The sequence below is a fragment of the Tamandua tetradactyla genome, chromosome 23 (genome assembly GCF_023851605.1).
Source record: "Tamandua tetradactyla isolate mTamTet1 chromosome 23, mTamTet1.pri, whole genome shotgun sequence".
Lineage (NCBI taxonomy): Eukaryota > Metazoa > Chordata > Mammalia > Pilosa > Myrmecophagidae > Tamandua > Tamandua tetradactyla.
In genome coordinates, this window is record NC_135349.1 from 41,621,076 (window position 1) to 41,693,164 (window position 72,089).

A 72,089-nucleotide genomic window follows, 5' to 3' on the forward strand; every position below is an offset into this window, starting at 1 on the left:
TAGGCTGTTTGACTAGGTGGTTGGTCTCCAGTTCTCTGCCTCTCAGTTCTTCTACTTTTTCAACCAGGGCCTCCCTATGTGGTGTAGAAGACCCTCCCAGGTCACTTACACCCAGATATTTCTCTAGCTGTCTTTTTTCTGTCCGTTCTCTAGCTATTCTTTGGAACAAGGATGAACTTGCCCTATCCTATTCCGCCATCTTCCCAGAAGTCCAATGATGTGATTTTTACCTTTCAATTGGTTAATGTGCTGTATTACATTGATTGATTTTATTGTGTTTAAACACCCTTGCATTCATGGTGTAAACCCCACTTGGTCATGGTGTATAATTCTTTTAATGTACTGTTGGATTCCATTTGCTAGTATTTGGTTGAAATTGTTGCATTTTTATTCATTAGGGAGATTGGTCTGTAATTTTTCCTTCTTGTAGCATTTTTACTGGGTTTTGGTATTGAAGTGATTTTAGCTTCATAAAATGAGTTAGGTAGTGTTCCTTTTTCTTCAATTTTTTGGAAGAGTTTGAGCAGGATTGGTGTTAGTTCTTTTGGGAATGTTTGATAAAATTCCCCCTGAGAAGCCATCTGGCCCTGGGCTTTTCTTTATAGGTAGATTTTTGAAGACTGATTAAATTTCTTTACTTGTGATTGATTTGTTGAGCTCTTCTATTTCTTCTCAAGTATGTAGATTGTTTGTATGTATACTAGTTTGCTATGCTGCTGGAATGCAATATACCAGAAATGGAACAGCTTTTAAAAAGGGAATTTAGTAAGTACACGTTTACAGTTCCAGTGCCAAGAAAATGTCCAAACTAAAGCACCAACAAGAAGTCACCTTCACTCAAGAAGGGCTGATGCCATCCAGAACACCTCTGTCAGCTGGGAAGGCATGTAGCTGGCATCTGCTGGTCCCTTGCTCCTTGGCTCCATTGCTTTCACCTGTGTTCCCATGGGCATTCCTCACTTGGCTTCTCCAGGGCTGGCTTTCATCTCTTGGCTTCCCTTGGCTCTCTCCAGGTTCTGGCTTGTTTAACATCTCATGGGAGGGCACATTGTGATATCTGCTGGGCTCCAAGCATCTACAAACATCTGTGTCTCTGTTCTGACCTCTCTCCAAAATGTTTCCTCTTTCAAAGGACTCCAGTAAACTAATTAAGACCTGGAAGACCCTCCAGGGGTCTTCCCTGGGATGAGAGGAGTCACATCTCCATCTAATCAAAAGGTCATACTCAGAATTGGGCACACCACAACACACGGAGATAAGCCTATCAAAAGTTTCCACCCTGCAATGTTGAATCAGGATGAAAAAAAAATGGCTGTCCCCACAGTATTGAATCAGAATTAAAACTTGACTTTTCTGGGGTGCATAAATAGGTTGAAACTGGCACTGTATGTTTCTAGGAATTTGTCCATTTCATCTAGGTTGTCTCGTTTGTCAGCGTATAGTTGTTCATACTATCCTCTTCTAATTTTTTTATTTCTTCAGGGTCCATGGTAATGACCCCTCTCTCATTTCTGATTTTATTTATTCACATTTTAAAATAAATTAATGATCATCTCTTATACCTGGATGGGTTCTTTTCTCCACCATCTCTTTCTCTACCCCTTCCTATTCACCTTGGCCAGGTCCCAGCTCTTGCCTGGGAGCCTTCTTTAGCCCTAAGGCATCAATGTCAGCCAATTTTTGTCTCATTCCCAACCAACATTTTTCAAATATCTGCATTTATACATACAGTCTACAAAGTCCTTTACAAAAATGAAGGGTTTAATAACAATGATCGTCACCTGCTAACACCTATTATGTCTCAGGCACCCAATAGTTGGTTTAAGTGTATCATCAACAAGTTTCATTACAGCATAATTGTCTCTAGTTCATGATTGAGGAAACTGAGACCCAAAGAAGTTGCATCATGTCCAAGGTCACACAGCTTGTAAGCAGTTGGATTTGAACGCTGACCACCTCTCCCCATCCCCAAACATTTTCCCTACAATCTGGTGATTATGTAACTAAAAAACAGATATGAACCAGGTCATATTTGCATCCACATGTACCTACAGCCATATCATGGTTTCTCAATGGAGGCACACTGACGTTTTAGATTGAACAATTCTTTGTTGAGGGGCTGTTCCTATGCATTGTAGGGTGTTTAGCAGCATCTCTGGCCTCTACCCACTAGATGCCACTTGTACCTCCCCCAAATTGTTACAAAAACATTGCCAGACATTGCTAAATGTCCCCTGGGGGCCAAAATATCCCCCAACTGTGAACCACTGATCTACACAATTGATGAGGCGGTATCTCAGATGAGAATGTTTGGAGATGTTGCAAGAAGAGAAAGGGCTCAGAAATGGTGAGACAATAAGCTGGTCAAGTCCTTGGTTTGGCAGATGATCAGATGGGCTGGGAAGTTCTCCAGGAATTAAGCCTGTGCTCTGTCAGGACATGGGAGCACCATATGAATTCCACACCCCAGGAACTAGGACGCGATTATACGATCCCATCAGGAACAGTGGGATGCGATGGGAAAAGGGATAGATATGGTTCCAGCTGTATCTCTGCTCCTATTTGGTTGTGTGTCCCTGAACCCATCTCAATCATAGTGAACACAATGGCTAACATTCACTGATGCCCACCATGTGCCCAGCACTGGTCTTAATGCTTTGTATGTATTTATTCGTTTACTCTCCATGACAATCCAATAAAATGGCAACTACAATTACCCACATATTATGAATGAGGGAACTGGGCATGAAAGTTTTAATAAAAACCAAGTTTACACATAGTATAGTCAGAATTAAACATGAGCTTTGATATACTCTATTTTATCTCTTGAGTCTCTGATTCCTCTGTGTGTAAAATGAGGGATTGGAGTCACTGATTGCTTAGATTTCTCCCAGCCCCCAAAGTTTAGGATTCTAAAATTCTAAAATCAATGACTACTAATTCAACACACATTTATTAAACATAAGTAAGTGCTGAATGGTGTGGGCATGAGCCCTCTCCAGGAATTTCAGTATCAGAGCAGGTGAGGAAAGACAAGCACATGTTTTATTAAAAAAAATCGTAATGGCCACACTTAACTGAGTACCTACTAGATGTTGGTCACACATTGGGCAGTTCATCTTAATTCTCACAATAGCCCTATGGGGCCATTATCACCATTGCTCAGACAGGTGAAGGGACTTGCCCATGAATATCAGACAACTGAAATCAGAGAGGTTTGGACAAAGTATACAATTGGAGTACGGGTGGTGGGAGGTGAGTATCTTATTTCAAGCTCAAATGAGACACTCCTCCTCTCTGACCTTTGGGGGAAACCAGGCCCCAAGTTCTGAAGGCTTAGCTCAGGTAGAGGCAGGAGAAGTTTCTTTTTCTCTTGAGGCAGTTTATGGAGGATGTTTTGGCTAGCTAAAGCTGACGAAGTGCAATATACCAGAAATAGCTTGGTTTTTACAATGGGGATTTATTAACTTACAAGTTGCAATTCTTAGGCTATGAAAGTATCCAACTCAAGGCATCAACAGGGTGATACCTGGACTCTGAAGACAGGCTGCTGGCATCCAGAACACCTCTGTCACATGGGAAGGCACATAGCCAATGTCCGCTGGTCCTTCTCCCTGGAATTCATTGCTTTCAGCTTCTGGCTTCAGTGGCTTCCCCTCTCAGCTTCTGTGGGTGCTTCTTCTCTGAATTCATCTCTTAGCATATCTGTGGTTTTTATTCTCTTATAAAGGACTCCAGTGAGTGGATTAAGATCCACCTGGAATGAGGTGGGTCATATCTCAATTGAAATAACCTAATCAAAGTTCCCACCTACATTAGGTCTGCACTCACAGGTATGGGTGAAAAGAACATGGCCTTTTCCAGGGTACATAACAGCTACTGAATTACCACAGAGGGAGAGCAACGCTGACTGGCTGGCTGTTGGGCGAGCTGGTGGTTCCCTTGGCTATAATCACAAAGCGATTCTCTCTTCCAGACTTGTTTCCGTTGTCCCTATAACTAACTGCTCTGCTGCATCTGCATGGCTGACCCAACATTTTACTATGCCTTGTTCATGCTCTTTCCTCAATATGGTCTTTTCTTTCCAATTCTCGCTCCCCATCTATCATCACCTGCCAAACTTCCACTCATCCTTTGTGATTCTACTCAAAGTCACCTCCTCCTAGAAGCCTGCTGCAATTCTCCCAGTTCTAAACGGGAATTTCTGCCGCATTTCCTCAGCATTTGGTTTATATCTTTATTTTCATAATCATTATTCATGTTTATGTCTTCCTCACTCTCTTCAAAGGCAAGAGCTGTATTTTATTCATAAACTTTATACCCCATTGTATAATGAGTAACAACAATATTCATTCATTTATTCACTCATTCCCCAAATATTTATTAAGTACTGATCAAATAATGTGCTAGTCATTGGAGTAGATAAGGTAAATTTCCTCTACCGTTCTGGAGCCCACAGCCTATTTCAAGAGAAAAACACAATTTGTGAGAGTGTTCATAAAAAAGGTACATACAGTGAAACAAAGGGGGGAGGAAAACTCTATAAGAAGTAAGGAGAGAGTTTCCAAAGGAAATGCTCTAGTGAGATATTGAAATATGCACGTAAGTGGGAGCTTGCCAAGCAGACAAAGGGAATGGGAAAGAAAGGTTTCAGGATAATAGGAGCGACCTGCACAAAGACGAAAGCATGACACAGTGAGATGAGGTCAGCATATTGTACATTTGGCATGGAAGAAGGGGGTGAGTCTGTGAGGTGGGAATTGAGGAGGTATGATGTGGAGGATTCTACATGCCCCACTGAAAAGTCTGTGTTTATTCTGATAGGTTGTTCCGGGTGTCAGCCAAGCCCATAGGCTAGAAGCTTGCCACCACCATCCACAGGCAGGGTCTTGGCAGACCTATTTGTTCTGTGTGAGCCCACATCCTTGGAAAGAGCTGACTGGACCAGAGATGGACATCCTATCTGAATTAGACCAGCCCCAAATCCCCACTCCGAAAATTTAGAATTGGATCTAAGAAAGAGTTGAGTCAGTCTCTTCTTGTGGCTAATATTTGACTTGAGAAATCACAGGGGTAAGCTCCCTTTTTGGCCCTTTAGAGTGGATTTCCAGCTAATTTTGCAAACTTACTATGGAGGCATGCGACTTGTGGTCTGCAGGTGAACTCTTCTTTGCTCAGCAATTCCCAAAAGATGGTTCCTTTGCACCACCTCACAGCCCACAATGAGGATGCTCTGATACCTGGCAGTGGAGGAAGGGCCAGTTACCTCCCTATTCTGGAATCAATGTGCTGCTGTTCCTAAATTTAATACAGGTACATTGGACTATGAGGGAAGTTTGGGCAATTCTTTGTTTAAGGATTCAGAGTTTAGGTGCTAAGTACCAAATTATACAGTGTTGGGGGAAGCTGGACCTCAGGCTGATCACTCGCACCCCTCAAAGCACCCATGATTTGGACTTTGAAGTGGCCCCCACCCTTAATGCTCTCTTTTCTCTCCCACCCTTCATACCCTCCCCCTTTGCCCCCTCCCCCTTAGAGTACTCCCACCTTCCTGCTTTCCTTCCCATTCTTTAATCTACTTCCCACTTCCCTGAAGTCATCAAATCACACCTCCAGTCTTTTCTGGCACCTGGCAGATTCCCCAGCCTTGGGCTCTGAACGCCAAGGGCTCTTTTCGTCCCTCTTGGTTACTGATGCCCCATGGAGGGAAATTCCAACCCAGGGCCAGCTGGTAGGGCTGCGGAAACTGCTTTTTTTTTTCCCTGTGGATAGATTGGAGCCTCTTCTTCTACTGTGAGTTTCGGCAGCTGGTTGTTCCCTAGAGTAGTTCAAATAAAACAGATCTCATCACCCCAATAATTCATTTGCTTCCAAAACAACCCCTTGCTGTGTACACATCCTTCTGCTCTACATGAGAATTTAATATTCCTCTCATTAACATAACTTTACATTTATTTTTTGTAAGCTAATACCCTAACCTCATTATGTTCCTGTTTGCCCCTTTCTTGCTCAGAGTGAAACCACAAATCCACTTAATTTGATAGGGAATGCTCATTCCAAGTCCCGTTTGTGTTGGAGGGCCAGCTGGTCATCTTCTGTTTTACTACATGCAAAAGTTTAGAAATTGAGGAGGTTGTAATCTACCCGCCCTGAGCCTGAAGGCTGATAAAGCTGAGAAGAGAGAGGCTAATGAAGCAGACACCAGGAGAAACCGAGAAGAGCAATGGAGAAGGCCATACATTCTGAGCTCCAGCACTCTGGTTTCTGTTTCCAGTGCCTTCCTGTCCTCAGGTGGTGGTGGCAGAGATGCCAGCCACCCCAGCTGTACTGCCTCCCCTTCTGTAATAGCAGTAGAACCCTGGGTTTTAGTGGGACACGTGGCTGCCCCGAGGAAAGACTGTATTTCTCAGCTTCCCTTGCAGCTATCTGTGACCATGTGACTACATTCTAGCCAATACAATGAGGGTAGAATTGATGCTTAATACTTTTGAGTTGCACCCTTCAAACAGTGTATTTCTTCCTTCACTCACCTTATCCCTCTTTCTGCTGCCTGGGTTGCAGCTATGATGGTGAGCATTTTTGGGCCATATAGGTGAGAACAATCCCTAGGGATGGCATTGCCTTAGCAGCTCTCTCCTGCTTACATCTGGACTACTACCTGGGAAAAATAACAAACTTCTTTAAGCCACTGTTTTATTAGTTCTCTATTATATTTCTTGGACCTCTGATTACTACAGATGGCATTCATTTTTTGGAGGGGGTGGTTGTGGGAACTGGCCACCATCTTTATGTGTCTTCCTACAAATTCTTCTATTCAATCTGAGGTGAGAGCCCAAGTTTCTTTTTTTCTGTCTTATGGACTTATTTATATTTACATTTTATATCAATGGAATCATATAATATATAGTTCTTTGTGTCAGGTTTCTTTCACTTAGCATGCTTTTTTAAATTATCATTATTGTTTTTTTAATTAGAAGAGTTGTATGTTTACAAAAAAGTCATGTGAAGGTTACAACATTCCCGCATACCCCTTATTGCTGAAACTTTGCATTAGTGTGATACGCTTGCTACAACTGATGAAAGAATATTAAAATAGTACTATTAACTATAGTCCATTGTTTACATTAGGTGTTTTTCCCTATATACCACCTTATTATTAACACCTTGTATTAGGGTTGTACATTTGTTATAGCTCATGAAAGAACATTCTTCTACTTGTACTATTATCCCCAATTCCTTGTCCACAGAAGGGTTCACTGTGTTATACAGTCACATGTCCTATCTTCTAATTTTCATTCTAGTAACATAAATGGCCCCAAACTTCCCCTTTCCACCACATTCACAAACATAATTCAGCTCTGTTAATTATGCTACCATAACCACTCTCCATTTCCAAACTTTTACAATCAATCCTAAATAGAAATTCCGTTCAAACTGAGCATCAGTTCCCCATTCTCTACCACCAGTCTCTCCCCTGGTAACCTATGTTCTAGATTCTAACTCTGTGCATTTGCTTATTATAATTAGTTCCTATCAGTTGGATCATCCTATGTTTGTCCTTTGTGCCTGACATTTCATCCAGCATAATGTCCTCTAGGTTCATTCGTGTTGTCACATCTATCAGGGCTGTATTCTTTCTTACAGCTGAATAATATTCCATATATATATATATGTATATAACACATGTTGTTCATTCATTCATCAGTTGATGCACACTGGGGTTGCTTCCATCTTTTGGCAATTGTGAATAACGCCACTATGACCATTAGTAGGCAAATATCTGTTCGAGTCCCTGTTTTCAATTCTGGGTATATACCTAGTAACAGGATTGCCAGGTCTTAGGGTAACTATATTTAGCTTCCTGAGGAGCTGTCAAACTGCCATCCACAGTAGCAGCCCAGTTTTACATTACTACCAGCAATGAATGAGTGCTCCTATTTCTACATATCCCCTCCAACACTTGTCATTTTCTGTCTTCTGTAATAGTAACCATTTAGTAAGTGTGAAAATACATCTTATTGTTGTTTTGACTTGCATCTCCCTAATAGCTAGTAATGTTGAGCGTCTTTCCATGTGCTTTTCAGCTATTTCTTTTTCCTCCCTGGAGAAATGTCTATTTAAGTCTTCTGCTCATTTTTAAATTGGGTTGTTTGTCCTTTTTTTGTTGAGTTGTAGGATTTCTTTTTCTATTCTAGATAGAACATTTATCAGATATGTGGTTTAAAAATATTTTCTCCCATTGAGTAGGTTGTCTTTTCACTTTCATAACAAAGTCCTTTATGCACAAAAACATTTTAAAATTTTATTCTTGATTTTCATATTCATTCTATTTTGATCACAAAAAATGTTTTGTATATCATTTCAATTTTTAAAAATTTATTGAGACTTGCTTTCTGACCCAACATGTGATCTAACCTGGAGAATGGTCCCTGTGCACTTGAGAAGAATGTATATCCTTCTCTTTTGGGGTGCATTGCCATGTAAATGTCTGTTAGGTCTAGTTCATTTATCATCTTATTCAATTTCTCTGTTTCCTTATTGGTCCTCTGCCTAGATATTCTATCTATTGATGAGAGTGATGTATTGAAGTCTACATATATTATTATAGAGACATCTGTTTCTCCCTTCAGTTTTACCAGTGTTTGCTTCATGTGTGTTGGGGCATCCTGGTTAGGTGCATGAATGCTTATGGTAGTTATTTCTTCTTGGTGAATTGCCCCATGTATTAATATACAGTCTCCTTCTTTGTCTTTTATAAATTTTGCATTTAAAGTCCATTTTGTCCAACATTAGTATAGCTACCCCAACTCTTTTCTGGTTTCTATTTGCACAGACTATCCTTTTCCAGCCTTTCACTTTCAACCTATTTGTGTCTTTGGGTCTAAGGTGAGTCTCTTGTAAACAGCGTATAGTTGGATCATGTTTTTTTTTAATCTGTTCTGCCAACCTGTGTCCTTTGATTGGGCAGTTTAATTCATTAATATTCAATGTTATTTCTGTAAAGGCAGTACTTACGTCAGCCATTTTATCCTCTAGTTTTTATATGTCACATCTTTTCTTTGTCTCTCTTTTTACCCTTTTAGTTATGCTTACTGATAATCTTAATTTCTTCACACTACTCGAAGCCACTCTCTCCTGTATTTTCCTTTCAGCCTGCAGAACTCCTTTAATTATTTCTTTCAAGGTAGGTCTCTTATTGACAAACTACTGGTTTCTATTTATCTGTGATTATTTAAAATTCATCCTCAAGTTTTGCAGGAAATTTTTGCAGGATAAAGAATTTTTGGCTAGCAGATATTTTTCTTTCAGCACCTTAAATGTATCATACTACTGCCTTCTTGCTTCCATGGTTTCTTGTTGTTTTTATTCCTCCATGGTTTCTAATGAGAAGTTGTCACTTAATCTTATTTGGATCCCTTGTGTGTGATGAATTGCTTTTCTCTTGCTGCTTTCAAAATCCTCTCTTTATCTTTGATGCTTAACGTTCTGATTAGTATGTGTCTTGGAGTAAGTCTATTGGGATTTATTCTGATTGGAGTATGCTGTGCTTCTTGGACATATCTATCAATGTCTTTCATAAGAGTTGGGAAATTTTTGTCATTATTTCCTCAAATATTATTTCTGCCCCCTTTCTCTTCTCTTCTTCTGCTGGGACACCCATGACGCATCTGTTTGTGCACTTTGTGCTGTCATTTAAGTCCACGAGACCCAGGTCAATTTTTCCCTTTCTTTTCTCTGTCTGTTCTTCTGTCTCTAAGATTCTAATTGTCCTGTCTTCTATTTTGCTGATTCTTTCTTCTGCCTGTTCAAATCTGCTGTATTTGAACCAAGTATTTAAAATCTCTTCTGTTGTGCCTTTCCTATCCTGTATCTTTTTTGTCCACATTTTCCTTCATCTCCTTGAATTGATTTGGGAGATTTGTTTGAGCATCTTTGATACATTGTTCCAAATCCTGTATCTCCTCTGAAGTTTTAATTTGTTCCCTTGACTCAGCTATATATTCAAGCTCCTTAATGTGGACTGTAATTTTTGGCGGGTTGCTGTCTAAGCATCTGATTGCCTTGTTGGGTTTACCCTGAAGGTCAGTTTTTCCCTCTTGCCTAGGGTTTATTGTTGATTGGATTTGTGTTAATGCTTTTCTTTGATGCTTGGTTCAACTTATTCTAGACCTTCAGAATAGCCTGTGTTTAACTGATCAGATTTCTTTCACCCCTTCTCCAGCTGATTCTTGCCCCATATATGCAGTACAGTTTTTAAGATTGTACTTTTTGTGCAATTCTTTCACTTCCAGGAGAAAACTCCCTTTCTTTTGTTCCTTGTCTGGGAATCTTGTTCTGTTCTGTTTTTTGTTTTGCCTCTATATTTTTTACTTCCCTGGTTTCCAGCTTCTTTTGTATGAGGAGAATATTCTGTGAAGGTCAACTCAGGGAGGACTTTCCCACGTCAGAATTTCCTATCTGAATCAGTGTTAAGGACCCATGAAGGAGTCTCAGATCAGCTCCAAAGTGCCCTCAGAAGGTATGCGGGGGAAGGATACCAAAAGCCTCTTTGATAGCTGCCCAAAGCTGCACTTTCCTGGCCTGCCCAGAAAAATAAAGCCATTCAACTAACTTTTCCCAGCATCCCTGAGAAGCCCCTGCATCTTTAAATCTTCAGCACCTCCACCCCTGTTGGGGCAGGGTTGAGACAACAGCTGCCACCACCTTTGTCCAGGGTGGGTTCAAACAGTAGTCAAGAGCCAGGACTCAGCGATCCAATGTGCCAATCAAAAACTGTGATCAGTGATTGGCTGTCTCTACCTCTGTTCTTGGGGAAGAAGATTTTTATGTCCCTTTCTGTCACCAGCAGACTAGTCAGGGACCAGATTCTAAGGTGGCTCACCGCAATTGTAGGGGATGGGGACCATCGGCTGCCACATAGAGCAAGTCACTTTTCTTTGCCGTTGCTTTTCAGCCTCTTCCTTGATCCTGTACAGTGTTTTTATGGCCCCTGGAGCCCCTAGAACAATTGTTTCAGATAATTCCTGCCTATTTAATAGCTATTTTGGTAGAAAGACTGAGTCCTGGTACTTCCTACTCTGCCATATCGCCAGAGTCCCTTCTCTGTTATCCCAGATTTCTCTTTGGTCCCTTAAATAGGAATAGTTAGAGCTGACATTGCCCATAGCCATGTTTCCACTGAGTGAAGGCTCAGGTAAAAGGGAAATATGTGGGCAGTCTTCAGAGAGAAACAGATGAGCAATAGAAAAGCCTAATAGCATCTGAGTTCATGGTTCCAGTGGTACCTGAAGCTAGATCTACCCCTATGCTTTCTACATCTTTCTTATGTACACACCAAATTACTCTTTGGGGAATAGACTCATTGGAGTACAATTTCTTTTTTTTCCATGCCACCAGGAATTCTAACTCCCATATGCTGTTACAAATTCCCCCTGCTGTCACTCTCCACACACCCAAATTTGCTAGATTTCTTTTGTGTTGCTAGTTACTAATAAGTTCTAGGGTAAAAAGGGAGCCAGCCAGTGGTGATTTTCAACCAGATGAGATATGTGTTCAGATTTTCTTCTTACCATGCTCACTTGAGTGATTTGTAGACATTTATCTAAAGTAGAGTTGAACCCCCAGCTGCCAGGCATGGACAAAGAGGATTCTTTAAGGCCCTCCAAAGTTGCCTAAGCTTCATCCATTCAGCTTTTCCAGGATGGAGCAGCCTCTCTCATTTTCCAAGATGGCTGAAAGCTTGGGTCACAGTTAATGCCCCTTCCCTGAATTGCTCACTTGGGGTCAAGTAGGAGGCATGTGGGTGAGGATAGGGCAGTATTTCAGAGAAAGAATGCATGCATTTTTATTCAGTAAGAGTTACTGAAGCAAAAAGGTTAAGCAACCATTCAACATCATACAGCTTTTAAATGGGAGTCCAGACTTGAAAATAGAACTGAGACTTAGCTTCCTTAGCTTCCTTATCTGTCAACTGGTGATAATAATTTCCATCTCACCAGAGTATTGTATAATTTAATTGAGATATTGTATGTTAAGCAGATGCCCTCGACAAATAATCAATTTATGGTAGCTGCAATTATTTTTTATAATTTTGATTATTGCTAGACAAGTCATTATGCCTCTTGGAATCAGCCACAGAAGGTTGGTTCTAAGAGATAGGATGCAGGGACACCTTGCAAAAGTCTGTGCCTTTAGCATGAAGGGAGCGAGTCCCCAACAGATTAAGCCATGGTCTGCAGGTGTCAGTCCCCAGAGGAGATGAGATAGAAATCCTCCAAGGAACAGTGACACTTTATAGAGCTTTGCCCAAGGAAACAAACATTTTCTTTTTCTATGGGAAATGGAGGCACTTTAGAGATGCTCTCTCCCCAAGGGTGACCCCTGCTCTGGTTCCAGCAGGAAGACATCTGGATGTGGGGAGGTCAGGCCTGCTTCGAGCCACCTGCAGGTTCTTTGAAGCGCAGCTGCTCCCCCTCTGTGCTGCACCCCTTGGGCTTCTCTGCAGCTGAGCCTAAGGCAAAGCTTTAATTAATGCAGGGAGAAAGACACCCACAGCTGCAGTTGGATTCTTGCTGGCAGCTGAGACGAAATCTCAGGTGTGGCAGGAGGAATCTGCCTGGGATCACTCCCATGCTGAAAACCTCCTGCATGCCACATTGCCTTCTAGGCAAAGGCCAAGATTCTTAGCATAGGGAATGAGAGGCTGCGTGAAGGGTTCCCGCCCAGTGGGCTGAGGCACACTATTGAATTCAAACCCTTCACAAGAAGCCCCGCAGATTTGATCCGTGTTCATATGACAGCATAAACCAAGGCCCCTTGAGAGGCATGTTTGAGAAGCAGTGGAAGGTTGTTAGGCAAATTTGCAAGCTGAAGATGAATACTGCATTGCTCAGGACTGAAGAGAGAATTTGGAGAGGTGGTGTAGGAGGGAGAGAAGAAATGAAGTAGCTGCTAAGGGCGAGAGACTTGGAAAAAGAGGTGTTTAGTGGGGAAAATTGATGTTTCAGTTGTATGGTGTGCAATGTGCTCCTCCTTCCCAATTCCTCCACCAACTCTTGAGTAAGCCAACCCCTTCTTGACAGTTTGTGGAGTGGATTTATCTGGAGGGATGTGTTGAAGTGCTGAATTTGGCCTCTCCATAGGTGAGAGTCCAGCTCGAGATTGCCCAGGAGAGGCCCATGATGGCTGGTTATGTTTGCAATTTATTTTTGCCACAACTTAGAATGACACTGCAAATGGACATGAATTGTGCTCTGCAACATGAGAGGGGAACAGCCTCAAATGTAAGCTCCATAAGGCAGAACTTGTCCATTATATTTGTTACTGGATCCCCTGTGCCTGGGATAGAGCCTGGTATACAGTAGGTGCTGAATCATGACCGCTCTGTGATCTGTCCTATCTACCGTTCACCTCTTTCCCACCCTGGTCCGCATACTCTGTGCTTTAGCTCTAAAGAACTGCCTCCAGCTTATGGAATGTGCACAACTTTACAATTCACTCAACATGCATTCATTCAACAAATATCTACTGAGTTTCAGTTCTGTGCTTGGCATTGGGTTAGGAGCTGGAGAAACATGGAGTTACGTACTCATGGGTGGAAAGCACATCAAGCCAATAATTAGGTAAGTAAGCTTAAAATTAGAGACTCTGACGAATGCAATAGAGGACAAGTAGAGGGCTATATGACTCTATTATAGTGGGATTTGTTCTAGATTGAGGAGGTATGTTTAATTTGACCTCTGGAGGTCCACAAAGCAACGGAAAGAATCAAAGAATAGTGGTGTGGTCAGAGTCATTGGTAGGGGTAGGGGTATATTCACTTTGAGGTCAGAGAAATCAGCAGGAATCAGACCCTATTGAATTTTGCAAGCCATATGAAATGTTTTGATCTCTATCCTAGAAGCAATGGGGAGCCACTGAAGAGTTTAATTGAGGTGGAGATGTTTGACATGATCAGATTTGCTTTATAAAAAGATCATTCTGGTTGCAGAGTTCCTTTAAGCTCCCTGCCATTGGTCCCTGCCCACAACCCTCCCCCACTGTGTCTGGGGCTGTGCAATTACTTTGTCAGTGGTGAGTACGGCCGCAATGGGTGACTGAAATCTCAGCCATGTATTTATTGACTCTTGGCTGCTGTTCATAATGAACTCTCAGCTTCCCTAGGGGAGCCTGAGCAGATTTGCAGAGAAGAGGAAGGGGCGGGGGTACTGCGACCGATGGGCATGGGGCTCCATGCTCTCTTCTCACATGTGTCTCCCTCTATTGACGCCAGCTGCCAGGATGATGTATTGGAATTCAATAGCTGCACTCCTCTTTTCCTAGAAAGGGAAGGGCTGGCAGGGGGAGAAGCAGCCCCCCTGCCATCAACTAAGGAGGAAGCAGTTCAAATGAATCATTCTATTAACTAGTAGGGGGAACCCATGGCTGGTGTGAGGCCATTGCTGTGTTATTAATTCCGGTTCTCACCCACAGTGTTTAACCTTGGCGGTTCTGGTGGCAACAGGACCTGCAAAACCAGAGTCCAAAGAGATGGCTGGGCATCACCATCTCTTTGGCTCAAGGATCCAAGGTGGAGAGGCTTTTTCTCCTCTGCCTGGGCCGTTGTTTCCAGGAGCAAAATCCCAGTAAAATGAGGAGGAGCTGGCAATGCATACATCCATCCACTCCCTCCTGGACTAGAATACCTGTTTTTGTTTTTTTTTTTGTTTTTTTTTAGATCACCTTTATTATATATAGAAGATGTTTTAGGTTGTTCAAGGTAGTTTTTTTTTTTTTTTTTTAACATGGGCAGGCAAGGGGAATCAAACCCAGGTCCTCTGGCATGGCAAGCAAGCATTCTTGCCTGCTGAGCCACCATGGCCCTGGAATACCTGTTGATACCACCTCTGGTGGGGGGTTGGCTTACCTTGTGCTTCATTTAAGAAGTGAGATAGGACATCCGGTTTACCAGAACTGTATTTTGGACAATTAAGCTCCCTTTCTTGAAAAAACACTTTGGTAGATGTCCCAGGCTGAAGATTATTCTTGGAAGCACGAGGGTGGATTAAGCAAATTGCTCTGGTGTGGGACACAAGAGTGCCACACGGAAAGAGGCAGGATAGAACAATACGGTGGTGAGCCTTTTGTTATGTGATCCCTTCCCATGATCCCCCCTGCACATATTTGAGACTTAAAAAAATCACAAAAGGGTCAATGGGGCGGGCCGCGGTGGCTCAGCGGGCAGGGTGCTTGCCTGCTATGCCGGAGGACCTCGGTTCGATTCCCGGCCCCAGCCCATGTAACGAAAACGGAGAAACAAAATACAATAAAACAAGAAAATGTTTAAAAGATGTTTCCCTTTCTTCCTCTCTTCCTTCCTTCCTTCCTTCTCTCTGTCTTTAAAAAAAAAAAAAAAAAAAAAAAAAAGGGTCAATGGTAGTTGACTTCTCCTAGTGACCGGACAAGAGACTGGCCTCCGCATCTCATGTATTGCAGAAAGCCAGAGAACTCGCTGGGGCTGACTCTAGACCAATGACAGCATCCGAGAGAGTGTGTGATGTTCTAATTGGCTGGGCCTGTGACAAGAGCGCTAAGGCTGGAAAAGGGGGTGGAGCCCCACGAGACCACGTGGACTTAGGGTGTGGCACGGCCTTCTTCCAAATGACCGTTGTTATGTACTGCCCTTTCTGTGTCTCTTCTGCTTATGCCTTCTGTTTCTTTCTCTTCCTCTACTGGCATTAATAGTAACCACAGTTACCCATGACTGGGGACAAACATGTGTCAGAACTTGTGCTATTTTAAATAGTTAACTGGAGGTATCTCATTGATTTTAAGAACAACCTACTGAGGAAGGGACTTCTTACCCAGTTTGCATATAAGAAACTGATGCACAGGAAGCCTACCACATGCTCAAAGTCATGCAGTTAGTCCACGGCAGGGATATACCAGCAGGATTTTAAACCAGGGTTGGTCTCGTTCCAGTGTCCATACATTTGGCCATGGTTAAACCACTTGAGCTTCTCCTTCCCAGTGAAAACTCCTGCAGGATAGAGGAACTGATTGGGTTGGGTGTCGCTGTCCACTATAGAGAATTCCTGCACTCAGGCCATTCATAGATCTCCTTAGATGGACTTGCAGTGCTGTCCAGTCCTTGGTGGCAAACACAACAGCTTGCATGACCCAGAGCCCAGTGATCTGAATGGAAGGAGCCGCCGGTGGCCGTTTTCCCAGGATGCATCTGGAGAGGGAAGAAGGCAAACCCACAGCTCTGTCCAGCCAGGCCCAAGAATTCCTGAATTTGGCAAAATCCAAGGACTGGCCAACTTGGTGCTTTCAGACCACAGAATATTAAAGCTAGGCCGGTGTCCCCATCTTACAGATGGGAAAACTGAAACCCAAAGAAGGGATGCAATTAAGGCGTCACACAGGAAGTCAATGCAAGACAGCTCTTTCCGCTGTGAATGCTTGTTTCCTGGCCTCAAATCAGGAGAGAGAATTTCAAATGCCACCTTCGTTCAGTTGGGGACAAAAAGGAGTTTGTTAAGCTCCTTGTTTCTTAACTGAGCTTTCTCTGCCCACCCTCTCACAGTTGTTAAGAAAAGGCTGTTTTCAAAAATCCAGTCTCATTTTGATGTTTTATTAATGGAGACTGCTGGTGTTTCAACAATTTTAATTAGGGCTGAGTTTTACTGTATGGAAACCCCAGGGAACATCTAGGAAAGGGAGCTACTGAGCAAACCTGAGGATCAAATGAATAAATTAATTAAATATCATCATGTAGGTAGCTTGAGGCAGCCGCTCCTCCCCTGACGCGTGTCTAGGAAGCTGGAAGGAGGAAGGTAGGTACCAGTGTTTGCGTGTAGGTGAGTGATTTAACATATGGGGGGAAGTTTCTGTTTGATACCAGCCACCAATTCTTCAGCCAGGAGTTTGGTTTCCTTGTGCAAAGATAGAATGCATAGGGAAACCCTCTCTGATCACTACTGTTCCATCGTCCCTCCAAGATACACAGCATTACCCCTCTTTTCTCTAATAGATTTCTTTGATTTAGGATTTACAGTATGCTTAGTATATACCAGCTACTGTTCACAGCAACTCATTTAATCCTTGCAGCAGCTCTATGACATCACTATTATTTATCCTCATTTTATAGATGAGGACACTGAGGCAGAGAGAAATGCTGTCATTTGCACAAGGTCTCATAGCTGTTTAACGGCAGATCTGGAGTTCAAGTTCAGGCCTGCTGGTCCAGAGTCCATGTTCCTAACCTCTGCGTTTCTCCACCTCTGTATGTGGGTGGCTGGCTCCCTGCTGTGGGAGCCCAGAGCCTTGACATCGGGCTCCATCCTATTCTCAAGCCTCACCCTCCAGGTGGGCTCCCATCTCATCAGGTCAGGACCAGAGCTTAACTCTAGAGCTTTACTTTCTGCCTCTATAGTTAAAAAGAGAATCTTTGGCTCCTGTCCACCTGGCTTAGTTCCGGATCCCTCTACTTGCTAGCTGTGTAAACTTAGACAAGTCACTCAACTTCTCTGTGCCTCTGTTGGTAATAATGAATAATATAATAAATGAGTTATGTGCAAATCCTTCAAAGAGTACCTGGCACGTGGAGATCATTATCTAGATTTTGCTTTGTGGTTATTGTTATTATTATGGAACTCTGCCTCCCAGTTCTCTCAATTCCTGACCCTGAGTTAGATTTCTTTTTTCAACCCGACTGTGCTCCTCAGGCTTCAAGACTGAGCTGCTCCTTTGGCTTTGAATTTTGCCTTCTCAGTTCAATCTTGGTGTTAACTCCCCCTTTTGTATTACTACTTCTTGGTAGGCCCTTTGTCTGGTGCCATAGTTTGCCAGAACTACTAACACCACACAGTGGTTTGAGTTACACAATGGAAATTTGTTGGCTCAGGGTTTTGAGGCTTAAAGTCCCAAATCAAGATATCAACAAGGCTTGCTTTCTCCTTGGATCCTTGGGGCTCCTCAGCTTATGTTTCTGCTTCCCCTCACATGGCAATGCCCTCTCCTTTCCCACTTTTGTAACTTCTAGATTCTCTTTATAATCCCTCCGGTAATCTGGATTAAAGCCCACCCTACTTCAGTTTGCATACTTTAACCAAAAATGATGTCTTCAAAAGGACCTGCATACAATGGGACACATCACAGTGGCATGGATTAGGATTAAGGACATGTTGGTGTTGGGTACATCACTCAATCTGCCACAACTGGTCTGGCCCAACCCTACATCACAAATACCTTTTCTCACACCCTCAGAATCAGCACTATCCACAAGTCTACTTTCTCTTATATGGACAAAGACTTCCTGGTTTCCCAAAAGGGCTCTGTTGATAGAAATATATAGTGATGATAATAGAAATAAAGCAAGCTCCAATTCTAAGACCTCTGGAAATCAGTCAACCAATCAAGAAATGGCTTCTGGGAAATTTTAAATTCCAGGCACTGTGGGAGATGAAGATTATAAATCAACACTGCAGTTGAGGCTATTTTGATCCACTTGCAGAAACAAACAAACAAACAAACAAACAAAAGCTTGCTAAGGAAAAGAGAACATGTACCAAATGATGCACAATAGCTTTAGGGGTAGAAGTGTGGACTCTGGAGCAAAGGTGCCTAAATCCTTGCTTTGCTACTCTTTGGCTGTGTGACTTGGGCAGATTAATCTACCTGTCTGGACCTTAGTATATTCATGCATAAAATATAAAGTGAAGATGACGGAAGTCCCCACCCCGTGGGGCAGTTGTGAGGATTGTGTGCATACATGCATGTAAGGAGCTGAGGACAGTGTCTGGTGATATGAGAATTGGCTGTTTTCACCCATACACACAGGAAGTCCTCTGGCTTAGCCCATTGTAACGTTTTGCAAGGCAAGAACCCTTTCTGCCTTGCCTACCTGGGAATCCCCAGCACCTAGCAGCATGCCTGGTATTCAACAGGTACCTGGCTAATGTGTGTTGAAGACTGAAAAGGAGTCTAGGAAAGAGGAGATTACTCTAAGACACGACAGAATACTTAGGAATCCTATGCTTAATGTCAAAAACAATCCACGGCTTCTTGATAAACCTTATTAAGAACCACCTTAGCCTTGGATATTAGATGCTCCATCATAGGCGGAACAGAAAAACAGACCTGTCCCCAACATGAATATGGTGATAATGATTATGAAAATAATTAATCAAAATACCCATCATTTGTTGAGCACTCGACAGGTGCCTGGCACTGTGCTCAAAGCCTTACACGCATCAATTCATTTAATTTTATGACTCAACCTGTGAGACAAATCCAACACAATACAATAATAGCAATAAAAAGCCCATTTTTTTTTTTAACCGAGCAAAATGTCAACAAGTGCAAATGAATTGTGTGGTGATTGAGTCCATATGGGAGGTGGGGGCTGCTGAGAAGAGTCAGGTGAGGACAGCCATGGAATTCTGATGAAACATCTGCATCTGTGCTCCAGCCAGCCCGTTAATCATCTGGATGGTTGCCACCTGAGCTGTCAGTTGCTTTGCGGGTGCATCTTACTTTTCTCATTCTTCAAAATTCACCTTCAACTCACTTACAGGACAGATCTTATCCCTCCCGCTACCTTTTCCAGGCATGCCTGGACGGATGGCAAAAGGAATGTTTGCAAATGCCTGAGCCAGCCACCTTCCACTGAGTCAGTGCTCTCGTCTTCCAGGCAGTGCTCAGAGCCAGCTAATTGAATCCAGACCGGGGTTACAAAGGCGGGTGCCCAGGCGTGGTGGCCTGAATCAAACCCCAGATTAATTAAAAAGTGTCCAAGTGGATTGAATATTTCATGACCTGAGGGCTGAAGTCAAGGTCTCTTTGGAACAGAAATCAAATGTGAATGTGTGTTGGCGTGGGGCGGGTAGATTGAAAAGACCAGGAGGGCATGGGGACGAGAGAGGGAGGGAGGAAGAGAATGTGAGATACCCCAAACCAAGCTGCTTCTCACTTTCATCAGTGAATGTCCTTAGAGACTGATACACTTTCCATCGTATAGCTGGTCCTTCTGAGAACTCCAAGAGGGAAGGTAGTGTGTGCTCCTGGCTGCATCACCTCAGAAGCCCAGGGCTCAGAAGGGGTCACCCAGGCTTGCTGGGGGCTGGGTGGTGGAACTGAGACCCAAACCTGAGGCTCCAACTCCCTCCTAGAATTGGCCAGGAGCCCGGAGATAAAGGGGTCCCTCCCACAATCTCATGGGACATTTCTTCTTGAAAGATGTTTCCTTCCTTTTCCATCTCTCTATCAAGGAATTTGTTCAGCAGAGAGGGAAGAACACTAAACGGAGGAAATGTGGATCTTCTTGGGTGGCTGAGGAATTCTTTCTGCTCCTCCTGGGTCTCTTCTTAGACCCCAAGTATATTCTCATTGTCTGTGTCCCTGATTTTTGTGTGTGAGTGAAGGGGAGGAGGGAGTCTGACCATCTCGGTGTCTATCTGTCTTTCTCTGTGGCTGTCGTGTCTGTCTGTCTCTCTCAGCCTGCGCTCTCCTTGGGCCTCTCTCCACCCACTCTCTGCCTCTCTTCACTGTTCCCTCCTATCTTTCTGCATCGTCTTCTCAGTTCAGATCCCACGTCTCTCTGCCCTTTGGTCTCTGTCCCTCCTCCTTTCCCTTCACTCCCACATCTTTCCTCCCTTCTTTCCCTCAGTGAGCATCTCTAGATCCCCTACTGCAAACCAGGAGGTGAACTAAGAGTCCTGTGTCTGCACATGGCTCTCTGTCAATCGAGTTTCCACAATTTATTAAATCTTCCATTTTGCACTCAGTCTTCAGAAGGCGTTGACCACTCTAGGAGGAGTGGTCAAGTAAGAGGGGAACTGGTTTCCCAGAGTGTGTCAGGGGTCAATATCTGAACTGGACAGGGTGGGGCCACCGCGGGGGCAGCACCTGTTCCTGCCCACTTGGGCAGGTGAGTGTTAGCTGTTCCTAGGGTTAGGCTGACTCTGTCACTCACCCTCGCTTGGACAGTCTCATCCCCTCTCTGGCTTCCACGGTTCTCATAAAATGGGCATGACCTCTGAGCTCTTTTCAAGGACTGATATGTTACATAAGTTGGCGTGGCCTGGGCCCCGTGATTCCACATTTGGTGACTTCTCAAATAAAACACAAGATGGAGGGAGCCTCCCAATTCTAATTATTTTGCCAACACCTTGCTCTGCATATCAATTTCCCTCCCTGCACAATTCATATTCTATACATCTGGCTGGTGGAGAGGATGCCTAGGGAAATTACATGGTCTTTCACAGAGATTTGTTAGAAGTTGGAGGGGAGACTATCTTATTTCACTTGATAATCTCTTATTTATGGGTTTGTTCTTTTCTTAATATTAATGAGACCTACTATCTCCATTTTATTTTGACAGCTTTATCAACACTTCCGTGGCTTCATTTCCATCTAGGTAATAGAAGTGAGATCAAATTGAATCAGCCTACATCACAGGAAAATGCACTTGTTGGGATGTCTGCAAGCCCAGGGGGCTGGGTCATGTAGAAACCGGCACTTCTGATGAGCCGTGTGTTTGCTGGATGCTCTGAGATGCAGAGCTTCCTGTTATGTCTGCCACTGACACATGGGGTTTTATAGAAGCCTTTTGTCCTTTTTGGGGTTCAGGTTCTCTATGGAGTAGATACTTCTCTCTGAGGCAGCAGGTAGTGTAGGAAATGTCAGACTCACCTGGTTTAAGTCTTGGCTTAAACAATAAATTTTCTCATCAGAAAAAAAAGTAAGTTTGTAAATAGCTACAGAGTTTGTCAAGCACTTGTAAATGGTTGATGGATAGCATCCCCTTACGTCTCAAATACTATAACATAGATTTATTTTCTTGACAAGGAAGCAGATTCACCCACATGTACACAAGTGTTTACCACAATTCAGTAGCGTGCATTTTTAAATATTTTGTGACTGTATACAATCAAAGGTTAAAAACTCACATTTGAAAAGGCTGTGAAGTTTATCATAAATCAGTCCCTGGAGGGTAAGGAACCAGGCAGGGCTGCCAGAAAGGGCCACACAAGTTAGGTAGCATCCAGCTCCACGGAGGTCCATCCACAAGACCAGGGACCAACAAACTGTAGTCCCCAGGACAAACCCAGCCCACTGCCCATTTTATAATAAGGTTTATTGGAACACAGGCATGTTCAGTCATTGCATATTATCTGCAATGGCTTTCGTGTTACAATGGCAGAGTTGAGTAGGTACAAAAGAAACAGTATGGCCCACAAAACCTAAAATATTTTTTTTCTAGGTTATAGAAAAAAAGTTTTGCTGAAGTCTGACCTAGATAAGAGTTTGAACGTCCTTGAGCTGTTTCAACGTGGCAGCCCTGGTGTCAGGACTTGAACACAGGCCTCGATGAACTCTAAACCACTCAGTTTTTCCTCTACCCTACAGGGTCACTGTGAGAACTTATGAGAGAGGACTCTCTCTTTCAACAGATATTTATGCACGGGCCCAAAGACTTAGGGAGAAGGGTGGTCATTGTGGCACTATTCATGACGGGAAAATCTGTAAATCATCTGAGCATCCATCTATCAGAGATATGGCTAAATAAAGGAGGCACATTCATTCAATGGCAGATCATGCAGTCATTAAAATGAATGAGGCAGACCCATGAGTACTGAAAGCTGTCCACAGCAATTCACACAATCATACGTCTATATAATTGTGTAAGCTCTATATCTACTGTATTTCATTACTCTAACATGCCAGCGATTGCAAGATGCACCCTCGTTTTATGTGCCACTAAGAAGGGAACAAAATGTGGCCACTGTACAGAGCCTTCAATATTAAGATGCATCCTTATTTCAGATGTTAAATTTGAAAAAAAAAGTGTAGGTCTTAGAATAGATGAAATATAGTGTATTTATATATTCATGTAAGAATATATGTAGTTATGAAAATGCACAGAATAAAGTCTGGACAGATAGATACCAAAGGATTAACTCCAGAGAAGTAAATGGAATTGGGGCTAGGGAATGAAGAGGGATTTTCACTTTTAATTATTATGCCCCTGAATTGTTTAAAAGTTTTACAATGAGCATGTCTTGCTTGGGTAATTAAAAAAAAAACAGTAGTTTTTAAATGAAAAAAAATCATTTAATTAGCTAGTACCTTTAAAGTGACTCATAGAGTCACAAAGTTGGCACAAAATTGAAGATCAAACAGTTTCTCATTCTCTTCTCTACTTCTCTCTAGTTTTTCACCAGAAAATCATTCAATGAAGAGAGACAAAATATTGGGAACCTTTTCTGAATGTATTATAAATTTAAGATGTCATTGCTACTTAGAAAATGATTATTTGCAGGTAGATACCAGTCATTCTTTATCCTCCATTTCTGGTCTACCCACAGAAATGCCTCTATTCATGATAGATTTTAAGGAACTCTACAAATATCACACTATATGTAAAGAGATTTTGGGTTTGTAGTTTCCTTGAAGAGCACCAGGATTTTTCCATGTGCCTTTACTCTACACAGAAAATGGAAATAAAAGACTTGTTAGTCACACCACAGGAAATACTTTATTAATATCATTTCAATATGAAAAGAACACTTACACACAACTATTTTTTCATATCTATTCTCCATGCTGCTAAAGGAGAATAGAGCCAGACCTGTACAAAATGGCAAATAACACCCCAATTATCTACAAAGTGGAAATTTAACTTGGAAACTCCTCAAATTACAAACATTGGCACAGATTGTGTTTTTGTGTTGCTTTTCCCCATTTTCAATTATAAGCTGGTAGTTTGCCATGACATAAAGTGTATAAAAGACCATTGTACATGGAAAGGGAAATTTGTATTGAAGGAATTGGGGTCATAGATTTCAAAGCTGTAAGGGACTTTGGAAGTCATTTAGTCCAGCCTCCTGCCTTATGCAGGAACCATCCACTACAGTCTCCTTGACTATGGCTCAGTATTTGCTTACACACACCTTACATTCTTCAAAGTGTGCTCATAGTTTAGTTGAGCAGTAAAAGGGAAGTGTGACGAGCACTCTGATAGCAGTAAGTCTTGGACATGCCAGGAGATAGGGGGAGCGAACATGTTCTATAAGGTCCAAGAATACTTCCTGAAAATGGCAGACTTGTTGGTCATTTTATCAATGAGAACCACTTTTGGTTGCATGCAGTATAACACTTGAATAATGATAGTCAAATAAGAAAGAAAATTATCTAACATAACCAAAATAATCCAGAGAAAAGTAATCCCAGGAATGCTTCAGTGGCTCAAGGGTGTAATCATAGCTCTACTCCACCCTTACCAGCTTATTGGCCTTTCATACTTTGGCTTATTGCTCCATGGTTGCAAGAGGGTTGCCAAAGCTACAGATTCGTATCCTCATGTGACTAAGTCTAAAGGCATGGAGTGTGGGAGATGGGTGAGGGACATCACTCTTCTTATGCCATTGTTCTTTTATCAAGAAGGAAAGAGTTCCCCTTACAATGCCAGTATCTAGAAATGGATCACATGTCTACTCCTAACTGCTAGGGTGTTTGGAAAGTGGATATCCACCTTGTTCAGCCTCTATAGTGGGAGCTGGGCAAAGAGGAAGGGGTATTGTAAATGGCTGCTGGGCTAGCCAATTAATTTCTACATAGTTGCCAACTGGGCCAACAGTTCCCAATTCCTCACTTCTTTCTTGATAATGGGACCCTTATCGTTCAGGCATATGATTCAGGGAAGGATGCATCTTCTCCATTCCCAAGGGATGAATCATGATTGGACTAAGGAGTTAAATTTCTCTAGCCAGCTAGAAATGGGCATTAGATGCATTTCTTACCAGGGATGTGTGAGAAGAAATCTGTCTTGAGAACTTCTTAGAGGCTTAACTTCTGTCTTAGCTGGGAAGGGACACACGCTCTTCCAACCTCTTTCACAAATTGAATATTTTTGTTTGAGGGTCAAATACTTGAAGTCACTGCAGCCATATTAAATCATGAAGGAACAAAATGTGAAAATAAAACCCAACACATTGAAGATGGGAGACAGGAAAGACAGAAGATACTTTTGGAGTTAATTTTTTTTTATTATTATTAACAGTGTACAGACATACACACATTCTTGACATACAAACATTCTTGACATAGTCACAATCAATAACTAACAATATCATCACATAGCTGTGCATTCGTCACCATGGTCATTATTTTGAGCATTTGCATGTCTCCAGCAAAAGAAAGAAAAAAGTAAAGACTCATAAATGGCCTATTCCTTGCTACTCACTTTCAGTGACCACTAATATTTCAATCTACTCAGTTTTTTTCTTCATGTGAGTTCCTGTACTTCTTTTTTTTAATTTTATTAATTAAAAAAAAATTACAAGAAACAAACATTCCCAACATATGCACTCAGAAATTCACAATATCATCACATAGTTGCATATTCATCATCATGATCATTTCCCAGAACATTAGCATCAATTCAGAAAAAGAAATAAGACAACAGGAAAATATAACAAACAGAAGAAAAAAAAATTTCACACGCCATACCCCTTACTGATCCCTTTCACTGATCACTAGCATTTCAAACTAAATCTATTTTAATATTTGTTCCCCTTATTATTTATTTTTATTCCATATGTTCCTCTCATCTGTTGACAAGGTAGATAGAAGGAGCATCAGACACAAGGTTTTCACAATCACACAGTCACATTGTGAAAGCTATATCATTATACAATCATCATCAAGAAACATGGCTACTGGAACACAGCTCTACATTTTCAGGCAGTTCCCTCCAGCCTCTCCATTACATCTTGGATAACAAGGTGATATCTACTTAATGCATAAGAATAACCTCCAGGATAACCTCTCGACTCTCTTTGGAATCTCTCAGCCATTGACACTTTGTCTCATTTCCCTCTTCCTCCTTTTGGTCGAGAAGATTTTCTCAATCCCTTGATGCTGGGTCTCAGCTCATTCTAGAGTTTTTCTCAATCCCTTGATGCTGAATCTCAGCTCATTCTGGGATTTCTGTCCCACGCTGCCAGGAAGATCCACACCCCTGGTAGTCATGTCCCACGTAGACAGGGGGAGGGTGGTGAGTCTGCTTGCTGTGTTGGCTGGAGAGAGAGGCCACATCTGAGCAATAAAAGAGGTTCTCTTGGGAGTGACTCTTAGGCTTAATTTTAAGTAGGCTTGACCTATCCCCTGTGAGGTTAAGTTTCATATGAACAAACCCCAAGACTGGGGGCTCAGCCTTTAGCTTTGGTTGTCCACACTGCTTGTGAGGATATCAAGAATTCAACTTGGGGAAGTTGAGTTTTCCCCCTTTCTCACCATTCCCCGAAGGGGACTTTGCAAATACTTTTCCACTCACTGATCAAATCACTCTGGGATTCATCAGGGCATCGCCTGGACAAACCAACAAAATCTCATGTCCTACAAAAAGTTTCATGTACTTAAAGTGTTCAAGCAACTATCTACATAAGTTATATTAGGAGATGCACTAGTCAAAGTATAGATTTGTACCAAATAAACATTTTTTGCTTTAGTCTCACACATTGGTTGAAATTTTAAAATATTAAGTACCATCTATTTTCAGCACACTGTAGTAATGACATTCTTTTGTTCTTCCTCAGGCAAAAACATTTTTTAAATTTGTACATTTAGTCACTATCATTATACACTCTAGGCATTCCTAGATTACACCATCTCAATCTTTATCATCTATCTTTCTTTGTGATTTCATTTATGCCCCAGCCCTCCTCCCTCTATCATTCTCATATGCAGCTTCATTCAGTGTTTTAGCATAATTGTATTACAGTTAGGTAATATTGTGCTGTCCATTTCTGAGTTTTTATATTCAGTCCTGTTGCACAATCTGTATCCTTTTAGCTCCAATTACCCAATATCTCACCCTATTTCTATCTCTTGATGGTCTCTGTTACCAAGGAAATATTCCAAGTTTATTCACTAATGTCAGTTCATATCAGTGAGACCATACAGTATTTGTCCTTTTGTTTCTGGCTAATCACACTCAGCATAATGTCCTTAAGGTCCATTCATGTTGTTACATACTTCATAACTTTATTCTGTCTTACAGCTGCATAATATTCCATCTTATGTAAATGTCACAGTTTGTTTAGTCAACTGTCTGTTGATGGACATTTTGGCTGTTTCCATCTCTTGGTAATTGTTAATAATGCTGCTATAAACATTGGTGTGTAAATATCCATTTGTGTCCTTGGCCTTGTGTCCTTTGAGTAGAGACAAAATATAGATGGGTCCTGTTTTTTAATCCATTCTGCCAGACTATGTCTTTTGATTGGAGAGTTTAATCCATTAACATTCAGTGTTATTACTGCATGGGTAGTACTTTCTTCTACTATTTTGCCCTCTGGATTTTATATGTCATATTTAATTTTCCTTCTTTTTACCTTTACTCATAGTCTTCCTTTCTACACTCTTCTCCACACCTCTCTCTTCTGTCTTCGTATCTGTCTCTAGTGTTCCCTTTAGTATTTCTTGCAGAGCTGGTCTCTTGGTCACAAATTCTCTCAGTGATTTTTTGTCTGAAAATGTTTTAATTTCTCCCTCATTTTTGAAGGACAATTTTGCTGGATATAGAATTCTTGGTTGGCAGTTTTTCTCTTTTAATACTTTAAATATATCATCCCACTGTCTTCTTGCCTCCATGGTTTCTGCTGAGAGATCTGCGCATAGTCTTATGGGGCTTCCCTTGTATGTGATGGATTGCTTTTCTCTTGCTGCTTTCAAGATCCTCTCTTTCTCTTTGACCTCTGACATTCTGATCAGTAAATGTCTTGGAGTATGTCTATTTGGATCTATTCTCTTTGGGGTACACTGCACTTCTTGGATCTGTAATTTTAAGTCTTTCATAAGAGTTGGGAAATTTTCAGTGATAATTTCCTCCATTAGTTTTTCTCTTCCTTTTCCCTTCTCTTCTCCTTCTGGGACACCCACAACACGTGCTTCATTCATGCGCTTCATATTGTCTTTCAATTCCCTGAGTCCCTGCTCATATTTTTCCATTTTTTCCCCTATGGTTTCTGTTTCTTGTCGCATTTCAGATGTTCCGTCCTCCAGTTCAGAAATCCTATGTCTGTCTCTCAAAATCTACCATTGTAGGTTTCCATCGTGTTTTTCATCTCTTCTACTGTGTCTTTCATTTCCATAAGTTCTGTGATTTGTTTTTTCAGACTTTGTTTCTTCTTTTTGTTCTTTCCTTGCCTTCTTTATATCCTCCCTCAATTCATTGATTTTGTTTTTGATGAGGTTTTCCATGTCTGTTCGTACATTCTGAATTAATTGTCTCAGCTCCTGTATGTCATTTGAATTGTTGGTTTGTTCCTTTGACTGGGCCATATCTTCAATTCTCCTAGTGTGATTTGTTATTTTTTGCTGGTGTCTAGGCATTTAACTACCTTAATTAGTTTATTCTAGAGATTGCTTTCACTTCTGTTATTTAGGGTTTTCTTGCTGGATGAATTTGTTGTCTATCTGTTCTTTGACATTTCGTTCAGCTTTATCTGGACCTTTAGCTTAAGTTTTGTTTAACAGAGGAGAATTTTTCAGTTCTCGTTTCTTGCCCTGCTTGTGTGGTGCCTCCCCCCAAAATACACACACACTTAGGAGGGTCTACTTAGATATTATAGACCCCAGCCAGATTTTCCCAGACCAAACTGGCCTCCTATCAGGAGGAAAGAGTCACCTGCATCGGTTTTCCCTGAGGGTGAGACCCAGCAGGTTGAAAGACTTTCCTGTGAAGTCTCTGGACTCTGTTTTTCTTATCCTGCCCTGTGTGTAGCGCTTGTCTGACTGCAGGTCCCACCAGCATAAGATGATGCGGTACCTTTAACTTTGGCAGACTCTCCCTGCTGGGGGCGTGGTGGAGACAGAGGAGAGGTTGTAGGCTGGTTTTAATGGCTTCAAATTACCAAGACTTGGTGTCTGAATTCCTTGATGGAGGGATTCCACCTGGGTGGGGCTTCACCCCTCCCCTGGGGAAGGCACAAGCTCCAGATAAGCCCCCAAAAGAGCTCACTTCTGCCTATGCCTGGGGCAGTTGCAGCCTGAAAAGTCCTGCGGCTGTATCCAGAGGCAGTCAGGCCTTTGTAGATACACAGCCACAAAAACCTCTGTTTCTTTCTCTTTTTTTCCCCCTTTTCTGTCATTCCTGCCCCCTTGGTGCCGGGGCAAAAATGAGCAACCTCCGCTTTGATCAGGTTCACCTAAGCTGCCAGAAGATACTTTTGATGTGGGATTGTTATCTTTGGTTTGCCCAGGAAAGCAGATCCTGGTACCTAGGGCTAAGATGCCCTTGTTAGAGGGAAAAAATCTCAGGAAACAAGTGTGAGGGGCAAAGAGAGTGGAACAGGAAAGAAGAAGGAGCCAATATGAAAAAGATTTATCAAGCTGGCTTCCGAGAGGAGTGACTGGGCTCCAGACTGCATCTCAGGACAGCGCATCTGGGGGTAAAATGGGGACGACTTATCTACCAACTTTCATTGTCCATTGATCAGAGATTTGCTCTTGGGATGTTAATGACTTCAAACTTCTGGGTTTTACATGCATGGTACCAACATAAGTCCCACGGTGTCCAAAAGCATCAAGAGGGAAACCTTGGGAGGGAGATGAGAAATCTGTGGTGCAGGGGCAGGGATGAGTTGTGGTGAGTCAGATTGCTCTTAATTCTGATCAAATTTCAGAGGTGGCTAGAAGGAGTCAGGTAATATAGTGTTTGATAAAGTCCACCTCTTGCACCAACCAGATCTGTTCTTGAATTCTACTGTTGAAAATGGGCTCCTCTTACTTCTTCTCTGGGACAGAAGGTGCAGTTCTGATCCATCACAGAGTCCCCTTTCAAGGGATGTCCTGCTAAACTCTAGGTAAAGACACAAGGCAAGAAAGTCAGTGATAGAAACTGTGATACCTGATGTTGCAGCTGGTCCTGAGCTGATGAATCACATCCATCATCTTCACCGTTCACTACCATTTGAGATTTCTCTCATCCTAGGCCAGTAATTGAGCTTGTCTGGGTTGATCCATGATGGAGGTGACCTAGACCTTCATCCCCAACTTAGGTCCCACAGTGTCTTTGCTCTTGGGCCACAGTTTCTGTGACTGCCCAATTTACTGCTGCCATGAGGCATGGAAACACCAAAAGATGCCCATTGAGTTCTCAGGGCTCCAAGCCTACTTCTTTCTGTTCTTTTTTGTAGTACTAGCTCTGCATATATTCAGTTAATCAGCACTGTAACTCTTTTCTTTGGCTGTTGGTCTACTGGCATTAGGAACCCAAACAGAGAGGGTCAGAATTGGCATATAAGAGATGCATAATACAATAAGTACCCTATTGTTTAAACCATTATGAGTTGGATTTTTTTACGGCAATCCAAAGAACTTTCACTAATAAATCAGAGCAAGCAACAGTTAAAGCTGAGCTCTGAAAAAATAATGGAAATTAATATAGATGATGGGCCAGGATGTTTCAGACAGAAGGAACAGCATGTGCAAACATCTGGAGGAGAATAAAAATGTGGTATGGTTGGGGAACTTAAAATGGTTTTATATAGCCAGAAATTAGATTATTAGAAAATTGCCTGTTAAAGCTTTCTGCATAATGCCGGAAAATCACAAGGAATAAGTTAGTGCCTTTGAGGAAACCATCATTAAGAGAAACCTTGTGTCCCTAGGATGTTGACCAAGGTTGCCTTGTCTTTTAAGAGTTAGCTTACTTTGACTCATATCCCCAACTGTATCTCATGCTAATCCAAAATCTTCCCAAACATTTTCCTAAACTTTTATGGTTTATGTTCATTTCTCCAGCTCTAATTTTCATTACTGTAAGTGCATTTGCCTCTTTCTTTCTGTGGCTGTGCTCTTCTGTCTTCTGCACACCAGACCAAATAAGAACAAAGCTACTTTCCCTTGCCAGTCAACCAAAGAAGCTGCATTAAATCAAAGTTTACTGAATATGTGAATGGGGGGTGGGGAATGGGGTGGATAATAGAAGGGGTTAAATTGTAGTATGTGTTCTTTGGTCCTCGTTCAATATTGCTGGATGGCAGAGTGATTTGAACAATGAATAAAGAAATATTTGCAAAGTCCCTTTGGAGGAATGGTGAGAAAGAGGGAAAATTCAGCTTCCCCATTTGGAGGAGGCCTAATATTCTCACAAGCAGTTAGAACCACAACATCAATAGGCCAAACCCTCAATCTTGGGGTTTGTTCATATGAAACTTATACCTGCAAAGGATAGACTAAGCCTACTTAAAATTCTGCCTGAGAGTCACCCCTGAGAAGCCTCTTTTGTTGCTCAGATGTGGTCTCTTGGTCAGCATGGCAAGTGACCTCACTGCCCTCCCCCTCTCTATTTGAGACATGGCTCCCAGGGGTGTAGACCTCCCTGGTAGTGTGGGGCAGAGATCTTGGGGTGGATTGGGACTCAGCATTGGGGGATTGGGAAGGCCTTCTCGGCTGAAGTGGGGGGTGGAAATGAGACAAGGTGGGGTGTCGGTGGCTGAGAGATTTCAGGCAGAGATGGGGAGTTGTCCTGGGGGTTGTCCTCACACATTGCATAGATAGCCCTTTTTTGTTTTGGGGTGTATTGGAGAGGCTAGAGGGGGGTGCCTGGGGCTGTGGAGCTATGTTCCAGTAACCATGTTTAAGATGGTTGTGTGGTGATGTAGCTTTCTCAGGGTGGCTGTGTGATTATGGGAGCCTTGTTCTGATGCTCCTTTTGTCTATGGTGTGAACGTATGAGTAAAGGGTATGGATTAAAGATGGATAAATAATAGGGGGAACACATGTTGGAGTGAATTGGGTGGAGGGAGGTGCTGGTGGTTGGTGAGGGGGTTAGGGGGTGTGGTATGTGTGAGTTTTTTCTTTTATTTCTTTTTCTGGAGTGATGTGGATGTTCTGGGAAGTGGTCATGGTGGTGAGTGTATAGCTGTGTGGTGCTATTGTGAGCCATTGATTGCACACCAAATATGGACTGTTTCTATGTTAAGAATGTTCATGTTGTATGTTGATTGGTTTTTATTAATAAAACAATTTTTTAAAAATCATAATACAGCCAATGGATTAGGATGAACTCCCAGATATCTTTATTCTAAAGTCCCTCTTCCCAACCCACCAAGATAAGCAATTTTACATTGGTCATCATCACTCCTCAAGTTTCTTGCCCTTCAGCCATGATACAATCTTTTTCTCCAAGAATCTGCATATACTTACTCATCCATTTGCTCAGGAGCTGTCAAGTTCCTCCTGTGCTGTTATACAGACTTTTTTCATATACGTACTAAGCCTTCCAGACTCTGAACTAAAATTGTTCACTAATGTGCTTTTACTAAAGAAATGCAGCCCTCTTCTTAACCCTCAACTCTTAATGTGAGAGTTGTTTTATTTTTTTTTTTTAATACTTCATTTGGGAGAAAAGGAAGACCTGGAAGTGCAAAGGAGTTGACCAGGGGAAGTTTCTCAGAAGGGATAATGATGCCTGAGCTGAGCTTTGAAGGAAAAGTTGTAGTTAACTAGAGAAAGAAGTGGAGAGATAACATTCTCCTTGAGCGCTGAGACATGAGCGTGGTGGCTATCCATCTCTCCATCTCCCTCTTCCTCCCCATGTAGCTTTTTTCACCCTCATCAAATTATTTGAGCCAGTGGATAAAAGTGGGATCCCCAGGGACCTAATCTGAAAGGCCACCAGCCACTGTCTCTAATGAGAACAGAGCTTTGAGCTGTGAATGTGCTCACTGCAGAGTAGCAATGCAATAAGGGGCACTGGACATTCTTTCAGCTCCCTGCTAGCCTTACCGCAATGTAGAGGTGAAGGGAGCAGGCTTTGGAGCCAGGCTTCTTAGATTCAATTACAGGCTCAACCACTTAGTAGCCCTGGGAGCTTGGCCTAGTCACTCAACCTCTCTGCGTCTTGGTCTCCTTATCTATAAGGTTTGAAAACATCATTATTAATAATAAATTCTAAAATCTCGTAAGTCATGACTGTGTCAATTGCTTAGAAGAATGCCTGGCATGAACTAAGCCTTTATTAAATATTAGCTCTTATTGCAAATCCTTAACTTGGCTCATGGATAATGCTGGTTGACTCACGGATAATGCTCCTGATGTATTCTTGGGTGCACCATGAAAATTAGCTCTGGCTCAGGCCACTTATTCTATGACAGATTTTCATAGTAGGAAATGGATGCCATCAGTTAAGTTAATGAACCTGGCTTACTACTAACTCAGATCTCTATTGGGTACAACTGTATCAGAATTGGACACCAGGAACATGAATATAAGAAGATAAGTTTTTCATGCTTCAAAGGAATACCCTTTAGGCAGCAGTTGCCTGCTCTCCTGGAAACTTGTTCCTTTGGTTTCCTTTGGATGCTTCTAACTGTGTTGCTCATGGGAATTTTAAAATATACCAATGCCTGGGCCCATGAATTCTGATGTAACTGGTCTGTGTTGTCGCTTGGATTTGGCAAGTTTGAAAAACTCCCCAGGTTATTCTAATTGCAGCCAAAGCTGAGAGTCACTGTTTTCACAAGTACGTATGACTAGGTCCCACACAACTAAGAATCCCTTATTTGAGGGTGAAGACCCAACAGCAGTAATTTTTCAAAGCTCTCCTGTTGATTTAATGTGCAGCAGAACTTAGAACCACTGTTTTCAAAGCTCATCGATTTGAGTCTAACCTTAAATACTGTTAAGGATTTCCTCAGTGATGTCCAGGTTCATTTTTATAGCTTGCAATTACAAAATAAAGCACACCTACTGTTATAAAAAGAAACTTTGTTATTGTAATTGCTCCAAAAAGCACAACTTTGGTTTTGCAAGTCTGATGTTGTTCAGTCCCTGGAAGTGATTGCATTTATAATGTGATTTTTAAAATAATATGTAGTTTCTTTAGATCACAGGCTTCATGTTGTAATAGATAGTGGATAGTTATGCTTTTGCTGCCCAGAATTTACCACTCTTCTGATAAAATCATTCCTGGAATTTCCTTTGAGGAACTACCTCCCTTTAACGCTGAGCCTATGCATTTTGCCTGGCCAGGTGGGAGAAAGGAAGTCCTGACTAGTTTAAGCCAATTAGCATGTCCAGTCCCTTTGAGTGTAGTGATTGATTCTAGGGTGGGAGCACGGTTCCTTTCTGGCCAATGAAAGTTGGGTTCAGGTTTGACCCTTGGGAAAAGAAGCTTTCATCTCAGTGGCATGTGAAGCTGAGAAGGTGCGAGGTCCGGTGAGGTCTTGTGAGTGATCAGCCTGTCTGAAAATGAGGTGGGGTGGGCCCTGTCCTCATAACTTGTTGATGCTCCTGGAACCAGTGGGCTCAAGCTGTTCTTGGACTTTTCTTTGACCTGAGTCAATGAATTCTCTTTCTGCAAAAACCCAGTCTGAACTAGAATTTTCGCTTACTTGCCATGAAGTATCTAATTGACATAGCAAAACAGAGTCGAGAATTTAAATAGCGCAGTCTAGCTTTTCAGAGTAATTTATTGCCTATTACATTTGGTCCTTACAACAAAGCCAGGAAGTCAGTGTACCAAAGTGCTAGACTGTAAACCCTGTGAGAACAGGGAGCGAGGGCCTTTGCTCCCCATTGCTGGCACAGCGCCTCATGCGTAGTGGACTTCAGTCAGTCATTGTAGAAAGGATGAACGAATTCACAGTCCTTCACAATATGGTTTCTGCCTCACTCTGCACTCCCCTTTATCTAAAATGATCCCCTTGCCATTCCTTAAATTTGCCTGCTATTGCTGCCTTTAGGCTTTTACCTGAGTCACTCCTTCCACCTAGAATACTTTTTCTGCTTCCTCTGCTCTTTGGATCCTTTTCCATCCATAGAGACCCAAGTTAAGGGACTTCCTTTATGCAGCTTGCTTTGGTTCCTACAAGTTTGAGAGGGGCTTTCTCCTTCTCTAAATTCCTGTGGGTGTGGTGATAAGGACTCAGAGAAACCTGGGTTTGAGTTTCCATCATGTCATTTCCTTACTGCGTGACCTTGGGCAAGTCATTTAACCACTGCAAGCCTCAGTTTCCTTAGTACAAAGTTAGGCCAATAATAGTGCCAACCTCATATGCCTGTTGTGGAGAGCACAGGAAATATACAGCAGACCAGTTATGCAATGGAGTCTAAGCAAAGAAAAAGCAATGATTCTAAGAGAGACTGTTGTTATCCTTGCATGATAGGTTTAATGATGTCCTCCAAAAAGATATGCTCAACTTCTAATCCCCAGTAACGCACAGTGTAACCTTATTTGGAAAGAGGGTTATTACAGATAGAATTTGGCAAGCTAAAACGAGGTCCTCCTGGAGTAGGGTGGGCCCTGAAGCCAATACAACTGCTGTTCTTGAAAGAAGGGAAGAAAAGACATAGATGGACACAAAGAGAGATGGCCTTGTGATGAAGACAGATTTCATTATCCTACCTAATGAACCCCAAGGATTCCTGGCCACCACCAGAAGCCAGGAGAGAAGCATGGAACAGATTCTCCCCTACAGACCTCAGAGGGAGCACGGCCCTTCCAACACCTTAATTTCAGACTTCTAGCCTCCTTAACCGAGACATTAAATTTCTGTTCTTTTAAGCCACCCAGTGTGTGGTACTTCTGTTATGGCAACCCTAGGAAAATAAGACATTCTATTTCATGGGTTAGGCATTGTGTGATTAAATAACTTGTGCCCGAGGTTGAACAACTATTCATTCACTTCCTCATTCATTAAGTCATTATTTATTGCATCCCTACTATGTGTCAAGCACTGTGCTTGCTAGGGGTACAGCCGTAAGCAAGACTAAGATCTCTGCTCTCCTATGCATGAGGGAAAGTAGGTCTGACATAAGAGATAGTTAAAACTGTAATGACTGTAATAAAGGAGAAGCCCAGGGTATTAAAGGAGGTAATGCCAAGAGGACAAATTTGGCCAGAAGGCTTTCCGGAGGTGTGGCATTGAAACAGAGGTGAGAGGATGAGGCCTCTTCACACTGCTACCCAAAAGCCAGGTTCAGCCTTTCTCTGCCCATGTCAGTTCTAGGGATTCTGACCTGGGCAGCATGGCAGTGCTTCTCTGCAGATTCCTATCTTGGCCAGCTCCAGAGACATATGGGACCCCTGCCCGCCAAACTGAGGGCCATGGGAGGAGAACGGTTTTCTTTATGATGCTGGCTCATCTATTTCCTGCACTGATAAGTGCTGCCAGTAATTACATTGGTCCTCTTCACCCGCCTCTCCTCTCTGACCAGACTTCTGATGATATTTCATTGTTCTCTGAAATTACCTCCATGAGATTTTAAATAAAAATGAGAAATGGGCTCTTACCAGACTCCACATTGGCTCTGTGCAGTTTTCCCTTGCCTTCCCCATGCCACATTCAACAAAGTCGACACAATACCTATGCACAGACCAGTTTTCCCTAGCTCCTGACGGATGGGTAAACACTGAGGGATTAGAGACAGGCCGTGCATAGACTGCTGGCACACGTGGTAGTAAAACATCTTGGAATTTCACATTAAAATCCATATTTCTGGCTTCTCTTAAAAACTCAGAAGAACTAGCAGCACTACTATTCCCACATCTCTGCATGGCCATATCAGGCTATAGTTTAGTCGTGGCTGTCTCCTTTCAATAGAGCTTGCAAGATAAAGTTCACCCCAGGCCCCACAGCTCCTTATTTTCTCCCCAACCTAGTCTGCTTCAGTCATCTGCCATACTTGCTTGGTGTCTGAAGGCACTCAAGTTTGCACTGAACTTTAAATTGGATTGAAATTGGATTTGGCACATTGCAAATGCCTAATTAAGGGTAGCTATTTTTATTAGTAATAATGACAATAGTTTTCAAAGAATACATTCCTAGGTCTGAATAAAAAGGATGTGGGACCTTTCCTTTTGCAATGGCAGTTGGGTAGGAATAGTGATAACACAACCAAATATTCAAAACAACACTCTTCCTTCTAATCAGCGCTTCTACTTTAGAACATTTTTTTAGCAAATTACATCAAATCCTTACCCATAATAGAAACAGTGCATGTTGCAGCTATGCGATTATTATTATTTACCATCATCACATAATTAGACATAATTTCAATAATTGCCAAACATAGAATACATGAATAAATATTCCTTAGGAAAACACAGATTAATGAAAAGAGAATCCAAGTTGGTGTGAAATCTGAAGGGTCTAGAGGGCACTTTCTCTTTTGGGTTAGGCTGGGGTGATATGCAGAGGGAATCATTGGACGTACAGACTGGCTAGGGATTTGGGTAATCTTCAGAATGGATTCTGAAGGCAGTGAGTTTTCATTGGCTGAGTCTCTAGTAAAGCAGCCTTCTCCATCTGCAAGTGGGAAGAACAGTCTGGCTGAACTTGAATCTATTTTCTACTGAGCAAATCCTTCCTCATTCACTCTACAGTCATTGAGTAGCTGTCATGTGCTCTAGGTGCTGCCCGAGGTGCTAGTGATATTGTGGGGCACAGGACAGCCATAGAAAGTGACCCGCTAGAGTTTACAGTCTAGGGTGCGTCTCATCTTTGCTCTGGGGACTGAGCTTCAACCCCATTCCACATTTACTTCTCACCAGGCAGGGCTCTAGGTGCTGAGAACTCAACAGTAATCAAGCCAGGTAGGCTTTTCCTCTCTCAGAGTTCACATTAGAGGGAAGAGGAGTGATAAAATAAATAAGCAATCAAAGCAAGAAAATAGCAGGTGGCAAAAAGTGCTACGATGAAAATAAAACAGTGTTAGAAGTACTTGAGAAGCACACCTACCACAGAGCCTGGCTTTTGGACACTTAAGAAAAGTTCTTTTCCATTTATCCCCTACTCAAACAACCTACATGATCTCTCCCTTCTCTATGGATTCCTTTCCACTCTCCCTTTCTAGACACACCTGGTTTTGAGTCCCAGCTCTGCTACTGCCTGTGCGTTTTCAGCAGCTTGCTTAACATCTCTGACCCCAGTTCCCTCATGTATTCAATGAGGTTAAGAATAGCACCTGTCCCTCAGGATAGAAGTGAAGATTAAATGAAATATTGCACAGCAAGTACTTATATAGCTTTCAGCACATACTAAGTGCTCAGTAAATATTTATTTTTAAGTGAGTGAATTTTCTGAATACTGGCCGTGCTTCCAAGACCAACTCAAGCCTCCCTTTCTCTGTGAAGCATCCTGATTGCCACCCTGTCCCTTCACACTCACCACCACCACACACAGCACCTTTACTGTTCTAGGAACAAGTTGTGTATCATTGGTTTATTTTACCTGTTAATTGTCTGTCTCGCCAAACCTAACTAAGCTCCTTAGTCTCTTTTGCAACCCCCTTTCCATGCACCTAATATCCTACTGAGCCCTTGGTAGGCGCTCGATACCTCTTTATTGATTGACAACATGTGTACAAGTTGATTTTCTTTGCCCTGATGCCTAGTCATTTTCTGTAGATGAGGTGAACGGGAGACCTGGAAGGAAACGTTCTAGGTATGTTGGGGTGTTAGGATCGTATTAGAAATCCCCTCACTCTTTAGAGTGATGCTGATGCTTGTGTGTGTAAAGCTATTGGGACTTTGGCCCTCAGACTTACAGAGACTGAATGCGATAGCTAACCTCCTCCTTTCTTGCATGAAGGAGAAATAAAGGATAATCGCAAGGCTTTCTTCAGCTCCATTTGTGAGTGTGAGGAGCGTTACACTGGCAGTAATTACAGACAGGAGAGGAAATGGAATAAGTACCCAAGGAAGAATTAGTTGTACTCGACCTAATTAAAATCCCATAGAAAGAATTCTTTTCTTATTTGGAGAGGTAATCTAACATGACCTTGAAGCCACTGTATTAACCAATGTAATTTTCATTTTAAGGAGACTAAATGGCAGAAAGGTCATTTGGGGGAAAGAAAATCCTCCACTTGCTTTTCAGAAATTAAATGACCTTGATTTTTTAATCACTTCCTCCCAATGAAATTAAATTGCATTGAATCCTGTCAGTTAGCAAAGGGAAGCTGATCAAGCCAGAGGAGGAGCTCAGGCAACTGATTCTCCAATAGGAGACAGTGGCCTTTGCAGGAGGGGAAGAGGAGCAGAGAAGTCAAGGACCTGGGCCTTTGTTCAAAGTTGGCTGAGTTTTTTTCACTGTGTTAAATAAAAAAGTACACTGAATAAACAAAACCTTTCTTCCCAAGTGGTATTTATAACACATCATGTGTCTGAATGGTCGAGATGGACTTTTTTATTGTCTAGCACAGTTGAGAACGTTTCCAGACAGATGATCTGTCTGGAGAGAGGTTGCTCCAACAGCAGCAATAACCTCCCTAACTATGTATCGCTGATTGGGCCAAGCTCTTTGTACACATGGTCATTTAATTCTCACAACTATGCAAACTAGCTGTTAAGATTCTCCCCACTTTGCAGATAAGAAAACTGAGGCTCAAAGATGTTAAGTCATTTGCCCTAGGACACACAGCTTAACTAAATGACAGAGCTGGGGCTGGAATTCGAGTCTGCCAGATTCTGGAACCACCATGCCCTACTGCCAACCAGATTAATTGAAGCGGCTGCCCATAATCTCACTCATTGCATTTCCATGGGTCTCTTATGTCCCAAGTAGGCCATCTCTTCCAGGCATGTTTTTCTCAAGCAATTTGTCAGAAGCCCTTTAATCCCCATGTGAAGTGTCTTGGTGGTCCATCGTTCTCTAGTTTGGGGGTGGTGATACCTCCTGTAACCCGAACTCAGTGGCTATTCATGATTATTGTTCAGTATTCATTGGCAAGTGTATGAACAATGCTGTAGGTTAGGTAGGAAGAGGCTTGGGCTGATAACAGCTGGTCCATCCAAATATGGAGCTAACAGTTGAGATGGCTAAGGAGAAAAAGCAGTATAGTATAGTATAGGCATTACACATGTGGGGCCTGAGGTCCGATTGCCTGGACTGAATCCCAGATCCACCACTTGTAGTTGTGCAACTTTGGACAAATTTACTTATGTTCTTTGAGACTCTGTTTCTTCATCTCCAGAATGCAGACACTAATAGTACCTACCTTATATGATTGTCATAGGAATTAAGAGAGATATTTATGTATGGAATATAGCAAATGCCTAGTGAATGTTAGCAATTAATTTGTAAAATTTGGTTCTTGGTCATGGGAAAACCTCAGCTTCTGGAAGAAGACAAAACTGTCAAAGACTTGTTTAGGGACTAATTTGGCTTGAACTGACAGGAGGAAAGAGAACGAGGGAACCAGGAAGTGGAGGGATCCACAAAACTTGTTGCATTCCCCAAAGATATCCCAGGCAAAGTAGCATTCAGAAGGAAGTGTCAGGTCAGAAGGAAAGAGAAGGTAAAATTTAGAAGAATCCTTCATCTTTCTGTGCTTCTTTAAATCCACCCATTCATCCCTTCAACCCATCCTTCCTTTCTCCCTCAGTATAGTATAATGGTTAAGAGGGTAGGATGTGGACATGGAAGGGCTGGGTTCAAATCCCATGCCATTTATTACTTATGTGACCTTGGGCAATTTTCTTAAATTCTCCAAGCTCCAATTTGCCCAGGTATAAATTAAATGCAGCGTATCCCAAAGACTATAAAGGAGAGTCACTGAAGGGCTTTGAACAAAGGGGTGACACAATCATATATTTGTGTTTCTTGGAAGTTTACTCCATCTACTACAAGAGAAAGGTTATTTAGAAGATGTTGCACATAACCAGGGCAAAAGATGATGTGAACATGAATCAAGTAATGAAAGCTGTCAATTATCGTGCGCTAAGAGGGCGTCAGGCCAGCCCTGTAGGTTTTGCCTGTGTAACTTCATTTAATCCTCTTATAAACCTAAGACTTAGATGCTGTGTTATTATTTACACTTCACAGGTATGAAAAGTGAGGCTTAGAAAGTTTAAGAAATACTGCAGGATCACACAACTGCACAAGCTGGGATTGGAACACAGAAAATGTGTCTCTTATTTGCACTGTGCTTATGAGTTCTGGGCTTGTGCAAAGACAGTAGAAATGAACGTGAGGAAGAGGAGACACTTTCAAGAGATGTCAAACCAGAAAGATGGCATGACCAACTGATTATAGGAGCCACTGGTGTGTTGGCTGATAAACTGGGGTGCAGGGTCGGGGGAAGTCCCAGTTTGTAGTGTTTGTTGATTTATTCCTACTATGGCCAATTTTGAGTTACAAATATGCTATCAATGAATGTGAAGTTGGGAAGAGATGATGGGAGGCAAGAGAGAAGGGAAAGTCAAAGAATGCCTCAGTAGTCTCCAGATTGTGGCTGAATACAGAAAGGTATGGCTAACTATTCCACAGGGTTCCTAATCACCTTTGGTCACACATGGTTTGAAGAATCTTGTGAAAGCTGGGAACCTGTCCCCAGAAAACTGATATTGTACAAAATCCTGAAGGCAATCTCAAGATCTTCATGGTTCTCCTGAAGCCATTAAGCTACATTTAAAAAGTGTAATTTAATAAATAACTCAACAATAAGCATGCAATTTAGCTTAAATCTCTGTGGCTTGGCTGGGGATTGGCTGATCAAGGTTGGACTTGATTCAGCTGCTCTGGTCCATGTGTCCTTCACCCTCCACTTGCGACTGTCAGAGCCCAGGCGTTGTCATGTGGCAGTGCAGAGACACAAGGTGGTAAATGGAAATATGCAAGACCTCTAAAGACCTGGGCGTAAAGCTCGTGCCCTGTCACTCTCATCCCATTGTGTTGGTCAAGGTAAGTCAAATGGTTCAACCCAAAGTCAAGGGGTGGGAGGAACTTACAGTCCCATGGCAAAGGACACAGACTCAGGGAGGTGTGGGGAACTGGGTGAACAATGCAGTCTATCATAGGGCCTCTGAAGGCGTCACCGCTTTCCAGGTGAGCATAAGAGACTCCCTGCAGTCAAGGCATCACTACTTCCTCTGCCCAAGGGTGTGTCTCTAGCCTTTACCTCTTCCCCTTCCTTACTTGGTGAGGACAGGAGGGGGAGAGCCTAGAGGCTTGGGTCTCCTTGCTTTCCTCCTGTGATATTGGGCAGGCTGATTTTGTCCACAATTTAGAGACCTAGGCATTACCTCATCCCTCTTTTGCCATTCTGAAAAGCCAAGCTGCTTTCTCCCCACTCAGGGTTTCCACAAGCCCTTCAAAAAGGTGCTGTACATGCAACTTTCCCTAATGCATTTTAAAATTAGTGCCTTTTTTTTAAAACAAATAGGTCTTATTTATACCACGCATGCAACAATAACAAAAAAAGGAATGATAATTAGGTATATACACTGCAATCAAGCATATGGGGTTCGCTGGAATCATTAAACTTAATTACTTTCACTTGTTATTCCTGGGGGCTAAAATATCAGTATTAAATGCCAGTGGAATCTGCAGTATGTTTGATTTTGCTGAAAACAAGGATTCAGTAATTTACTGCTTCTCTGAGAAGTTTTTATCAAAGCGAGGAATATGCTGAGTGCCTCCTCCTGCTTTTCATGGGACCTGCTGGAAAACACCTTTGTTGGAAGATTGAGACATCGCCTTATGCAACCTGTCTCAGTGCTCAGTGCGCTGTGAGCTTCCCTCCTCCATCATTCCTACCCATGTCCGTGTGGAATCAACCACAAGTGCTACACGTATTTAATCCTCACAGTTACCCCATTTTGCAGAAGAGGAAAACGAGGTTCTGAAAGTTAGTGTACCTGAGCTCACACAGCTTGCAAGAGGCAGATCCAGGGTTTTCACCAATGCGTAAGCTTCCTGAGTCCAGATTGGAATTATTGCCTTTTTGCAGATCCACAAATCTCTGGTATTGATATCCCTTCCCCACCTTCTCTTCTCTCCTCCTTAATAAGTCTTAGAAACTCTCTTAACCTCAAGTTCCAATACAAGGTGCATGAATGTTTGCCATGTGCCTTGTACTATGCTAAGAGTTTTCAATATTTCGCCACATGTGATCCTCCCCCAAATCCGACGAGGTAGGTACAATAACTGTCCACATTTTCAGAAGTGCAAAAATGAGGCTCAGAGAAGTTAGTTCACTTATATAAGGCGACAGGGTGAGTAAGTGGCTTAGCATAGAACCCAGCGCATATTCAACGTACTGTGTGTGTTTTTTACTATAGCCTAGGAAGTATCATCATTGCTCTCAGCTTGATAGCTTTACAAACAGGTCCCAAGGATTCCCTCCTTAACCAGGCAGTGAACTCCACCCCCACCCCTTTCAACCAAGAGTCCTCTGGGCCTCCCAAGGTGTCGGCTTGAGAATGAATAGACAACAAATTACTTCAAAGAAAAGCAGACATCCCTTCTCTCCCAGCCCATCAGCTCTGGCTATTTTCCTCCAGAATCTCAGACTAGAAGTTTTACACCTTGAACAGGGACTTCCCTTGCCAGATGCCTAAGCCTTTCACCTCCTGTACTCCATCCCACAGTCAGAGAAGATGTGCCTGAGGAGTTAAGAGCACAGGTTCTGAGATCAGACTGTCTGGTTTCAATCCTGTCCTCTCCACTTGCTCGTTGGATCAACCTGGCAAGCTTTTTGGGATATCTGAGTTTGACTTTCTTCAAAAAAAAAAAGAGGAAGACAGTAATAGTGTCCAAATTCTAGGGCTATTATCAGGTATAAATAAGAAAACTCATGAAACCTGCATAGGATTTGCTATAGCATATGTTCATCCTATGTTTTTATTATTATTATTATTGCTATTATATTATCTGCTGATTCGTCTAAGTGTTGGGCTCCAAATCAGTTAAGAATGTGTATTAGGGTCTTCCAGAGAAACAGAACCAACAGGATACATAGATAAATAGACAGATAGATATAGATAGATAGATAGATAGATAGATAGATAGATAGATAGATAGACAGATAGATACAGAAACATAGATATATGTGTAAATATTAAGATACTTATTATTAGAATTGGCTCATACAACTGTGCAAATTGGCAAGTCCAAATTCCATAGAACAAGCTACAAGTTGAAACTCAATGAAGGTGAAATTGAATTCCTCAGGGGAAGCTGCAAGCTACAAACTCTTGATTAAGGAGATGTTGAATTCTCCCAGGAGAAGCTGGCTGACTGAAATAGAGCTGGAAATTCTTCTTTCTGACTTCTGTAACCATCAATTCTGGCTTTAAGACCTCTGACTGATTGGATGAGGAGACTCCCCTAATTGCCAAGGGCAATTTCCTTTGTTGGTTGTAGATGCAATCAGCTGTAGATGCAATGAACTGCCTATAGATGCAAATTCATCTTTGAAATTCCCTTACAATAATAAGCAGGCCAGAACTTGATTTAAGCAGGCCAGAACTTGCTTGACCAAACAACTAGACATCATAACTTAGCCAAGTTGACACTGAACATAACAATCACAACATATATTCAGCTGGAAGCAATAGAAAGCTGACCACAGTGGTTTCACCAAATAGGGCATTCATTTTTGCATATAACAAGTCCAGAGAGGCAGTCCAGGCTGCTATGGCTGCCTACGACGCTATCAGCAACCCAAGCTCCTTCCATTTTTCTTGCTCAGTCACCCTTAGAGGTTGGTTTTGTCTTCCTGGTTGCTCCACTTCCAGATATTGCATTTGTCTTCAAGGGAAGAAAAAGAGAGGGTGAAGATCAGGAGTCAGAAGCCTCCTCCTCTGGAGGACACACCTTGCATTATTGGTGCGGGGTCACACTCCCTGGGCTATAATATGAGAATCTCACTGCACAGAACTATGTCACATGGCCACTCCTTGCTCAAGAAAGCTTGGGAAAGACATTTTATTTTAGCTGCACATGTGGATGTCATGAACAAAAACAGGGTTCTGATGGTGAAGAAAAGAGGAGACTGGATATGATGGGAGGAGGAGGGAGGGAAAATTGCTGTGTCTGCCACAGCATCCCAGAAACAAAGAACAATGGGCTTCACTATTGAATGTAGGTTGAGGTTTTTCCCCTTGGAAAGCTTCATTTCACTCTCTATTATCTCTTTTATTCCTCACCCAAACTTTTGAGGAAATTACTCCATTTCCATTCCCAATTGCTCTCACAGAACCTTCTCCCAGTCATTTTTTTTCATTTTCAAAATTGAGAAGCAGGAAGTGAGAGTGTGAGGGGGTGGTGTTGTCTCTGCAGTGGACATACCTGACCAGCACTGATCTCTTCCCCAAAACTGCATTCAGCAAACCGGGATGGCAGCCTGGTAAGAGGTCTGGACTGGGGGCTGGGATGGAGGATGGGTAGAGATTTAATTATGCAATTAGTTAGGCTTGGAGTCAAGCTTCTCAACATGCTCCTAATTAATTGATCAGATGCACCGCCTGCCAGCCTCCTCTGCCTCACAGGCTCCCAGCATGCTCTGCAGTGCAGGAGGGAAGATAGGGTCTGCTTACGCTTGGGGAACTGGGGACTTCCCCGTTAAGTGGGTATGCGGCCAATTAACATATGAGCCCAGGAACCCTCTGATCATGCTTCATAATGATCAATTAGGGTTGGTGGATGAGGACTGCTCAGAAGGGAGAGCTGTTTTATTGATTATGTGGGGGTTGGGGGAGCACTTGGTACATAGTGATAATTTCCAACAGCCATTTCCAGCACAAATAGATTCTGCAGTCCATGGAGGAATGGGACAGAAAACAATCATAGCAGCAGAGTTTGGTCATGCCAGCTCAATGATGACAGCTGACATGCATCTGGGAGGCTTTGTTCTGTTTTTAATGGATTTTTATTATAAAAATTTGTGTATAATAATGCATAATAGCCTGTCTTGAGTGATTGTTATGAATGAGGCACCGTGCTCAATACTTGATTGGCATTTAATGCTGACAATAGCTTGTGAGAAAATTAACCACCCCATGTTTCAGATGAGGGAAAGTGAAACTCAAAGAGGTATAGGGATTTGCTCAAGAACAGGAAGTTGAATGCAGTTTTGTCTATTTCCAGGGCCTGTACCTTTAAACATTAATTATGCTACCCTCAATCCATGCCATTTTGGGAAAATTGGACAATGCTAGAAATTAAGAAAGTAATCACCCACAAGCATCCATAATCCCAACACCCAGGGACAGTCTGTAGGAGATGCACTAACCCTCCCTCACCCACTCTCTTCTCAGTGATGCCTCCAGCCCCACTTTCATTCCCTCCGTTCAGCCTCACCAACACCTGAGCGGTTTAAACAAAAGATACAGAGCTGAATCATGATGGGGCCAGTTGCCTTCCATCTCCCCAAGATTTAGAACAGAGTCATGAGAGACTGAATCAGTTCGCTGGGGAAAGGTAGGGCTGCTGAACTGGGAAGACCTGAGGGCCCAGAAGTAGCAGCTGCCTTGTGGGTGGACAAGCATGAGCACAGAAGCTGTTCTGCAGACAGCAAAGATGGAAGCAGGTGGTATGAGAGGTAGAAAAGCCAGATGAAGGAGTGCCCAAGTTCACGGCTCCTTGAGACCAGCCTACACTTCCGACAGTTGCGTCTGTAAAAACCAGTTGTCCTACTTTGGGCTTTCTTGAGTAGGTTTCTCTTCCTGATAACCAAATGACCCCTAACTAAAGTACAACTACTTTTAACATTTTGGAGTGTTTACTTTTTCCTTCCTTTCTTCCTTCCATTCTTTTTTTTTAATTATTGTGGTAGCATATATATAACATGACATTTCCCATTTTAACCTCTTTCAAATTTACGATACATTGGTGTTAACTACATTCGCAGTACTGTGCTACCATCACCACCATCCGTTACCAAAACCACCTCATCACCCCAACAGAAATTGCGCACCCATTAAATATCAACTCCACATTCCCCTCGCTCCCCCAGTAACTCCCACCTCCACCCCGGTAGCCTGTAATATACTTTCTGTCCATTTGAATTTGTATATTCTAGTTATTTGGGGTAGGTCTCCCTACTATTCTTCCTTTTAAACTCAGATGAAGAGAGTTGAGTTATTCGCACTTCCCAGATCAAAACAAATGGTCATCATTGGTCCATGTCATGCCCCCTCTCATTTTATTTTATTTTCTCCCCATTTGCCCTAGTTGCTATTTCTCTTTACCCTCAGGCACTCACTCTCATCTTTTTTATATAGGTTCCTAATGCATGTTTACTTCTAAAACAAGCAGAGTTGTTTTCTAAATGCATCTGATTTTAATATACTTAAATAGTATATTTATAGTTGTTCACTGAACGCTATGTTTTTAAGCTCTACCCTATTTTTTTGTCTATGTGTCTTCTCATGGTTTAAATAATCCTTCATAGATAATTCCACTTTTTATTTTTACTTAGCAGTCTACTGAGGGGGAGTTTTGTTCATTTCAAGGCCAGAAGCATAACTTTCCATCACACACCTTGTTCCTAGGAACACAAATTGGAGAATAGCTTCAAAAATAACAATATTTTGAAATACTCTTACTCTCATGCTACCCAAGAAGGTGTTGCCCATCTTTTCCTCCCATGTGTCAGTGGATTGAACTGACAGAGAAGTTTCTAAGATCAACTGAACTCTTCTTTGCTTCCTGGATGGAGAGCTGGCTAGTTGATTGGGATTTTAGAAGCTAAATGGCATGATAGTCTTTACAAGGCTCAGAGGTCCAGCCTCCAGGAGCTCAGAGATAAGGCTGGTGGATATATTAAATACATCTCTTTTGATGGCAAGTGACAGAAACCTAAGTCAAATTAGCTAAGGCTAAAAATGGGTCCTTATTGACTCACTGTCTTGATAGTCCACAATGGTAGTGCAGGCTTCACGCATGGCTATATTCAATGCTGAAAAGGAACTGAACATAAAATCAGGTACCAGCCTCTCTTCACCTCTTGCCCCTGTTTTCCCTGTATTGCCTTCATTTTCCTGTGGATTTTCCCAAGAGACACAGGCTTGGCCCCCGGCAGCTCCAGGGTGCCCATCTCTGTAGGAAACTCACCCCCTTCCCCAAAAGACAACATTGCTTTGCAAAAAATTCCAGCAAGATCCCCAAAATTCCTTCCAGTAGGGTTGGGATGGATAACAAGTCCTTCCATGAGCAAGTTGCTGTGACTGTGCTTGCCTGGGCCAGTGGTTACGCAAGCAGGGTCAGCTCCAGATGAACCACACGGATGGAGAGAGGGAAAGGGAAAGCAGCAGCAGAAGAAAAGGGAATGGATGGTGCAAAGACTATAACCAATAGATATTCCCCAGCAGGGACCAAAGTCAATGCCAAGGAGTCCTTGAAGGGAGTGAAAAGAGGGGGAATAAGAAGTAGCAGGTTGAAGCAGGGAAACTTTTACTCTATTACTAGCTGCTGTCCAGTGCTGAACCTTCACGGGTAGCCTGAACGCTTTCTAAATGCCAGCGAAAAAGTAACCAGAGAAGAAAGTGGGTTCAGATCCTAGTAATTCTGCTTCCTAACTGTTTGACTTGGGCAAGTCCCTGCACCTTAGAGCTTCATTTTCTACAACGGTAAAGTGGAGACTGATATGAGAACACAAGACACTGTCACAAAGACACACAGTGCCTGGCCCGCCCTGGGCTTCAAATGCAGGTGACTGCTGTGGTTATCTGCCAGTCACTTATGCCACTTGTCACAATGTGTCAGAACTGCACATTTGTGTATTTATTCCATCATTCTATTGCAAGCACTTAAAGGCAAGACCTGCGGACAATTCATCTCTGTCCAGCCAATATTCAGAACATACTAGAGATTGAATTAATATGAAGTAAATAAATGAACTTTGTTTATCTGGGGTCTGGCTCAGCTTTAATTTGATGGGTGGCACAGCATTAATTTGATGGGCATAGGGGCAGTTTATTATTAATTACGGGAATAAATTAATTATGGGAATGGCACAGAGTCATGATTCCTTGAGAAAACCCACTTTAACTCTCATTCTCACTTTGACGTGAATCCAAACCTGAATCCAACCGAAATGCACTTAAATCCCGAGTCCCTAGTGGACAATTAACCAGTCCCTAAAGTTTACATAAAGAAAGTTCAGCTAATATTGAAATTGGGGAGGGTTTAGATGTAAGAAATAGTGTACGCGGCATTTTATGAGACTACGTATAGAGATGAGTACTCTTCATAAATTTAGCACTACCAGATTTTAATAAATGAGGCCATTGGGATGTGTGGGCTTTATATATCATGCTCCATATTTATATTTCTGCCAACTTTCTTCACTTCGGCAATATATTTATTATATTCCATCTCACCATTTCTCACAAGAGAGATACTGCATCATGTCAGACAAAAATAAAGGAGGTGGGAGCGGGTCTGAAATAATGAAACAGCTAGTAGAAAATTGGAAGCAGCGGGCATGGGGGCAGTTTATGTTTGGAAATAACTATTCCTCTTTTAACCATGCATGAGAAAACACAACGGGCCTAGACTCTTGCCGTGTGTTTCTAGGAAAGTCGCCATACCTGCCACCCCCTGCCCTCTCCACCACCACCGGTTCAGGCCTCAGGAAATGAGGGTGTCACACACACTTATCCTCTTGATAAGCTGAGAAAAGCTAAGGACGTTCTCACCTGTTAAAGCACACACATTCCGCACTCAGGTTCAAGGAATTCCTGAAGCTTGATTGGTCCAGCTCGAATCAGGTGATCTTCTCCAAACCAATCAACTGTGGCCAGCAGACAAGGACAAATCGTCATCTGATTTCTCTGACTGAGGCAGTGATTAGATGGCAGGGAGGTGGGAGAAGGATAGGAAAGTTTCCAGGATAAGAGGAAGGGGCTTTTGCTGGAAGGATAATCTTCTAGGCATCAAATATAGAACGTTTCACATCAGTGGCCTCCCCTACCTCTCCCTCCCCGTTTCCTGTTAGCCTTATCATGGTTTCCAAGGTGTTTTGTGCTCTGACCCCCACTCACCAATGCAGGCAGATATGTCTGTCGCTACTTCTCAATTTGCTCACTGAAGGTCCAGACATACTGACCTCCCTGCAGGTTCCTGCACCTGCCATTGCCTCTCATGTCTCTAGGCCTTTGTTCTCTGGCCAGAAATACCTCTCCTCCCATTGTCACCCCCTTATCCTGAAAATAATTAACATATTGTCTCCTCCAGGGAGCCTTCCCTGACCACCTCTGTTCCCCACCCATGTTCAACAAACTGAGAAGCTAAGTTGGTTTCCCCGAAACATTGTGTTCGTTTTCTCCTCCTCCCTCCCCTTCTCTCTTACCCACACACCCTGCTCCTTTGCACAATTGCCTGTCCACTAGTCTTTCCCTCCCATTAGACCGTGAGAGTCTTGAGATCAGGAGCTATCTTTCATCTCTGTATCTTCAACACTTAACCCAGCAACCAATGTGTTGAAGTGCATAGGTGTTTGTTGCATGAAAGAAAGGCCTTTGGGCCTGAGTTCTTCACAGATCGTAGGGGAAGATTTGAACTTAGGATTCAAAGCAAGGCTCCTAATGATGCAGGAATTATGGCCTTGTAATATTTAGTGGAAATTTTTCAACAAGATCGTCTCTGGTTCCTAATTAGGGGAATTATGTTAATGAGCCACCCTGCAAGATCCCTGGTAATCATGTTCCAATCTTACCCCTCTGGGTCTAATTTAGATAGAGAGGATAACAGCAACACTCTGGTAATGAAGACAATCTCTGGCCTCAATTAGCACATGCTGCCCTTATTACACCCTGAGGATCTCCCATCCGCTGAACACAAAGAGCTGACTCTACAAACCACAGCCTTGGGGCTTTTCCAGGTCCACCATTACCTTCCCCATTGTAGAGCTGCTAAATTTTCCCACCCGGAGGCTCACTATTTAATCCACAGCTTCATGGTACTTTTTAACATTCTGTTCAAATATTGATTCTATGACTCTCAACAAACCCTCATGGAATGATCCCAATTTGGGGGGGGGGGGGGGGGAAATAGGGATAGATAGGGTCCCACGTGGTTATTAGACATGGATCTCAGCTTTCAAAGAATTTGCACGCAAATACAAGATGGTAGATAGCAATGTGCTAATTCATTTATCTGTTCACTCAATCTGTCTTTCTGTCAGGTGGAAGGCATCTATGTCTATCTATTTAGTTTGGAAAGAATGTTCTTACAAAACCCTGTCTCCCTAACCACTGTTCCTCAGTGCAAAGTGGGCACTGGACTTCCCCAGGAATTGATAAAGAGGGTCAGTATCTCTCTAATCTTGGGCATCATAAGAAGCATAATTCAGGAGCTGTCACATCGAGAAGAAAGGACAGGCAAAGAGGAGGTGAGATGAGCATGGAAGGAGTCTGTCCGTATGCTCCTTGCTCCTGAGGCCCAGAGCATCTCTGTCCTTCATGAGACTTGATCATTAGCCCCTTTTTAAAAAGTTTATATGAATCAATAAATTGCCTGGTTCAAGATGGTGATACTTTTCTGCCAGTAATCATTCTTCCCTTGTTTTATAAGACCCCTGATTTTGGTCTGTCTAGGTGGATGGCCAAAGTGAAAATCCTCTTTCCCAACCCCATCCCCTTTGCAGCTGGATGACAAAATGACTAAGTTCTGGCCATGAGCAGAAAGCTTGGGAGCGATGTCTTCACTGCGCCCTCAAACAAAAGGGGTGATCTTCCCCTGCCCATTTTACCCTTCCTCCTTCCTGGTGTCAAGAGGCTGGTGTGGTGATGAACCACCTTGTGTCAGAAAGATGAGGCCAGCACCTAAGGGAAGGCAGAGCAGCACCGGATTCCGATTCCACGGGACCTGGGTCCCTATCACTGCAGCTACTTTATCAGCCCAGGAATGTCAGAGAAACTTCCATTTCTTAACCCTCTGTTGCTCTCGTCTCAGCTGAAATGATATCCTAAATTAAATAATGAGTTTCTGACACTTGCAATCCAAGGAGTCCTCAACAATTCCATTATTAATTGAATACTTACTGCATACGGGGGGTGAGAGGTGGTGTGGGGGGGTGGCTACAGTGAAGGAGAAAACAAAGCCTGTTCCTGCCCTCACAAATTTCACAAGGGGATGCAGATGTTATTCAATTAATTATACCGAAAGCTTTATAATACAATTGTGATAGGTGCTGTGAAGGAAAGGATGTTCTGGGAACAAGTAGTGGAAAGAGCTGACTAACTCTGGACGTAACACATTAAATTCAATGAGACTTCTGGGAAAATTCAATGAGACTTCTGGAAAAAGCTTACAGCTCCTGAAGGAGAGTGGCAAGAAGAAATTATCTCTCTTCTTCCCCTGGATGTTTGTTATCTGAAAATAAAGTAACACCAACCTGAGGATGACACCAACATCAAAAATGACTTGGACTTTTTGAGAATTGAATAGAACCTGAATACTTAATAACATTGATGAGTGGATGAATCAACCATGCCTGAAGGTCACTTTCCTTGGGAAAACCTGTCAAGCCGGAGGACACATTGCCTAATCCTTTAAATCAGTTGAGTTCTGAATTCTGTCGCTAAAATCACCATAACTACCCAAATACCTACCAAAAAAAGCTATTGAGCACATGGGGCTTTTCCTTGCCAAAGACTTGGATTCTTTTTCCCAAGCCATTTATTTTGCCTGCTCAGCTTCTATGAAGTGGAGATGAAATAGGAAAGGGTAGGGCGGGGAGGACATTTATTGTCAAGAAGAAAAATGTAGTATTTTAGTCTCCATGCTACTGAAACAAATTCCATACAATAAGTTAGCCTACCAATAGGAATTTATTGGCTCACTATTTTGGAGGCTAGAAGCTTGCTGCCTTCCAAAGGACCATGGAAAGGAAGAGAGAAAAAAGAATTGGCATTTGATGGAGATACTAGGCTAGAAGCTTTGCTGAAGAAAGCTCAGTATCTTCTGGCTGGCCAGCAATCTTTGGAGTTCCTCGGCTTTTCCATCACAATGGTAGTGCATATGGCAGCCTCTTCTCCCTTCTCTTTCGAGTTCTGTTGACGTCCAGCTTCTGGCTGCTCCCAGTTGCTTCTCCCTCTGTGGCCTTCTCTGTACCCATTTTGATTCAGTTGGGCCACACCAACATCATCACACCCACAGGAATGGATTAGGATGAAGAGCATATTCGAGTTTCCTGGCAGGTAAAACATTTAGATTTTGTCTTGGCCCTAAAGAGGTCCTAAAGAGGTTATGAGCAGAGTAACAGCAGGATGGTGAAGGGGAAACCTGGGAGAAGGAGTCTGGGATGGAGCTGAAGCCGTAACTTGGGTATTAAAGGATGAGGATAGGAGTTATGGTGGTGGGTGTAGGAACAATGAGGAAAGAAAGGGGTGGATGTGAGAAATCTGCTGGTCTCTCCCCAGTCCCCTGACAGAGGCCTTGGGGAGGGAAAAGACCTGTGCTTCTAATCTTTTGGAGCTTCCCAGTGTCTTGGAATGCTCAGAACTAAGCTGTGTTTAGAGACTTCTGACTAGGCAATCCCAACGCTCTCCACCTCAGGGGATCCCCTTTATGGAAAGCTCATTTATGTATTAGTTTAATAGCCTTATACTGACCTTCCTTAGAGGGAAGATCTGTAACTTCTAACCTGCTAACACTCTTTGTTTCCTTATCAATGGCTGACATCACTAATCAATTCTTCTTTCCTTTCCTGAGAAGACCAAGGCTGGATACTTACCCTGCCATTCTCCAGACATTACCATTCAACTTGAGTTGATTGAGTGTGGTAAATCTACAGGGCACCCTTGACTACCACCTGCCAAACATTGTGCAAAGCACTGGAGATACAACAGTGAACAAGAACTGGTCTGCTCCCTATCCAGGAAGAGAAGACATACATATTAACTGGCAACTGCAGGACAATGTAATGAGTGCTAAGAAAGAGGCAAATCTGGGGAGTGTGGCAGCACTGGGGAGGGATACCTATCCTAGCCTTGGGAAGCCAGTCATAGAAGGCTTCCTGGAAGAGTTTGCTATTAATAGTTCAACCTTCAGTTTGTGTATTTGTGAAGCTTAGTCTTCTCTAATCAAGCAATAGACATTGGCATCCACCATTTTGACTTGGGGATATTATAGCAGCGTTTAGCAAACAAATATGCTCTGCTTCTAAAGTGTGAGGAGAAGAGCAGTTACTGAGACCAGGGGAATGTGCACATGGTTTGGAAACACTGGGCTTTGGGAAAGGGGGCAAGGGCCCTTGCTACAGTTCTCCCCTACCTGAATTCCAGGTGCCTGGTTTCAGCCCTTTGGGCCATGATCCTCCCAAGCCTGGGAGGGGTCCATGTTCAGTGGCTCTAGCTATGTGAGCATCCTTCCCTGCTCAGAGGCTAACTGGTGTCTGCCTTGGTTCAAATGCCAGACTTGGGCTCATCTCCCTCATCACCCACAGAGCACATGGACCAGACAAAGGCAGGGCTGGATCATTACATCCTGAAAGATGTGAGCAAAAGAGGAATCAGAAGGGACCAAGAGAAAATGACTGAACTGATGGAGGAATAGGACCATGGAAAGGAAGAGAGAAAAGAGAATTGGCATTTGATGGAGAGTTGGAAAGAGAAGTCTTGAGTCCAGTCCTCATCCCACGTGGGCGTCAAGAGTTGCCCACTTGACAAGAAAAGTCAACAGGGCTCTTTTGCAAATAAAACATCCCTGTTCAAACTTGCATGTGAAGAAAGAGAAAAATTATTGGATTTTGTAACGGAAAGATCCAACTTTGCCCTTCATATATGACTAAAACAATGCCATTTAGATTTAATCAGGTCTAATCTCACCATCCATCTCTGGGATATGACTTCATCTCTGTTGCTTCCTTCTAATGGGCTGTAGCAGTTTCAAGCCTACAATCTCTCTGTTTAGAAACCCTAACTCAAGAAAAGCAATTCTTTCCCAGCATTTCCATTGGTTGTTCCCAGTCTGAATCTAATTGATCCAGTAGGGATTGTGTGTCCAGAGCTGAGCTAATCACCATGGCCATGGGGATGCAATATTTCCCCCAGTCATGTGTGGAACATGTGGACGAAGATTAGAAGTCAAACTCCCACCTGTGTAGCTATCTCTGCCTTCAAACCATATGAGCATGGGAGAACTTTGGATTCTCAAAGGGAAAAATAAACAACTATTCCCAGAAGGGAGAAAGAACTCTTGCAAAAACAGCAGGTAGCTACACAGAAAGCAATAACAAATGCTCTTATTAATCTAAACAGTATCTTTATCATTATATTAGAATTTACACATATTATTTCACTTAATTTTCATAATAGCCCAACAACATAGTCATCTATTGTGCCCATCTTATAGAGGAGGATATGAGACTAAGTGCAATGAAATCATTTCTAATGTCAAGTGGCAGGGGTTCAAAGCCACATCTATCTAATGGCAGAGCCTGTTCCTTCTATCAGACTAGACCACGTCTCCTCTCTGGCCAATGACCATTAGTCTTCCTGCATCCAGTACCTTTCTGTGCCTCGATTTACCACTTGTAAAATGGACATAATTACAGTACCCTCTACACTGGGTTACTGTGAGGCTTGAACGTCGAGTGCTCAGTTAAAGTTAACCATTGTTATTGATGGTGGTGTAATATTAATCGCATTGTCATTAAGTGGTTGGGCTCCTGTGTGTGCCCCTGGGAAGCTATTCAGGAAAGTCGTTCCAATAAAGCACCCCCAGTTAGCTCCCACCTGGTCAGTTCCAGTGAGAGATGGGGGAAGGATAGCTCTTGTAGGCAACTTCCAAAGCTTCTTGTGCTTTGGAGGGTTTCCATTATTAAAGGGTTCTGCTGGAGCAAACAGCTCATGGGACCTCAGAGTGCCACCTCCAGGTTCTACAAGGACTTTTGTCCCAGGTTGGAGGTGGGGGAACGTGGATACTGAGGACAGCCAGAGTGGGGGATTGGAGGTTTCCAGTTGCTTAGTGAACTTGGTCCCTGGGTACTGGGCATTGGTTCTGCTCCCATTCTCCCACTCTCTTCCTTCCACTCCTCCTCCCCCTCACCCACCCGGGAGGCAGCTGGAAGATTCTCTTTGCATCTGCCAAGCTGAAGCAGCATATTGATGATCGCCTGCAAATGCAAAATAGATGGGAACTGTTCTACACTTCAATGGAATGACAGGTGTTACTTCTCCATGGATGGCTAATGGGCTGCAGGGAAGGTAAGGGGAGTCTCCTGAGTCACCTGTGCCACCTGGTGATTTCTGGGCAAAGGGAAGGGGTAAACTAGCACTCTGTGTACTTGCTGTGGGCATGGGTCTATACTTACCGTATCTCATGTAACCCTCTCCACACAAAGCCCCACAAGAAAGAAACAGTTATACTCAGGTTGTACGTGAGCAGCCCAAGGAGCAGCAGAGAGGTGACATCTCAGAGCAGGGATTTGAACCCAGATGTACCAGATGCCTCTATTTCCCCACTACTCCATCTAGACTTTGGGAAGACATCCTGAAGAAAGTGACATTTGGCTAGAACGAGGGTTGGCAATTTTTTTTTTCTACAAAGGACCAGAGAGTAAACATTTTAGGTTTTGTGCACCATTTGCTCTTGGTCGCAACTACTCAACTCTGTTGTTGTAACATGAAAACAGCCCTAGACAATAAGTAATGAATGGATGTGTCTGTGCTCCAATAAAACTTTATTTTACAGAAAATAGGCCACTGATACTCTGCCAAGCCCCAGCCAATAGCATTCCTGAAAACCCGAGAGAACACCCTGGATTCTACGTAAGTCTCTATAAAACTTTTACTTAGGAAGTTTACTTTTTTTATATAGAATCTTAAAGCCTCCAGATTGTTCCTATGCCAGATAAGTCCTGAAACCCAGAGTTGCCAGTCTTTCCAAGGGCATCAGCCAGTTTCGTTCCTCTCCCACAAGTTCAGTACCCCTTTCCAGCATGAAGAAGTTAGAATGGTCAGTGCCCAGATATCCCTGAAGATGGAGAGAATGACCAAGTGAGAGGAAGGAGGTGTAGCTGAGAAGTTAGGCTTTAACAAATGATTATGACTGCTGAACTCATTACATAGATATTTCTCTTCAGTTTCTAGTGTATTAGATCAGCCAGAAGGAACTACCTGAAATTATTGAACTATAATCCAGTAGCCTTCATCATTCATAATGATTGCATAACTATATAGCTTTGTCTCGTGACTGTGTGATTGTAAAAACCTTGACTAACGCTGTCTTTAACCAGTGTGTAGGTAGATGAGTAATTAAAAACACGCATGAAATGATAACAATAGGTTGGGAATATAAGGAAAAAATACCCCTGTGTAAAATATGGATAATAGTTATTAGTACTACTTTAATAATTTTTCATCAGTTGTAATAAATTGTTCTAGTTTGCTAGCTGCCAGAATGCAATATACCAGAAACTGAATGGCTTTTAAAAAGGGGAATTTAATAAGTTGCTAGTTTACAGTTCTAAGGCCAAGAAAATGTTCCAATTTAATTAAAACAAGTCTATAGAAATGTGCAACCAAAGGTATCCAGGGAAAGATACCTTGGTTCAAGAAGGCCGATGAAGTTCAGGATTTCTCTCTCAAGTAAGAAGGCACATGGTGAACATGGTCAGGGTTTCTCTCTTGGCTGGAAGGGCACATGGTGAGCACGGTGTCATCTGCTAGCTTCTTCTCCTGGCTTCCTCTCATGAAGCTCCCCGGGAGGCATTTTCCTTCTTCATCTCCAAAGGTCGCTGGCTCGTGGACTCTCTGCTTCATGGTGCTGCAACATTTTCCGCTCTCTCCGAAACTCTCATTCTCCAAAGTGTTCCCTCGTTTACAGGACTCTAGTAAGCCAATCAAGACCCACGAAAATGGGTGGAGACACATCTCTCCTAATCCCGTTTAACAAGCGCTCATTTCCAGGGAGATGATCTAATTACATACAGTATTGAATAGGGATTATTCTGCCTTTACAAAATGGGATTTTGATTAAAACCTGGCTTTTCAAGGGTACATGCATCCTTTCACACCAACACACAAATGTAACTACTGTTTTAAAAAAATAGTAGAATTACGAAAAGTGCTATCATCAATTGTCACAAATTTTCCACACTAATACAAGTGTTGTTGGTGGGGTGTTGTATAGGAATCCCGTATTTTATGCACAATTGTTCTGTAAACCCACTATAAAAAATTTTTTTCTCTATAAAAACTTTTTTATAAAAGACAAACAAACAAAAAAACCCAGGCAGCCATCCAGTGAACCATCATACGCCAATCTCTGAACAAAACCACCTGAGTGTGACTCCAGCCTTCTCCCCCAGCTGTGAGACCTTATTGAACCTCTCTGTGCCTCAGTTTTCTCATCTGTAAAATTGAAATGCTGCCTCACAATAATGGTCACGATTGCAATACCTCATCAGTTTGTCGTGAGGATTGCGTTAGCACATGACGAGCTCTTATAATAGTGTCTGCCGTATAGTCAAGGATCAGTGCCAATTAGCTTTATCATTAGCGTCTTCACCATGTCATTGTCATCTTCAGCAGCAGCATCTTCAGCATCACCAAAGGGACCCAGAGCTGCACGAATGGGAGAATGGGAACACTGATTTCACAGGGTTGTTATGAGAAAGAAGTGAGAAAAGGTTCACAGAACACCTTACACTGTGCCCAGCACATAGTAAGTGCAGGCAACTCCCCAAACTGTCAGCCCTCCTCTTCTAGCTACTTCTACAAGCCTCTTCCTGGTATAAGAGAGAAGGAAAGACCCAGCCACCTGCCCTTAGACTGCCCAAGTCTCAGTCGGTGTTTCAGTTTCCCTGCTGCTAAAGCAAACACCACACAATGGGGTGGCTTAACCAACGGGAATGTGTTGGTTTATGGCTTTGAGGTTAGAAGTCCAAAACTGAGGAGTCGGCAAGGCACCATTTCATCCTCAGAGACTGCAGTATTCTGGGGCTTGCTGCCTATGATCCTTGGTCTCGGGCTTTTCTATCAGCTTCTGGCTGCTCCCTGTGGCTCTTCTTTCTGTGGCCATTTGTATGAAGATACCAGTAATAGGTTTGAGACCCATCCTGATTTGCTTGGGCCACACTTCAGCTGAACTCACCATCACAAGGTCCCACTTACAATGGGTTGACACCAACAGGCATGGATTAAGGTTAAGACCATGTTTTTCTGTGGTACCCAATTCCAAGACAACACCATTGGAAAAGACAGAAAGGGATGCCTCAGAAACTCAGCGCTGCACAGGAGAGAAGCCGCAGGCGTCTTGAGCCCAGAGGAGAGGAAGCTTCCAGTGGGCTGGAGTTGCTTGTCCAGGAGCAGGCTAGAGAAGGTTCTAGTAACTGCATCTGTGACCGCCGTCACTGCCTGTTACCGCAAAACCTGCCCCGGTCTACCTGCAGACAACGTGGATCCTGCGTATGTCAGGGAGTTAATTAATGTCAACATATGCGATAGACACGCTGCACCCAGCCAGGCTTACGGCTACCAATTAGCCAGCCTTCTCTTGGTTTGATGGAAGAAGGCAGGCAGAGAGTAGATTTCGCACCCTCTGCGACTCCAAGCTGCCCAACTTTGCACAGGGGTTGAAACGGTGAGAAGAACAAAACCAGACAGAGGTGGTGCCGGGGCTCTAGAATCAGAGAGGGGAGTGCATGTCCTAGCTCTCTGGATGACCCTGAGCAGTTTCTCTGTTAGAATATCAGTTTCCTCCCCTGTGGAATAGGGATCCTAACAGGACTCACGGGGAGATGGAGCAAGCGCTTAGCAGAGTGCCTGAGACACACTAAGCTGGTATCACCATGAGGAAGCTTGCTGGAGCCCAGATATAGTGATGCATGGACCTGAATTGGATTTTCATTTGACCTTGGGCATGCCACTTACCCCATCTGAGCCTCACATTACTCATCTGTAAAGTGGGGACAATAATGAGGGTTAAGTATAGGAGAATGTCTAAAGTGCTTCGTTCAAAGCCTGGCACACTGTAAGTAAAGATAAATAAGAGTAGTTCCAAATTTTATTATTATTACGACCCTGACTCAGGCAGGTCCTGGATGTAACCTCAGTGGGTCATCCAAGAGAGAAGGTCACATCTGGCTGACATGAGTAGACTAGTGACAGGAGCGGCAGTCTACTGAGCTCTGTGTCCCCAACTTCCAGCCTGAGCATTGAGTCTGTACATGAGGTTTTCATCTGACCCTTGGGTTTCCAAACCTTCTTGGAGAAGCTTGAGAAGTTGTGGCAAAGACTAGCCCATCAGGCTGCTGTTGAGGTTTAGGTCTTTAAGGCTTGATTTCCAGCAAGAAAAGATATGTCGGGTCAGGATTTAGCCCACAGGCTTTCCCACAGGCTTTCATTTCGTACAAGCTTCCCTGATTCCGCTTCTTCCTCTGTTTAAAAATAATGGTGCCAACGTGTATTTGGCAAGGGCTTCCAAGGCATTGCTGTGTGCCAGGCACTGTTGCAAATCCTAAACACACAAAATCATTCAATTCTTACAACAGCGTATAAGGGGGAGGAAATGGTATAATTCCCGTGCATTCATTCCCTGAAGCTGTTATAATGAATCAGCACAAATTTGGTGCCTGGAAACAACAGAAACGGACTCTCTGGCAGATCTGGAGGCCAGAAGTCTGCAATCGAGGTGTGGGCAGTACTGCCTGCTCACTGGAGATTAGGGGAGAACTCGTTCTTTGCCTCTTCAGCTTCTGGTGGTGACCAGCTTGCCTTAGTTTGTGACTGCATCTCCCCAAACTCTAATTTCCCACATTCACACCTCTGCCTCCCATGCTTGTGTCTGTGTCACATATCTCTGTCTCTTTCTTATAAGGGCTTTTACGGTGATCTCTAGGTCTACCCACATAATCCCTGATCAGCTTCTCGTCTCAAGCCCCTTCATTTAATCACATCTGCTTTACCATATGAGGTGGCATGGACAGGTTCCAGCGATGAGGAGCTCAGATCTTCGGGAGCCATTATGCAGCCCACTGCCCACCACTGTACACATCACATGAGAAGGAGGTGCCGGAATGTCCTTGTTAGTCTGATTCAGCCTTACCCTTGACCTCTGTGCTGTTGCTTCCCCTATGCTGCCAGTCGGTGGGTGGTTTCAAGGATTTAGTGAGGCAATGCACAGAAAGCACTTAGCAGGGCACCTGGAGCATAGGAAATGGATGACAGTGGCAGGTAGGGAGAGTCAGGGATGGAGGGAGGGTCTGGGATGAGACTCAGAGATTCCAGCTGTGCACAGTTACCTGGTAAGGCTTTGCTAGAAAATCCCTAAGGTCAAGCCAAAAGCACATCTAAATGATGGCCACACGCACGGTTCGGCAACCCTGTCTCTAAACACTGCAGACACCCTTTCTTTCCAGAACCATCAGAGAAAATGGATTTTTTGTTCATCAGAGAGCCCCAAACCAGAACATTTACAAGATACATCTCTGTCCCTTCTTCTGACATCTTGTCCTGGCCCCTACTTTGGTCTTCAAGTCCCTCAGGCTTTGAGTCTACACCCAGAGGTGCAAATCCACATAAATGAGACCAATATTTTGGCACAGAAACCTCTCTTGGCCCCTTCATCTGTTTCACCACATTCGCTGCAGGCTCTGCGACCCTGCATCCTTAGCAGAGAGCCACATCCTTTTTGGGGTGGTTTTGTGCTCACCCCACCCGAGGCAGCCTTGGGCTCCCCCAGGTCACACACAAAGCAAAGGGCTTATAGGTCCTTGGCTTCTGGGCCAGATGTTGTTCTCCCATTAATACATACATTTCAGAAGGGGGATTTTCTGTTCTTGCTCACGCCCATGTGCTGCTCCTCTATCATGCCAGGGAGGGTCACATGCTCCAGACGAGGACATACTCAGAGCCTGCGACTCCCTGGCCTGATGAGTCTTCTGACCTCACAGCCTTCTAGAGATGAGGGGATGGGTGGACAGATTTGGGGCCCTATTGAGCTCACAGCTCTTTTAGTGTCAGGGCCCTGCTCAACCCCAGAGAACCCCTGCTGGGCCAAAATAAGAAGAAGGAACACTTGATTGCATGTCAGCATGTTTCTGCTTCACCCTCGCCAGGATGGTCCATCCCCACCTGTGTGTCCATTTTCAGTTATTTTTACAGGGGGTGCATTAGTATCAGAGCATTTCATCTACAGAATTCATTGTCTTGGCTACTGTTAGGTATTTCCTTAAATGCCGTATAAATTCTAATGCATTAGTTAAAATACAAAACATCACAATGTAAAACACATACAGTGTGAAGCTGCTTCCGAAGTGCTGATCATGCCACCTGCACTTTTATGAGTGTTCCTTGATGATTCATTGTTGGACCAATAAGACCACACCCAATTCAGCCGGTCAGAATGGATCAATGCCAGGATTGGTGCCTGGCATTGCTGTGAGTGCCAACATCAGAAAGGAGGCAGTAGAGGGAAATGGTTTATAGCCATGAAGGCTTGGATTCAAGTCCTAACTATGACCTGGAATAAGATTTAAAATTCTCTGAATCTTAATTTCTTCATCTGTAAAATGGAAAATAATGATGATTCCTACTGCCCGGGCTCTTTGTGAGGTTTACACGAATTAGTGATCATAAATTCATGAGTCCCGTGCTCAGTGGAAAGTAAATTCTCTGTAAGCAGTAGGCGCATATAAAAGAGAAGAGCTTGCACGCATGCTTTCTTTTGGGAAGTGGGAGCTGAGGGAAGGCTGTGGGTTCTTGGAGCTGCTCCTGAATCCCAGGGCGGCCCTTTTCATCCAGGGCGACTGGTGCGAATCATGATGCACTAAGAATGGACAGCTTGTCTTGGCTTCAGATTAATCGGAACCTGCCTTACCAGAACCTGCAATTATTCTAAACAGGAAGCTTCAGCAAGTGGAAGGAAGCCCCTACCTTTGTTCCTCCTTTTCTGCATCTTAGACTCTAGCTTTCGACCTGGATGCTGGAAACAAGGACTTAAGATGATGCTGGAACCCTGCAAGGTCTTTAGCATTCCAGTGAAGAAACCCAGTGCATTCTGGCGATGGCACACAGGCCATGGACTCACTCTCACGTGGGTTTTGTCCCAGCTCAGCCGCACGCCACCTGGGTGACCTTCAGCAAGTCATTTGTTTCTCAGAACCTCCATCTCGCAGAGAGAAACGGAGAATCAGAGGAGTTAATAAACTTGTCTGAAGTCACACAGCTAGCAAGTCAAGCACAGAATTCTGTCCCTGGATGTCTGAGCCCTTTGCAGGCTGTCTATTCATGACATCCTGTTACAGGGCTCCTTGATGGACTATCCAAGCCACATGGTCATATTTGTAACCACGGGCTTCCCAGATGAGTTTGCATAATTTATGCTTATTTGCGATAGAACTGAAACTATGAAAGTACAATGAGATGGCTTTAGCTGCCAAATAATCATCTTCCAAAGCAATTGCAGACACAAAATAAATGCAAAAAACACAATAACTTTCCTATAGATCAATAAGAATCCATAAAATAAATTGAGAACAAATTTCTGATACAGTAAAAATGTAAAATATGTAAAAATAAACATAAGAAGAAATGTGTTTATGCTATATTGTGAGAAATTACAAATCCTTATTGAAGCATATAAGAGATAAACAAATGGAAATATATTCAGTATTACATATATGTAATTTATCCAAAAATTATTAACTATTAGCAATATCAATTAAATTTCACTAAAATGTAATTTATTATGTGATTATATACTAAAATTCATCTGGAAGAATAGCTACCTGAAAATACTCAGGGATTTTATGAAGAAGGAAGAACAGTAAAGGAATTTGATCTACCTGATTAAGAAAGAGTTAAGAAACAAATACACAGACGCACGTACAAGACAGATTTCCATGATATAATTGGGACAAAAGGTTAAAAAACAGTATACATAATATAATCTCATTTTGGAAGAAAGATCTAGAAGACTAAACATCAAATTGTTAATATTCATTATTTCTTTGTGGCAGATTAGCAGTATTTTCTTCTATATATGCTGTTTCTTCTGAATTTGTTATAAGGGACATACACTTGTTTTATAATGAGAAAAATACAATACATCTATTAAACAGTAGCTTCCCAGCTGTTTTTCCCCCTCAGCAGGAGCTGTTCATTCATCAAATATGTATTGGGCACCAACTATGATCAAGAGGGCTTGGGGGATGGAACTGGGTAAAAGTACACCCAGATTCTTGCCTTCAATTCCAGGTGCGATAGGCTGACATTCAGGAGAGGAATTTCTTTCACAGCATCCATAGCTCTGACCTTGACTGTTAAATGAAATTAGAAAGTCTTGAAAAGAGAATGTTTTCCCTCCAAGTCTGCTATAAATATTTAAAGCAGAAAATATGGATTGTGTCAAATGCTGTGGAGGAAACCAACCCAGAAAGCCCAGCTGTGAGCAGATGCAAGCATGGGGCAGAGGGAGCTGAGAGGGGAAGTGGCCCTCAGAAGGTCCAGCTGACTTGGGGTGACTCCAACAGAGCAGCAGTGCTGATGGTGCCCGGGCCTCGCTGGACCAGCAGGATCCAAGCTTTGGGCTCATGAGGGTGGCGTGTGATTATGTTTGAATGACAAGCTGAAAAAGAGGACCTCCCCTGCTGGTGTAATTTCATTCTGGGGCTCCTAGGAGGGTGATTCCTGTTCGATAAGTAGCATTTTCTACCCTTCACCAGCCGGTCTTGCTGGCCTTCGATCAGTGACACATATTAGCACATCCATGGGGTCTCTAAGTAGGGACAGAGATGCTAAACAACTCCCCAGCCCCACTGAACACTTAAGTGGGTTTACAGATTAGACCCTCACCCAAACTTCCAGCTCCGCCAGGTCTCTGGGACTCTGGGCATGGCCATTTTTCCCTGCAGAGAGCTAAGATGCTGCGATTTTAGAAGCAGAATCAGAAAGAGTAGCAAGATTGAATCACACCATTCATTCATTCATCAAATATGTATTGGGCACAGACTATGAGCCAGGCATTGGAGCTTCGGAGATAACTTATGCAATCCCTACCCTCAATGAGTTCATCTAGTGAAGAGGAGAAATGTGTGAACCAGTAATTACAATATTTGTGAGCTCAGTAGGTAAAATAAATACTTACAGACTGTTATAGACATACAAAGAAGAGGCTAAATGTGCTTTGGAAAAAGGGTATCAGGGAAGCTGTCCTAGAAGAAAGGATCTTGATCTCGATCTTGCAACATGAATAAAGTTCACCATGTTGAAAAGAAAGGCTGGGGAGTGGCAGCAAGGATCTTCAAAGAATGAGAAATATGCACAACAGGCAGTGAGATGGGCTTGAGGACTCACACAGCAACTCTTAACGGTTTCCACCTCTGTCTCTTCCATGCCCATCTCACTGGCCATAACAAGTTCATGGCCTTATAGGGACAGAGTTGGGCAAACTTACTTTGCACAGAATGAGGGGAATCAAAATATTGGTGAATGGTACCAAGGACCCCCTTACAATTATTGGCTTTGTTATTTTAGGCAAGTCACTAAACCTTTCTGAGCTTTTCTTTACTTTCATTTTTTTTTTTTAGTTAAATTCAGTGTAGAAATTAAGGAGCTCTAAAATTCTATGCTATTTCTCTTCCTTCTCTTTCTAAAGATAAGGGTGGGGTGGGACATGACACAGAAGGGTCCGATTCTTCCTTAGAGCACAAGCTGCCATCCCAGCAAGCCTGGGAGTAAGGAACGAAAGTTAACCTCAGAGTCCATAAAAAATTTACAGAATGGCAAAGCGCCACGCAAAAATACAAAAGAGTTCTCTGCACTCTGGGAAATTATTGAAGCCATAAAGATTCCTGCTCTTTGCAGATGAGGCGGTTGGTGAGCAGAGCAGAGCAAATCAATAATGTCATGCTTCTCACCCTGATCAAAATACTCAAGGAAATAGCTGCAAAGTAAGAGGGGGACAATGTCCGTCTCAGTCAATCACTGCACTGGGTAACACCATTGCAGGGTACAGACTAATAGCCTGGCCTGGAATTTTAAAAGCCAGGAAAGTGTTTAATCAAAATTTGGAGCCATTGTAGCTTCTAAAGGATCATTACTCAGCATTCTGGCAGAAGAGAGTTCTGGAGAAAAGATCTAATAGGGGGTTGCACAAATTTGAATGGAGGCTGGTTTCACAACCATACAGAATTCTCGGGTGAGACAGGGGCCAGACGAATTCCTTTTTTGCAGGACTGAGAAGCTACGCATCACAAGATGATGCCCACAATGGATTGCATGTGCCTCGCTCACTGATCTATCCCCAGTCTTACATGGTTTTGGACACAGCCTTTTATTTGTTCGTGCACCTGACAAATGTTTCTTAAACTCCTGCTATGTGACAGAGACTGTTGTAAGAGCTGTGACACAGCAGTGAACTAGACAAACTAGGTCCCTGCTCTCATGGAGTTCACATTGTGGTGGGAAAGTCTTAATAAACAAGAATACAAATGCATTCGCTCATGTCAGAGAAGGATAAATGCTCTGAAGATGTTAAAGTGCAGCGATGAGTGGGAGATGCTCGAGAATGGTCAAGGACTTTGTGAGAGGAGATACCCAAGCTGAGACCTGAAAGAGAGAAGGATCCAGTGACGATATGCAAAAGGAAGAGTATTCCACGCAGAGGGAACAGCAAGAGCCAAGGAACCAACCTGGGGTGTTTGAGGAGCTTCGATAAGGCCAGTGTTGGGAGAGGAATGGCTGGAGTAGAGGGCTCCGAGGTAGGTGGGGACTAGATGGTGTAGAGGCTTATAGCAAATAGGAGGTGCTCAGTACATGTTTGTTGAATGACTAAATAACCAACAGACTGAAGTGACTAAATGGAATTATTTACCCTGGATTTTACATTTAGTGGTCATTTTGAGACTAAAATTTGAGATCCACCATCAGGGTGGAAAGAAAGTACTGATAGGATAGAGTAGCTTTTGGTGTGCTAATTACAATACAGTGTAGTCATCGAACCTTCATATTCATACAGAGCTATGCATACATGCTTGACCCTCACACATCTCCGTGGATTAGAGACTGTTATTATTCCTTTTTTAAATAAAGAGTTGGAGCCACTGACTTATGTGATTAACAGCAAAGAATGGCCAATGAATTAGTGATCCACCTGATGGACAATATTTCTTGTTTTATGACCGTATCCCCAGCTCTCAGCCAACACCTAATGAATACCCAGCACTGAATAAATTTTGTTGAATGAACAAATGAATCTGTATTTTAAGGGAAAAACAATCAGATTATATAATTTGCTCCCGAACCTACTTTTTCTCACTATGAACATTTTTCATCATCAGTAAACACCTACATTGTCATTTTAATAACTACAAAGCAAAACATTGTATGATACATCCCCATTTATTTTACCAATACCTGATTATTGGATATTTGGCTATTTCCATCTTTTCACTATTGCAAACATTTTAGGCCAATCATACATCCTCAACCTGATATCTTCGTACAGTTGTCTGATTATGTCCTTGGGATAAATCCTCTGAAGCAGATGTGCTGGATGAAATAAATGCACATTTTAGAAGTTTTGAAGCTGCATACCCAAGCTGTCTTTTGGAAAGACTGGGTCCATTTTAATATATTCAGTTTGGGATGCTACAGTTGAGAAGCATAGATAAATTGGAGGCATTCAGAGGACAGGACTCCAATGCCTACTTGTTACATGGATAAAGGGAAAGGAAAACTCCTTTCAGGTTGGGAAAGAGATGCTCAGGCGTGCCCCAACAGCAATCTTCAAAGATTTGGAAACCTTGATGTTTGACTGCAGAAGACAAAGAGCCTAACTGGAACCAAGCTTAATGAAAAGTGGGCAATGTCAAGTTTAAACAGCAGAGGCTCTCAGAGAATAGGCTGGAAAGAGAAACCAGCCAAAGAGACATTCACACAGAAGAAAAACTCTCATGGAGCAGCCATCAGCCGGAAACATGTCACATGGGTCATTTCTAGGAATTGACTTTTGGTTTGTTTGTTTGTTTCTCCTTTCCTTTTGTTTCCCTGGGAGGCAAACTGGGCATGTAAAACAAGTGTGGTCTTTGCTCATGGGAAGAACTGAATTGGAACGCAGACTCCACTTGCTCACTGGGTGAACTTGGTGGTTTTTGAGTTGCTCTAAACCTCAGTCCTCACAGCTGTTCATTGGGGATAAAAACACCTGTCCTAAAACAAACAAACAAACAAAAACACCTGTCCTGTTTTTTTAGTGAATGGTGGGGATGGAAACACAACGTCGTGAACGTATTAACAGCACCGAAATATTCACCTGAATGTGTTTAAAAAGGCAACGTTAGATTGTATATATTGTACTAGAACAAAATACTTTTTTTTTCTAAAAAAAGAAAGAAAGAAAATGACCTTTCCCATAAGGTGTTTTGGGGATTAGGTGAGAACATTTCCACATGTATAACCCAGATGATGAGAACATAATATGAGAGCCTCCAGGTAATGAGCTCCCTGCCTCCCACATTCTGCATTGTATACCTTCTTCTCAGGTATTCTTAGAGGTTTACAGGTAATCTTATGAAGGGACAATATTTCTATCATCTCATCATCATACCTTCATGGGGCTGCCCCTTGCCAATGTCCCTTGAGGGTCAATATTCTGGTGGCCAGATCTGCTGATGACCCCCAAGGAATTCTGGCCTCATGAGTGGGATGCTGTTCTCATTCATTCATTCACTCATTTATTCAGCATACCTTTACTGAGCACCTACTTTGTACCAGATACTGTGCTAAGTGCTGGACACACAAGAGTGAGAAAAACTTGACTTGGTTTGTGCCCTCGTGGCACTTGCAGTTTACTTGGGGAGAAAGATACTATCAAACAATCCATATAGTTTACTAGGAGAGAAAGATACCTATCAAACAATACCACAACTAAGAATGTGATTAAAAACCATGAATATAATAATTAGGGAGTTTGAAAAAGTATCAGGGAGATCCTATCAAGCCTGGGTGGTGAGGGTTAGGGGAGTCTAAGAAGGTTTTCCTGAGGAAATAATATTTTAGATGATATCTAATGGTAAGCAGGAGTGTACAGGGCAAAGAAGGGGAGAGGAGGGGAAGAAAGAAAGCTTGTGCAAAGGCCCTGAGGCAGGAGGGAATGTGGTAATGTGGGAAAGTGGCATGTCCTCCCCTCACCAGAAATACTTCAAGTGTCCCTCTACTGTGGAATTCAGGGAAACTGACTCCCAGCTGAGAGAGAGGAGATAATTTTTCCATCATTCCAACTTGAAGTCTCTTTTCAGAATCCTCTTTTCCTGTCCTGGGATTGACCACCCTCCAGGATGTTTGCAAATTCAATCAGCTTTGGATGCAGCCAACATGGTCATGATTTAAGTCCATGAAGCGTTCTCATAGCAACAGACAGGCCAGCGCTTGCCAGACCAGATGACCGGGCACCACCACCTGGCCAAGTTGACACATGAACATGATCATGACATACATCTGATCATTAAGTAAAATGCATGATCCAGAGTAGGTACTCACTAAACTGTAGCTATCATTCATTTCTACAGTTCTCCAGCTGTCAGCAGGAATGGAATTTCAGGCACTTAAAGAGTGTACTTGCAAGTAAAGCCTTTAAAGGAGGTGCCTTAAATGGAGATGGAGCAATTGGATTAAAGTGGATCTTTACAAAAAAAATGCAAAAGGCAGCAATATATTTGGAAGGTCTGTGCAGATGAACAGGACATATCTGATGATGGAAGGTGCCAGCAAAATGAAAGCATGGATTCTCTTGCAGGGAATTGGAGCTGAATAGGAGGAAATCATGCACTCTCTAGAGGCTGTTTATCTCAAAGACAAACAGCAACCTTTGTTTTGTACTTGATATCATACCCATAACAGCATGTCGTGCTTTCCTCCAAGGATTGTAAGCTATGAAGCTATGTTTTTGTTTGACCTCTATTTATCAGTCTGGGTGATGGGCATGGTGAGAGGTTAGGTGTTTTTTGGTTTGCTTTCTTTTGCTTTGTTCTTTTTAAACAGGCCTGTTGCCCCTCAGAGAAGGAGAGAATCATTAGGGAAATAGGGAGGTGTTTGAGATTCTCATTGGCTTCTCCAAGTAGCCAGGCATATCCAGATGGTATTGAGCCTCCCAAAAGAAGCCATCACCTGTGTCCATAGACTTTCTACCCTGGCGGACAGGACACAGATCTCCAATAGAGTCTCTGAACTCCAGGCAAAGCTCTTCAGCTGCCACCCAGAGTCTGCTCTTAATAAGTGCGTGCATGGGTTTTGGATTTAGGAAGACATGAGTTCAAATCTTGATTCTTTAATTTTCCTACCAGGTGTGTGAGCTTGGCCAAAGCAATTCAGCTCTTTTGAGGCTCCATTTCTTCATTTGTGACATGGGAATAATATTTTCTTCCTATCAATATTATAAGTGCTTATTATTAACCCCCATCTTGATTCGGAAGAATCAAGTCTTAAAATGAATTGACCAGCACAATTAAAATAAATATGCAAGCTTGACAGAGGATATGAAGTTCAATTACACAGCAAAATCCATCATCGATCTGCCCTGTGAGAAATCAGGTGGAAATGGCATGCTGGGCTTAGAGTAGAGAGAACTTATTTCTTGTCCTGACACTATTATTAATGTAATATTTATGTGAACTAGGCCCTTCCCATCTTTGGACCTCCATTTCCTCCTCTCTAAAATCCCTTCCATGATATCTGTTTGTCTAGAAAAATACTTGTCCCAGAGCCAATCAATAAAGGAAAGCATCCTGGTCAGGAGTTTTTCCCAGTGCTTTTAACAGCATCCTATAAGCACCCATTTAACCCTCATCTATACTGGGCATGGCGGTAAGTGCTGTGATTACAAAGATAAAAAAAAACAAGGTACCTACCCTCAAAGGACATACAATTTATCTCGTGAGACAAATACGCCATCGAGGTCATTTACCAACACCCCAGAAGTTCCCCTGCTGCTTGTGTAAAGAGAAACCCTGTGAGTTTTACAACGGGGCAGGGTTGTGGTTTCCAGAGCAACTACAACCTCACACCTTGCCTCCCTGCTGATCCCTGAAGCTCTGTTCTCTCTTCCTCTGGGCCTTTGCATATGCTGTTCCCACCACATGGAACTCTCTTCCACCTAATCTGCCAGCTGGGCTCATCCTTCTCATCCTGCATGCCTTGGTTCAAATATGCCCACCTCCAGGAAGCCATCCCTGAATCCACAAAGCTGAGTTAGAGGCCCCTCTTCGGTGCACCCACAGCCCCAGCATGCACCCTCATCTAGCTCTTTCCATGTGGTGTTGGGTCCTTGTCTGTCTTCTACTCCAAACCATGGATTCTATGAAAGCTGGACAAGGTCTTGGATGTTTAGTACCTGGAACAGTATTGGAGTCCAATTAAGGTGTGTTGAATCAATAAATAAAGAGTTGGGCTTTGCAAAATGGGCAGGGAGAAGTGGGGAAGGTCTTGCGGGTTTCTTACTCCTGATGCTTGCCTAACCACTCACAGATATGCATAGAGCAGCAAAAAATTTGAACCACCCGATGCGTATTTTCTAGCTAAAGCCAAACGAGGCAACTTTCAGCTCATATACTGTAAACAAGTGCTCTTTTCGTGATATGTCTTGTGCCACATTTTTTGCATTTTGTGCTATTTGTTGATTTTGTTGTTTAAAATGCCCCCCAAGCATAGCACTGAAATGCATCTAGTGCTCCTAAGCACAAAAGCCTTTGAGGAAAATGTATGAGTTATATTGAGTGTGAGGTCAATGCCAATGAGTCAAATAAGGTGTCCTTAAACAGAAATACACAGAAAACAAAATCATGCCTTGTTCAGCTGATGAGTGCTTTGTGAGCAAAGGCTCACAGGACCCTAACCCTGTATTGCCCAGGGGCGGTGGTTCAGTATTTGCTGATTCAGCGTTCACAGACTTTACAGAGCACAACTTCTGTGAATAATGAATCAACTGTATCTATTTCTCTAGCTGGTGTCTACCTGCAGAACAAAGTCCTTTGGGCTTTCCCTCACTCCAGGCAGTCTCACCCAGCTTTGCTGGGTATCCCAAAGGGTTTCACATGAGCTCTTTTGTTTTTATTTTAAATATAACAACATACCAACGTGAAGATTCTTACCATAGGGTCATTCCATTCTTGGTATATAATCAATAACTCACAATATCAACACATAGTTGTATATTCATCACCATGATCATTTCTTAGAACATTTACATCAATTCTGAAAAAGAAAGAAGAAAAAACCTCATACACACCACACCTCTTACCCCTCCCTCTCATTGACTACTACTATTTCCATCCACCCAATATATTTTAGCCTTTGTTTCCCCTATTTTTTTCTATTCCCCTTACCACTCCCTTTCATTGATCACTGGCATTTCAATCTA

General features: G+C 42.8%; 1 long non-coding RNA gene across 2 annotated transcripts; it reads right to left on the reverse strand.

Moving 5' to 3' along the window:
• Positions 1–3,538: 3,538 nt before the first annotated feature.
• On the reverse strand, positions 3,539–16,202 carry LOC143666641 (uncharacterized). 2 transcript variants are annotated; one of them, XR_013167715.1, is made up of 4 exons: positions 15,843–16,202; positions 5,611–5,818; positions 5,130–5,240; positions 3,539–3,757 (listed from the first exon to the last, which is right to left on the reverse strand). It is a non-coding gene; the product is annotated as an uncharacterized LOC143666641 (long non-coding RNA). The 2 variants fall into 2 exon arrangements; XR_013167716.1 differs by lacking the exon at positions 15,843–16,202 and adding an exon at positions 6,531–6,605.
• Positions 16,203–72,089: the final 55,887 nt, after the last annotated feature.